This window comes from Vanacampus margaritifer, chromosome 3, assembly GCF_051991255.1.
Source record: "Vanacampus margaritifer isolate UIUO_Vmar chromosome 3, RoL_Vmar_1.0, whole genome shotgun sequence".
Taxonomy (NCBI): Eukaryota; Metazoa; Chordata; class Actinopteri; order Syngnathiformes; family Syngnathidae; genus Vanacampus; species Vanacampus margaritifer.
The window spans coordinates 21,286,027-21,358,115 of record NC_135434.1 but is presented as its reverse complement, the minus strand read 5'-3'; the positions used below and the strand labels follow the sequence as shown (position 1 = coordinate 21,358,115).

Sequence of the window (72,089 nt, the reverse complement as noted above, 5' to 3'; positions counted from 1 at the left end):
GACACTTTGCACAAGCATCACTAAAGCTGCACTAAGTTCATATTGTTGGGAGCGTTTCTCCACAAGTCACTTACCAAAGCTGTGTCACACCTTTTTCATATTGCACGGAGCTTTTCTCAGCTCACAACCAACACAAAGTGGCGTGGATGGCATATATGTAAAACTGCAATCACCCCTAAACTGTTAGAACAAGCAGAGTCTGTAATCATTAGAAATGTGCAGCTCAAAACATATGCAGATGAAATATGATGCATCTCTGAGAAACGGAATCTCTCTAAAACTAGTCCTCTCATGAAGGTCAACCCTCTTAGTACACCACCACCATGAAAAGGTGAACCACCAAGGCAGGCACTTTACCGAGGGTGCTGTTCGTGAAGGAGCGAAACAATGCATTGGCACGGAAAGCTGCCCGACTTGCCCGCAGACAGACTCAAAGTGGAGCCTCCCTTCTCCTATGTGGGTGTGGACATGTTTGGCCCATGGGAGGTATCGGCAAGACGAACAAGTACGACGAGTAAAAGATGGGCAATACTCTTCAGATGTTTATGCACAAGGGCTGTTCATATTGAGGTCGTGGAGGAAAAATGATGCTCCTCAAGTTTTCATCAATGCACTTGAGGCTCTTCTTTGCTCTCCGGGGGCCTGCAAAGCAGTTACGGTCAGATTGTGGCACTAATTTCATAGGTGCCCATAAAGAAATGACAACAAATGTGTCAGAAGAAGAAAAGGTACAAAATTACCTTTGTAGCCAGAAGTGCAAGTGGATCTTCAACCCACCACATTCATCCCATATGGGAGGAATATGGGAACGAATGATTGGTGTGGCTCGCCGGATACTTGAAAACATGCTGATGCAAGCTGGTCATGTTCAACTTACCCATGAAATCCTGACCACTTTCCTTGCCGAAGTAATGGCCATCATAAATGTATGTCGTTTGTTGCCAGTATCATCAGACCCAGAAAATCCTCACATCTTGTCACCTGTGATGCACGCATCACCTGTAATCTGTGACGTCACTCAGAAGCATATGCTGAAAAGCCACTGGAATCGCGTTCAGTACCTTGCAGACAACTTCTGGAGCAGATGGCGTAAGAAGTACTTGAGTGGCCTTCAGTCTCGACAGAAATGGCACCACAAAACTACTAACATCAGGGAAGGAGATGTTGGTCTCCTCAAGGACAAACAGACAAGAAGAAATCAGTGGCCAATGGGCGTAATAGTCAAGACTGTAAAGAAGGAATCATAAGGAAGGCCATAGTTAGAGTTGCCTCCCAAGGGACTGTTAAGAACGATTATAGACCAATTTCCGAGATGGTACTGCGAATCTCGGGTGGTTTTCAAGTTATGTGGTATCCTGTTATTATTATTTGCGTTTTGGCCTTGTTCTTATTATTTTGTGGTAATTAATAGCATGTTGTAAGAAAGTTAAAACATCTTTTTTGGCCCCAATTCCTTTACTTTTATGAAGTCGCTGCCCCTTTAGGAGAGAGAATGACTCGGCGCTAGAAGACAGTATGCGCTTACTGCTCAAGTGAAAAAGGAGTCATAGAACGAATGGCAACGTTGTTTTCGAGTTGTGTCTGATGCGAAAGGCCATAAAAGGCATTCGCTTTTCACTGTACTGGCCTCACAGAACCTTTCTGCTATCCAGGTAGTTAAACACCTGCCATATAAAGAAAGGGTCTGAACCCATCCTGGCGTTTGAGACTTATTGTGTGGCGGTGTCTAACTACCTGGATAGCAAAAAGGTTTTGTGAGGCCAGTACACTGTACAGCTGTTAAGTATTCTGTCAACTCGCTCATATAACATGGCCTCCCATATTTAGAATGAATAGAATGGATGTAAATTGTAAGTCAAGTTAATGAATCACTCTTTGGACAATGTAATTAGAAGGTGAGTTCCTACAAATAATTTTACAGGGTAAAAAGGGGTTCTTCACCCCAGTTTATAGCATATTTTTAGACAAGACACTCACATTCTCAACATAGCAACCTGAAATGTTTGCTGCTGTATTAACACATAGTATTACCTGGGGGGAGCGGGGGTTCTGTCTTGTGGCAGTACTCAAGACAATTATTTTGAATTATACTCAAAACCAGCCAAGACCAAAACTGCCGGGAGAGCAGCGGTTCACCCAAGCAGCGAATGACTCACATGTGAACAAAATCATTGTATAAAAGTATGCCAAGAAAGGTGGGCACGTGCTGAATGAACAGATTTGAGAGGTTTTCACATGAAATGCTGTGGCATGCTAGAGAAGATCTTCACCAATAACATTAAGCTAATAATTGATTTGCAAATAAAAAAATAACACATAGCTACTCTAAAATCTGCAATGCAACTCTTGCCGATATGGCAAGGAGCCCATCAAATCAAATACTGCATATAGGTATTACACTAAAAAACTACCACTCTAGTAGATTAAGCTCATATTGGCTTGATTAACTAATAGATTGGTCAGACATTGACCATTCCGGGTGGTTACGGGCATACCAATTTTTTTGGTTAACCAAACAACTAATGAAATTGGTTACAATACAAAGTTGATTTAGATAGATCTTCTTCTTTTCCATTCGGCTTTTCCCTTTAGGGGCCGCCACAGCGAATCAGTTACCTCCATCTAACCCTGTCCTCTGTATTCTCTGCTCTCACACCAACTACCTTCATGTCCTCTTTAACCACATCCACAAACCTCCTCTTTGGTCTTCCTCTAGACCTCCTGCCTGGTATTTGAAAACTCAGCATCCTTCTGCCAATATACTCAATCTCTCCTCTGGACATGTCCAAACCATCTCAGTCTGGCCTCTCTGACTTTAACTCCAATGCCTCTAACATGTGCTGTCCCTCTGATCTACTTATTCCTGATTCTGTCCATCCTGGTCACTCCCAAAGAGAACCTCAGCATCTTCATCTTTGCCACCTCCAGCTCTGCTTCCTTTCTTTTCCTCACATTATACACATAATAATAATAATTATACACATAATACACCTGTTTGTAGCCTGCCATGGAGCTTTAATTCATCATGTGCTATATTACTTTGCTGTCTGCAACCTGACTGGCATTGCAAATACTGTACCTAAACTCCAACACCAACTACCTTCATGTCCTCTTTAACTACATCCATAAACCTCCTCTTTGGTCTTCCTCAAGAACCCCTGCCTGGCATTTGGAAACTCAAACCATCTCAGTCTGGCCTCTCTGACTTTATCTCCAAAGTCTCTAACATGTGCTGTCCCTCTGATGTACTCATTTCTGATTCTATCCATACTGGTCACTCCCAAAGAGAACCTCAGCATCTTCATCTCCGACACTTCCAGCTCTGCCTCCTGTCTTTTCCTCAGTGGCACTGTCTTCAGACCAAACAACATCGCTGGTCTCACCACAGTTTTATAAATCTGTCCTTTCATTTTAGCTGAAACTCTTCTATCACACATCACACCTGACAATTTTCTCCACCCGTTCCAGCCTGCCTGCACACGCTTCTTCACTTGTTTTCCACACTCTCCATTGCTCTGGACTGTTGACCCTAAATACTTAAACTCCTCCACCTTCTTGGCCTCTTCTCCCTGTAACCTCACTCTTCCACTTGGGTCCCTCCCATTCACACACAGATAGTCTGTCTTGCTACGACTAACCTTCACGCAAACCTCCACACCTCTAGCTACAGATCGCAATGTCATCAGCAAAAATCATAGTCATAGTTGTGGCCTGCCCCACTCCAGTGAGCCTCCTCGGGCACCTCAGGCGGGCCCTGGTATCTGGGGGGCGAGTCCTATTGCCCCGCCGTGCTGTCTCCATCTGTCCACCGGGGGTCCTGTTGGGGGGTCGGGGATTTGGGGATTAGCGGGGGTTGGGTTGGGCTTGCGGGTTTTTTGGGGGGAGGATGGTCGTACGGATGGCTGGGTGCTGGAGGTGGGGGGGTGTCTGGGGATTTGGGGGTAGGCGGGGGCTGAGTTGTGGTGGGTGGCGGGTGTGTGTGTGTGTGTGTGTGGGGGGGGGGCGACGGCTGTGAGCCGGTGGGGTGCCTGGTGGGCTGTGTTGGGGTGGGGGGGCACTCCGGGATCCTAGGTTTGCTCTCCAGCCGGTGGCACCCGCGGGGCCCAAGGGTTGTGCCCTGGCGCTGCCACGGCCTGGGGGACTCTGGGGGGCTCTGGAAGGGGAGTTGTGCTTGCCTTGTCCTGGCCGGGGGTCGATGACTCCCTTCTTTGGTGGAGGTCTTCATGCATGCCAGATCCACCACACCACCATCTACCAAAATTCTAACACAATCCGCTTCTTCTTCTATTCACTGAATCGGTGGAGGCTGATGTCTGTGGATCTCACTCTGCTTCATCTATCCTTCCTTCCTTTCTTCAGTCTTTCTTTTGGTCTCTTGAGGTCTCCCTAATTTGTTGGAATTTAGCTGTTTCTGGGGTTGGTGAAAGATTTTGGTTTGTAAACCTGTGGGTAGTAGGTGGTGTCTGGTCGGTGCTGGATTTCAGGTTTCAAGTGAATTAATAATCACAAACTCACACGCACACACATATGCACACACACACACACACACACACATGTATACACAAACACACACACACAAACACGCACGCACACATGCACACTTTCACGCTCACACTAAAAAAAGAGAAAGAGAGAGAGAAATGATGATGACATGTTGAATTGGTAAGATAACCGAATGAAAAATACTGAGCTCTCTCTAGAAAAAAAAAGAAACAAATGAAAACATTATAGTCCATGGAGATTACTGTCTAACCTCGTCTGTCATCCTGTCCATTACCATAGCGAACAAGAAGGGGCTAAGAGCTGATCCCTGATGTAGTCCCACTTCCACTTTAAACTCCTCCGTCACACCTACAGCACACCTCACCACTGTCTTAAAGTCCTCATATATGTCCTGCACCACTTGAACATACTTCTCTGCCACTCCAGACTTCTTCATACAAAACCACAGTTCCTCACTGGGCACTCCGTCATAAGCTTTCTCCAGATCTACAAAGACACAATGCAGCTCCTTCTGACCTTCTTTGTACTTTTCTATCAACATCCTCAAAGCAAATACTGCATCTGTGGTAGTCTTTTTTTTGTGGGCATGAAACCATACTGCTGCTCTCAAATAATCACCTCTGCCCTCAGTCTAGCTTCAACTACTCTTTCCCATAGCTTCATTGTTTGGCTCATCAGCTTTATTCCTCTGTAGTTGCCACAACTCTGCACATCTCCCTTGTTCTTAACTCTTTCACTGCCAGACGTTTTCAGAAACGGGTTGTTCCCAGTGCCAGCCGATTTAAGCATTTTGACTGATCTTTCAAGGTCCACAGAAAATGTTGTGTTTGGACTATGGAAACACACATACTACCAAATGAAAGATTGGACTCTCATCTTTCAACAGAAAAAAAAGTTTGTTTCTACCTTATTCCGTTCTTCAGTAATCAACAATAGAAAATGGTTACTTTCACCGAAATTCTCTGTTTTGAAACAAAAAGCGGAGAACAACGGCTTTTTGTGAAACGATGTTATTTCATGCACTCTAGTGAATTGTACACTTATTTTTGTCCATGAATGATGCCACAAACACCTAAATAGTGCTTTACTTCTGTAAAACGCTTTCACCAACAATGAAAAAGTGTTTTTTGATTGCAAAATACGTTTATTTCCATTCAACAGTGTTGTGGTGGACTTTAGGACCATGCCTCTCACCCAGCAGGCATACAGCAGGGGGCGTGTTGATTGAAATGTTTGTTGGCGCGATATTCACCATTCTGTTGTTGGCAGTGTTAAATAAAGACGTGTTTACCAGTCAGTCGTGTATGCTCCTCACTACTGCCACATTGGTGACCTTGACGTGAGAAGATGTTTCGAGAAGTAAAGGAAGAGGTGTCCTCCTCGGCCATGTCGCCCCAACTCCCGCAATTTGCAGCCGTCGCCGCTACCGCGAGGCTGCCGGAGTTCTGGCAGAGCGACCCGGCCTCGTGGTTTCAGCATGTTGAAGCGCTTTTCCACTTGCGAGGAATCATCGCTGATGAGCCAAGGTATTACATGGTCGTGGCGGCCCTCAACCATCTGACTACACGTCGTGCTATGCAGCTATTGCGCGCGCCTCCGCAGAGCGGGAAATACACCGCGCTCAAGCAACTTCTGCTTAGGAGGTTCAGTTTGTCGGACTCGGAGAGAGCAGAGGGACTCCTTTCTCTGCCCGGGTTGGGCGATGGCACAGCAGTGGCCCTCATGGACAAGATGCTGTCGTTGTTAGGCTCGGATGAAGGCGGATTCATTTTCCCGCACATTTTCCTCCGACAGCTACCGCTTACGGTACGCGCGGTGTTGGCTAACTCCGCTTGCCTGGCGTCCCGCGATTATCGAGCCTTGGCCGAAGAAGCGGATCGAGTGTTGCTGGCTACGAGACGACTCGTCGTGCAAAGTGTGGCAGCCGATCACCTCCTGGAGGAGACGCCGGACGCGGGCCCGACGGTGGTGGCCGGAGTGGCGACACGGAAGCGGCGCGACAAGCCCCTCTGTTTCTTCCACCAGCGGTTTGGCGTGAAGGCTAGGCGTTGTGTTCCTCCCTGCACCTTCGAGGCTCCGGGAAACTCCAACGCCGGCGTTCCATAGCGGCTGTGGGCGCCGGTAATGAAAGTGAGCTGCTCTTTATCACGGACTCGTCATCAGGGGGACGTTTCCTGGTGGACTGCGGGTCGCAAGTTAGCCTGCTTACACTGACCGCCGCGGACAAGGCGGCCAGTGGCAGCGGACCGTCCCTGTGTGCAGCTAACGGCTCACCCATCATCAGTTTTGGTTCCAGGCTGGTGACTGTGTGCTTCCATGGACGTGAGTTTCAGTGGAACTTTATTGTTGCTTCGATCACGGTTCCAATTATTGGCGCGGATTTTCTGTGTGCGAATGGACTGCTTGTTGATGTTGCTAACCGCCGTTTGATTGACGCTGTTTCTTTCGCCACTTTCCCATGTGAGGCTGGGGGACTCGGACCATTAGCACACGCAAATTTTTTGGCATCGGGCGACGTTTATCAGCGTTTGCTGTCCGATTTTCCGTCGTTGACAACTCCCGCCTTTTCCACCGCCGATACTAAGCACGGGGTGGAGCATTTCATCCCCACCATTGGCCCGCCAGTTTTTGCCCGCGCGCGCCGACTTGACGCGGCCAAATTGGCAATTGCGAGGGGGGAGTTTGCTACAATGGAGCGTTTGGGGATTGTCAGGCGTTCTAACAGCCCGTGGGCTTCGCCCTTACACATGGTGCCTAAAAGCGATGGTTCTTGGCGGCCTTGTGGTGATTTTCGTCGGCTAAACAGTAATACTACTCATGACCGTTACCCCATTCCACACATTCAGGATTTTTCTGCGCGTCTGGCTGGCACCACGATTTTTTCTAAGGTGGATTTGGTCCGTGGCTATCACCAAGTGCCTGTGCAGCCGTTAGACGTGCCCAAAACGGCAGTGATAACCCCGTTTGGGCTTTTCGAATTCCTGCGCATGCCTTTTGGCCTTAAAGGGGCAGCACAGACTTTCCAGAGATTGATGGACTGTGTTTTGCGCGAGCTCGACTTTGTGTTCGTCTATCTTGATGACATTTTAGTGGCCAGTCCTTCACCGGAGGTACATCTGTCGCACTTAACGCAGGTTTTCAAGCGCCTCGATTCGCATGGCCTAATCGTCAATCCGGCTAAGTGTCAATTCGGTGTTACTGAGATTGATTTTTTGGGACACTGTATATCGGCGCAGGGTGCAGTTCCCTTGCCTGCCAAGGTACAGGCAGTGATTGATTCCCCCCGCCCAGCCTCGGTTAAGGCGCTGCAGGAGTTCTTGGGCATGGTTAATTTTTATAACCGCTTTCTTCCGCGTGCAGCCCACCTCCTGCAGCCTCTTTACAGTGCCTTGGGGAACAAGAAGGCTAAAGACCCCCTCGAGTGGTCTCCGCAACGAGCACAGGCGTTTCAGCAAGCGAAGGACGCCCTCGCGAGCGCGGCCCTCCTCGTCCATCCGATCTCCACTGCGCAGGTGGCCTTGACTACAGATGCGTCCGATATAGCTGTAGGGGGAGTGGTTGAGCAACTTGTGGCGAATGTATGGCAGCCCCTTGCGTTTTTCAGTCGTAAGTTGCGGGATAACGAACGCAAGTATAGCGTTTTTGACAGGGAGTTGCTGGCGCTGTATCTCGCAACGCGACATTTTCATTTCCTCCTTGAAGGGCGCCGTTTCACGGCTTATGTGGATCATAGGCCGCTTACGTTTGCGATGTCAAAGGTTACTGAACCGTCGTCGGCCCGCCAGCAGCGCCACTTGGCGGCCATTTCCGAATTCACGACAGACGTTCGGCATGTGGCCGGTAAGTGTAACCCTGTGGCTGATTGTTTATCGCGCGCGATTGTGTGTCCGGTCCAGCTCGGGGTTAATTTTTCCGAGATGGCTGCGGAACAGTCCGACGACCCTGACATCCGCAACCTCAGGGAGGCAGGTACGGCTCTTAGACTGGAAGAGGTGGTGATGCGCGAAGGCGATCCCGCTCTCCTCTGCGATATGTCCACAGGCCGCCCTCGGCCTGTGGTTCCTTTGGGATGGCGTCGGAAAATTTTTGACTTTATCCACTCCCTCTCACACCCTGGCGTCCGGGCGTCGGTCAAGCTGGTTGGTGCCAAGTTTGTCTGGCCTGGACTGCGTAGGGATGTCAGGGAGTGGGCGGCGGCGTGCGTGGCTTGTCAGCGTGCCAAAGTTCACCGGCACACCAGGGCGGACCTCGAACCTTTTCCGATTCCTGCTAGGCGTTTCGACCACGTGCACGTTGATCTGGTAGGCCCCCTCCCTCCGTCGCAGGGTTTTACGCATCTGCTCACTATGGTGGATCGGACCACAAGGTGGCCGGAAGCTGTTCCCCTGTCCTCCACAACTTCGGTGGACGTAGCCCGCGCGTTCCTGTCGTCGTGGGTCACGCGTTTTGGCACGCCGTCTGATATCACCTCGGATAGGGGGCCCCAGTTTGTGTCTGGACTTTGGTCTGCCTTAGCGGAGTCCTTGGGTGTGCGGGTACACCGCACTACTGCCTACCACCCACAGGCTAACGGGTTGTGTGAACGTTTTCACCGGTCGCTTAAAGCCGCGCTGCGGGCTGCGCTTTCCGACGGTAACTGGGTCGATCGTCTTCCTTGGGTTTTGCTCGGGTTGCGTTCGGCTCCGAAAGAGGATCTTAACGCCGCCCCGGCCGAGTTGGTGTTCGGTCAGCCTCTTCGCGTCCCGGGTGAATTTCTGCCCGAAGGTTCCGACGCACGGCCCTTTCTATCGGGGATGCCCTTGACTCCTGCACCGGTTCACCACTGTGTTCCTAAGGTTTTTGTACCGTCGACACTCATGTCTGCCCGTTTTGTTTTTGTGCGCCACGATGCCCACCGGTCGCCCTCATGCCACCGTATGACGGCCCGTTTCGGGTGCTTGAGCATGGGGTTAAATATTTTGTGCTTGATATGGGTGGGCATAGGGAGTCGGTTTCGTTGGATAGGCTCAAACCAGCTCATTTGGTTGTAGGCGAGGTGCCGTTGCCTGCTCGGGTCCCTCGCCGTGGTCGTCCTCCGAAGCCCCCAGCCTCGTTTCCACACGATGATGTTGAGTGTTCTCCTGCTGCCTTTTCGACTGTCCCCCCTGCTCAACAGGTTTCACCTGCTCCGCTGGGAGATGGACTGCGTAGTCGATGTGGTAGGCTGGTGAAGCCCCCTGTGAGGTTTTCTGTTTGAGTGCTCTTCTGGGTGTTCGGGGGGGGGCCTGTGTGGTGGACTTTAGGACCATGCCTCTCACCCAGCAGGCATACAGCAGGGGGCGTGTTGATTGAAATGTTTGTTGGCGCGATATTCGCCATTCTGTTGTTGGCAGTGTTAAATAAAGACGTGTTTACCAGTCAGTCGTGTATGCTCCTTACTACTGCCACAGTGTAACAATTTGACAAAACAATTTCGCAAACTATTTACAAATGTGTGAACTACTTACAATTATGTGGATGTTTCAAATACAGTTTTTCTTTTTGTAACGCTCTCCTGCGTGCAAGAGACGCCAGGACTCGCACAGCAGTTTACTTTCACTTTCACATTGTGCAACGTGCAAACGTTACACTTCCTTGACGGCCTTTTTTCCGGGGAATAAATAGCAAGTAGCAGACTGTACACACTCCTCCGATGAATATGCATTGGACTCGGGGCACTTTCCGTCGTCCGATCGAACGTCCGCCTGTGCGTGCTCGATTGTGCTCCGCGTTTACGACGCCGTCATAGCCGCCGCGTCAGCGGTTCCAATTTCGCCGTCAAGCTCGGATTCACCTTCATCATCATCGATGATGATCATCGTCGTCATCAATGTGCTCTTTTAGTGTTGGTCGATCGCTTTTGTCTAGTAAGTGTAGAGCTGCTTTGCAAACGGGCACCTTCTGCGTTTCCTCCTCAGCCATCTAGCTCCCCCCCCCACGAATTCTCCTGCCGCGTCAATGCTTTCCATCCACGGAGTCATCATCATCATCATCATCATCATCATCGATGATGATCATCGTTGTCATCAATGTGCTCTTTTTGGTTGATGCTTTTGTCTTTGAAATAAAACGGCTCGGGTGTGAGCTCCTCGCAAACCGGTCGCCATATTTCTTTGTTTTCCATTCTGATCTCCTGCTCGACGCTCTAGCTCCGCCTCTACTGACGCCCACCTGATAATTGTCAAAAGACGCTGCCCTCTAGGGGCCAAAAATAGTCATTAGGCTCAAAAAACCTGGTTAAAATTTTCAGCACATCTCCGGAAGGCTTCCCCCCACCCATTTAAAAAAAATAAAAATAAAATTGGATGATGTCTTTTGACGTCATTGGCAGTGCTCCGTAGGTTTTTACTTGACGTCTTTAAACGTCAGTGGCAGTGAAAGAGTTAAAAATGGGCACCAGCACACTTTTCCTCCATTCCTCAGGCATCTTCTCACTATCCTGTTGAATAACCCAGTCAGAAATTCTACTGCTACCTCTCCTACACACTTCCATACCTCCACAGGTATATCATCAGGACCGAGTGCCTTTCCACTCCTCATCCTCTTCAATGCCCTTCTCACTTCATCCTTACTAATCTTTGCTACTTCCTGGTCCACAACAGTCACCTCCTCTACTCTACGTTCTCTCTCATTTTCCTCATTCACTAACTCTTCAAAGTACCACAGTTTCACGACCATAAGGCGCCCCGTATTATAAGGCGCAGTCACAGTTACTTGTGCTATTTAAGGCGAACCGCACTATTGGGCGCACACACGGTTTAACATACGCTAGCTCAAAACATATGGTAGCATGCTATTATGCTAAAACATATGCTTGTGCTAGCGCACGTTTTTAAAAAGGCAGCGAACGGAACAAAACTGAGTTCGGTTGAAGTAACAATGTAAACAGTGAGTTCAGTTGAAGTATATAACAACGTACTCACGTTGCTTTTAATCAATCCTAATCCACAAATCAGTCATAGTCCTCATGATCTTCTGTATCAGAAATAAACAACTGGGCAAGTTCTTCATCAAACACGCCATTTCATTGTCAGTTAGTTTCGTTGTCGTGTCCTCGTAAATGATGCCGGCTTTTGCGTTCGCCCAAGCATTTACGATCCATTGACAAATTGTGGCATAACTTGCACGGTGCTGCCTCCCAGTCTTGGTAAAGCTGTGTTCGCCAGCCTCCCGGAATGATAGCAAGCTCTGCTTTCATTTGCCAAACTTTATTTTTCACAGCGCTGAGAGATGTGCGCATTTGAGTCACGGAGTTAAGGAAGGAAGGGTGACTTGGGAAAAAACAATCTGGTGTCTTTAGTATGTGGCGTGATCTGTTTAGTTACACTGTGTAGACTTGCACTACTTTAAAGTGACTTTTGTGATATCTGTTGCTGTAAGTGTACTTTGTTCAATAAAGTATTTCTAAAAGAAAGGAAAAAAAGGAAACAATACACTACTGTATGTAGTTGTTTAGCCCGGACACCCCTTTGCATTTGGTATGTTCCATCTCCCTCACTCCCTGCACGAGCAGACCGCTCTGTTTTGGAGAGAGCTGTCAATCAAACAATTAACTTGTAAGTGGCTCTTAAGCTCTGAAACAAGCAAAAAATAAAAAAAGAGGACACACTCACTGAACATGCATGCTTTAGTGCCATGGCATAAGTTTGGGGCTGGAGAACTCGCCACGAAGGTGACTCTTCGGTGCTCTCATGTCTGTCCTCAGTCAGGTCCGCCTTTCTTGTATATAAGCAATGTGTGCAGGAAGTCCTCTCACACAGTCAGTCAGATTTTGGACCATGGTCCACACACAAGGCACCTCACTCATTAGGCGCACTGTCGATTTTTTGGGGGAAAATTTAAAACTTTAAAGTACGCCTTATAGTCGTGAAAATACAGTACTCTTTCCATCTTCCCATCACACTACTGGCATCTGTCAACACACTTCCATCCCTATCCTTTATTACCCTAACCTGCTGCACGTCCTACCCATCTCTTTCTCTTTGCCTTGCCACCCTGTATAGATCAGTCTCTCCCTCCTTACTATCCAACCCAGCATACAAGTCATCGTAAGCCCCTTGTTTGGCCTCTGCCACTTCTACTTTCACCTTACGCTGCATTTCCCTGTCCTCCTGTCAACTTTCTTCAATCCTCTCAGTGTCCCACTTCTTCCTAGCTAACCTCTTTCTCTGGATCCACTTCTGCACCTCCTCATTCCACCACCAAGTCTCCTTATATCCTTTCCATCCAGATGACACACCAAGGACGGTCCTACCTGTCTCCCTGATCACATTTGCTGTAGTTGTCCAGTCATCTGGAAGCTCCTCCTGACCATCCAGAGCCTGTCTCAACACTTTCATAAAAGTCGTACAACATTTTTCCTTTTTCAGCTTCCACCATTTTGTCATCTGCTCTGCCTTTGCTGTCTTTGTCTAGGTAGATCACTTGAAAATATATTTATTGTGTTAATTTATTGTATTCGAAATGAATTTACTAGAGATGGGCAAGTACTGATACCAGGTACCAGTATTGGGCTGATACCAGACATATTTCATGGTACCGGTACTCGCGATGGATATCGATAATGTTATTGGTCCCGCTCTTGTGGCAGTTTTTCGGTGTAGGAACTAACGTCTTAAATGGTTATTTTGCATTTATTGACCGCCACAGGTGCCTCGAGTACGGAAAATCCGAGGGTTTTTTCCTGCCTTGAGTACTTGTTTATTTAAGGCATAGTAGACACATAGGATACTTTTAATTTAGCCACTATCACCAGCAAGGGAAGGAAGAAGAAGCGGATGTTACTTATTTGATTCAAGCAGCGGAACAAAGGAATTAAAGACAAATCGAAGGGGCGCACGGAATGCGGAAATGGCGGCGACGACGAACAAGGTTTCTGTAGGTAAACCTGCGGAAGGATCATTACCGGAGAGAGCGAGCGTCCGCAGCAAACGAGGCCAAGGGTGCGGCCGACTCGACGCCATGAATGGAGTGAACAACACGATACATGAATATGTGTACAGTATATGTTAATCAATGGAGATGTTTTTATGCACAGCCTCCAATGGTCAGGTGCTGGTGGGCAGCAGGAGCTCGGCGCTCGTGCATGACAACCAGAAAAAAGAATCCCCTGCACACTAACGGAACTTCACTCAATGAGTTTATTTGTGGAAAACAAAAAAAATTTGAGGTGAACCTGATGACGCTCAACGCAAAACGCGTTGTTTCCCTCAAATAAACTTATTGAGTGAAGTTTTGTCAGTATGCGGGGGATTCTTTATTTGTGGTTGTCATATGTTTATGTTATTTTAGCGTGATGTGAAGGCTGTCACGTTACGTTTCAACTTACTCCCGATTTAAGATGTGGCCTGTAGGGCACTACTCCAGTAGCTAAAGTGTTTCGTGTCTGCAGATTCATCACAAGTTACATTCATCACAAGCTTCTTCTTTTTCTCTCTCTCTCTCTTTTTTTTTTTTTAATCTGTAACGCAAAAGAAAAATGCCTTCAAAATACCCTATTTAATTTGCCTTATTAGGCCTACTGGTCAACTGCTCCAAATTCATAAATGCACAGTCACTACCCTGGCGTATAATGTAAGTGTACAATTTTAAAAAGTGAACTGTTGATTAAAAAAATAATTTTAAGTACGTTAATTACTCTTTATCCCAGCAAAAATATATTTAACCCAAGTACTTCAGTACGCCATAGAATTTTCAGTCGAGTATTTAAATAATAAAATACTCTATAGTTGCAGCTCTACTGTATTCCTTAAAAAGAAGTTGTACAACCACATACTGTACTGTTTTTTGATTGGGACTTTTTTTTCCTGGCCACTGGATTATTTGTTTCATTTTATTCATCTTTTTTTTTTAAATAAATTTTATCGTGTACTCAATGCAAAATGACTTTTATGAGCAAATTGAAAGAATATAATTGCCATTGTCAAGCAATTTTAAGGACATTTGCTATAATTGGGATGTATAGGTCTTTAAAAAATAAAATAAAATCTGTCTGTTTTTGTGTGTGGAAATTTTATGTATCAAAAGTACTAATGGTTTCGGCACTTGGTATTGGTATCGGTGAGTATTGAAGATTTGAGTATCTGTATCGAACATCCCTAGAATTAATTAATTATTCTAAGTGATTACAATATATAAATAATATAGTGTTTAAAAGTGGAAATGTTTGTCTAGATAGATCATGAGACGTGACGTTTTTTCGGGGAATCCTGTGACCCGCAGATTGGTCAGAAAGACCAATTTGTATCGGTTGGCCCAAACACCAATATATATTGGTTGAAAACACCTACCTACTTTAGAGTGGTTGTTTTAACCAAAAGATCTGTCGGACACATAACTAACAGCTAGATTGGTCAATTTTAACCTTTTTTTTTTAGGGTGTAGTTAATTTTCAGGCCATTATTGAATGCGTGTGACTTGCTAACTATTTGTCACTTAATTACAAACTAGTCCAAACTAATTGCTGTATCTTGTAAAATGATAAGCAAATGAGAAACTTCCATATAAAGCTATTCGATCCCACTCACTTTAGCAAAAGCTAATAGCACAAGTTGGAGATCCAGTAATACACTGCCACTTAATTGAAAATTAGAATGACTTTAATGCACATCAATAAGGTTTCTTTGTTTTATCATAAGCTTTGCGTTCTATTTCCCAGTGGTAGAAAAAAAGCATATTGAGGCGCTCCTGTCACTGGGTGACAGATGTCAAACAGTATAGCCTCAATTACCCCAAAGCAGTTCAGCAGCCTACACTCGCCAAGGCAACAATTAAAGGCAACAATTATCAAGTCATTGATTGTCGGATGTAGTTCGCGGCTGTCAATTGCAGAAAAAAAAAAACCAAACAGAAAAACTTCCAAGACTTCCTTGAGGTAATGGATTGTTAATACACACCACTATATATTTTTTTACTTAATCCACAAATTATTTAAACTGAAATCATTTTGAATGGACTACATTCATTCACAACATTCATTCACTTTATTCATTCACAAATGCATGTATTCACTGCATAAATACATGCATTTCTAATGTACAATAATTTTCTAGTTGCTTTAGAGTTGTACCGCAAGAATCCCTTAGAATGGTGCAATGATGTTTTCTGAAAACTCTCTGATAATATTTGATATGCAATATAAACATTAATAATAATATAGAATATCTTTTACATTTATATCTTTAATTTAACAGCTCCAGTTTGGCTTCCCCTCACATTCGAAAACATGCAGGTTAACTGAAGACTCTAAAAGCAACCATGTACCATGAGTGACAAGGGTGAAGTAGTACCATTCGATTGTGATTTGACATTTTCAATCTAGCCAAACTAGTTGCAACTCATGAAAAGCAATTCAGAGATTAAGCATATATTTAGCTAAACTTTGGTATTAATTCTTGCGATAACAATTAAAATGCGGTAAGAGGCTTGTTGTTGACTTGAGCCGTAAGCTCAAGCGTCGAGCAGAGCGATCTTGTCAACATTTAACAGCACAAGTTGATAAGGACCATGGTTAATCTAATTGTAGTCAGTCACAGTCATGTCATTACTTTCTTGAGTTATAGTGACAAGATGAGACCAACTTGATACAGTTTCTTGTTGCGGGGGAAGTAACGTTGGTAACTACCCATATTGGGCAAAATAACCAGTTTAAAAGTGACACCAATGGAAAGTAGTAAGTGGTCACAGTAGAAAAAAAAAGTATGAGCTGTCATATTAGGCGAAACTCAATTTTATTTTATTTTTAGCAAGTTTGTTTGTTTTGCTAGCCAGCTCGCTAGCCTCTGGCATTTATTTATAGATGATAAGCTTCCTAAAATATGTAAATTATTATAGAAAATGCTTAAAAGTGACAAATGTGTAATTGGGTACAAGCTTTAAAAAGACACTGTACATCACAATTTTTAATATAAAAACAGATTAATTTTTATATTCTGTATTACTGCAATATTACTGTAATAAAAAAAGGAATATTAACTCATGGTCTATTTGCTTGATAACCTAAGGAGCTATTTTATGTTAGTTTGTTTTCCTTGTTGCACTTTAAAATTGAGTTTGTTTTGTTGTGTTTTATTTAAATCAAACATTTGTCTACACACTCAAAAGCTGTTTTATTTATTGATGTAAAGATGACTGTCAACTTAAGATGCTTAATTTTAACTGTTTAACTGTTTTGCTCATAAAGTTTAATAGATTGTGGCATCTTAGGAGACCATCTAAAGGGTTAGGAATCTCTTCATTGTAGTTTGGCAAACTAGAGACCTCCAAACAGCATCTTGCTTAGGGCCCCCATGAAGCTAGAAACGGCCCTATTGGCAGGCACCTGTGACGTGCGGTCAGGGTAGGCAAGGTAGGCACTGCCTACCCCAGGCTGAAATGAAAGTTAAAACCGTTTGGCTTTTTCTATTTGTTTTAATTTTTTCTTTTCTTTCAGAAAGCCTACACTACCTATAGGTTTAAAAGTGACAGCATTTGGTGATTTTCATACCTCAATTTAAAATCACTCATTACTTCGTCTAGCCTGCAGGCAAAAATACTGCAAAAATTATCATCCTGAAGGCACACCGCTATTGTGCTTTTGTCAGCCCTTTCCGCGTAGCAATGTGTGTTCGCGCATTCGGCAGATCCCTACGCAGCCTTTTTACGTCGCTGTATTATTCCTATGCGAACGTACGTTCGCACAGTGCATTCGTGAATTCAAAACACACTTAGTGCACAACAAAGCGGTAAGATGACGCCACTTTGGAGAATATAAAACTATTTTCACGGTATGGGATTTATTTTTTATAGGTTTTAGGTGAACTAATGAATACACACACACTCACACGCACGCACGCACACATACATATGCACCCACATACAAAAAAAAAATAAATACAAAAAAAAAAAATATATATATATAAAAAAAAAAAAATTAAAAAAGGAGAGCAATGATGTCAAATCGGTAAAATTACCGAATGAACAATACTGAGCTCTCCAGAAAAAAATAAAAAGAAAAAGAAAAACTATTTTCACGCCTTTTTTTTTAGGGAAAACGCCATCTTTTAAAGGATGGGAGACCAACGCCTTAGCTACCGGATCTTCAGCAAAGTAAGAGACAAAGAATTATTCGTACTTTTCACAAAGAATGGTGCAAAAGGAAAGATTGGCTTTGTGGATGTGCTTCGATTAACTGGCTGTTTCACTTTACATAATGTTTGGCTTTATTGCTATCTTGATTTTGTGAGGAATTAAGCTGTTTTACAGGGAGATAGTCACTTTATTACATTCTTTCTGGGCAGGTTTGAAATTGTCCGTTTTTCATTGTGAGAGTGCACTGCAACGTTTATTGTGGCTGGCAGACTGCGCACTGGCTGACGGTGGACCAGAACTTTAGCTGAGTGGCAAGTGTTGAGCTGACGCACCGAAGGCGATCGGTACGAACCCTGCTCAAAGTAAAAAAAGAAAAAAAAGAATGCGGAGCAAAAAATGCAAGACTTCAAAAGAGAGCAATGTTTTTTTGTTTTATTTTCTACCCATACAGAGGAGGCATATGTTTAAATAATTATGTAATCTTGTATCTGAGTATCAAGTATCTCGAGGTCAGTCTGATTGTCCTCTTTTTTTGGGGAAATGAAAATTTGGTCACCCTAGGATACGATGTACACTCGCCTGCCGACACACAAATTTGTAATTGGTGTGTGTGTCTCAATTTGCGACTGCCTGCCTACCCAAACCAAGAGCTCGCTGCACATCAGTGCAATATTTTTGCCATTGCCTTGTGGTCACTTGTGCTTCCCAATTTTGTTGAATATTCTTTGACCAAATACTGGTAAAACTACTTTTATATCGAACATGCTCATGATGTGCATCAGAATTTATTTTATTGTAAAGAAGGAGAACATCCTTTTAAAGTGACTGAAATCATGAAAAACAAGTATTAATAAAAGGTATTTTGGTCCTCTCCTTGTGAGCGAACTCGAGCTGTCTCAAGATTGAAGGGTTTGAAGGGAAGCTTGTTCAAACTGTATGTTGCAAATTAATTCACGGATACTCAACTGGATTTAGATCAGCGCTCTTTAAAACAGTCCAATTTGGGGAATTTGTAGATCTTTTTAAACCTTTAAGAGTTCACAGCTTTTATTTCAGCCCTGAAGAACAAACCTAAGGTAAACATTGAGAAAATCCTGACTGACGTATTTGTGAATCAGCATGTTAAATTGAACATTTGAATTGTATGTTGCATGGATATTAAAAACAAGAACAATCTGAAGCAATATATTAAAAAGAAAAGAAAAAAGGAACAGAACTCCACAATTGCATTGGTTGCAAAAGTTCTATTGATTTGTCTCAGACTGGCACGTCGACAACATACAATCGGCATTGACATGAAATCGTGTCTCTCATTAGCTGGACACAGTGCATAGTGTAGCTCTCAACTCTCAAATCAACTGAAGCAGACAGGATTGAAATGAACATCTGGTTATCCCCCAAAGGTGAAGCTTGAACACACTCCATAAGTAGCTAGAAACGCATTGCACAATAATGTGCATGAGTGAACAGTATGGTGATTCCTCTGGCTACTTTACCTTTAAAATATACGTCATGAATAGCATACAGGAGTGTACTGATTAAAAGTATTCCTTGGCAAGTGCAAGCAAACCTTGGAGACTGCATGAAAGTATGCCTCAGAGGTATTTAGGTTGTTTAGATTTACATTTGTATATAGCAGCATGGCGGAGGCGTTTTGCAAAACAGAAAGTCAGCAAGTCATCAAGAGAGGATTTATTGCCATGTGTACATCCCTGGTGAGAAGTTCGTTTGTTACATTCTTGTCACCAAGATAGAAAGCTTTTCAATACAATCATGGCAAAAGACTGAAGGCATAAGGAAGGATAAAGAGGAAGGTGTTTGATATGACTGAAAGTGCACTCACTGAATAGCATCATCCTGTCTTTTGTCAGGTTGTAAACAAAAAGAATCGGATGTCCTGTTGCAGCGTCATGCCTGATTTGACACTTCTGTGTGGAACAGCTCTGCCGAATTGTGCAACATGAAATCACAACAATTTAGTAGGAAATAGAATGACATTTTAAGCCACAAACAACCTGCCATACATGACTTGCTGCTGAAACTAATATGTTTCCATTATTTCTAATTAGATGTACGTTGCATAATGAGTATACACGTATATCAGGATTGTACGAAATTCAAAAATGAATTGAGATTGACCCTTAAATTCCAATTCAATTCTTGAATTTGAATTGAGATGGCAAACAGGAGGCAGAATTGCAACTCTAATTCAAATTGTGGGAACTAGAATGGAAATTTTATGAAATTCAATGAAATGCATGATACAAAATTGAAGTATACAGTATATAGCCTGTTTACAACAGAAACTTCATACAAATATTGTATGGACTTTATGTACAAAATACTTATTTACAGTATATTGGAAAGTTTTTTTCAAATTAACATTAAAACTAAAGCCTACTCAGATTAAACAGATCATTGGAAAATTTTGGGGGCACGGGGGTTGTGCCCTGGCGCTGCCGCGGCCTGGGGGGCCCTGGGAGGTTGTGCTTGCCCTGTCGACGGCTTCCTTCTTTGGTGGGGGTTTTCATGCATGCCAGATCCACCACACCAGCATCTACCGAAATTCAAACACAATCTGATTCTTCCTCTATTCGCTGAATGGGTGGAGGCTGATGTCTGTGGATCTCACTCTGCTTTATCTATCCTTCCTTCCTTTCATCAGTCTCTTCTTTGGTCTCTTGAGGTCTCCCTAATTTGTTGGAATTTAGATGTTTCTGTGGTTTGTTGAAAGACTCTGGTTGGTAACCCGGTGGGTAGTAGGTGGTGTCTGGTCGGTGCTGGATTTCTTTTTTCTTTCTTTTCTTTGATTCTTCCTCGGGTCTCCTGACAACTTCACGACTCTAGCGGGATTCTGAAGTCTTCGGTTTATGTGAAGGGTATGTGATTTTTAATAGGTTTCAGGTGAATTAATGAGCACAAACTCACACACACGCACATATGCACACACAGACACGCACATATTCATACACACACACAAAAAAAGAGAGCAATGATGATGACGACATGTTGAATTGGTAAGATTACAGAATGAACAATACTGACCTCTCTCTAAAACGAAAACAAAAAAAAGGAAACATTTTGAATTTCGTTCGATGGTAGAACAGCACTTTATTTGCTTCATTATCTAAGTCTGTAAAATGGCTGCCCAAACATTTTGTTCAGAGCACTCACAGTCTGTGTCCAAATGTCCACCCATTTTCAATTTAAATTCAATTCAATATCCTACGAGAAGAAGTCAGTTCAAATTCAAATTCACCCATTGAATTGAATTAAATTTGGAGATTAATTTAAATTGTAGTTAAAGTGTAAAAAAAACAAAAAAAAAACTAAGTTAACAGTTTTATTTAGGCTTCCCATGTGGCAGCTGACCTTCACTCCTTTTACAGCCACATTGAGACAGACAAAGACAGACTTTTACGTTGTTTTACTTTTTCAAAAATCCTCAAAGGTTCATTGCAGAAATCATAAACTATTTCCACACTTTGCAAAGCATATTAGTTGTACATCTTTGGTGTATCATCCCAGAGCAAAACACCCTGCAAGTTAACTCCGCGGGGCTTCGCAAATCAACGCTGCTGGAGTGATTTTTGTTCTCCTGCTTTAATTCTTGCTCATATTTATTGCTGCTTTCTGTCTGAATAAAATCATTGTTATTTGTTCAAGTTTGTGTTGATTCTGTTCCTGGGGTTTAATATTCTGGTACATGTGATAGTAACACAAGGAGACTTCGCCCACCAACGCTCACCATGGCAACTGGAACACAAACTCAAACATGAACATGACATAATTTCTCTCATTGTGGATTATTTGACAATGCTTCTCTTTCATTATATTGTATGCTTTTTAAAGCTCTTGCTCTATATTCCAATGCTACCAGTGAATTTCCCTGCTATGTGATCAATAAAATAATATTTTGTTGTACCAAAGTCTATGTTCCACAAACAAGCTGAAACAACTTAAAATACAATGATACAGGAAATGAGATGATGTTATGTCAATGCCAATAATAAAATGTATGAATAAGGTGAGGAAATTTTCAATCCAAACTTGTTAATTAGAAAAGTTTAAGGCATTTAGTGCCTGTTTCCTGCAATGTTTTGTAAAGATGTTGGTATAACATTGAGGTTAGCTGGACACCAGCTGAAATTGGTTGGAATAAATTAATTCAATTAGAAAAACCTCTGTCACCACATGCAAACTAATTGTACAGGCACTTATCATACATTGCATACGGTTAGTATTCACTTCGCAGCAATGAGTGTGCAAGATATGGCAATTTAGAAACGAAAGCCCCAGGTGGCAGGCAGCAGCTGCGTTAAATGTGTAATAACAAGCACCCTCAACAGTGATTTGGATTCTTAGCTACATTGAGGCAAACTTGAGCTCAAATGTGTGTGAAATCATAATGACACCATTTTGTTAGGGTTAAACGCAAATGTTTGAATTCAGTGTCCTATTCCATATTATTGACCACAATAATTCTTTTATAATTGTGACGAGAATCTGATCATCAAATGAAGCGACCAAATTCCATTCAGAAAAAAAGAATGGGCCTGCATTTTGAATTCAATTAGCAGGAAATATGGTCTCACCTGGGCTCCTCACAGGGAAGTGGCTTTTATTGAAAAGGTCGCCTCTGCAGTGGTATGACGCTCCACCCACACAACTCTCGACAAGGGGCCTCACCTCATCCTTCATCTGGACTGCCAGACCCGCTCTCTACTTTTAATATTATACAAAAGGCATGAGGGCGTACGCACTCTCTCTAACCTGCTATTAGTGTCAAGGTAGGCTGCACGAGAATCAACGGATGAGGAGAGAACCTTTTGTACACCTGCATTTCATTAGGCAAACATGCACAATCTCATGCAGCGTTTCACAAACTTTATTGAGGCAAGGAATAGAAAACAAAAAAAATACACAAAACTGGATACACACATACATTAATTATGCACCTTTTTATGTGTAGTGGAATAGCAGAACTCATTCACTGACAGACATTTTAGAAAGTTTCAAAATTTTTAATACCCACATGATATTATGTTCAATAATGATATATAAACCAAATCCACCAAATAACAGATTAGAAAGGACTCTCTCCTTTCTGCCTTGTCCCGTTTCAGAAAATGGAGCCAGTACTCCCATGGACTCCCAAACTGTGTTTATTTAGTATAAAATGGGGCAATGATGTCATCTACTGTTGGTTGCGTATCAGTAAAGTTGTTTCCAAGTTTGACATTTACAGCATAATCAGATTCTCTCAACAGGCCCTCATATAGACCCGTTGAAAAATGTTTTTATTGACAAGTATACTTGTCAAAGACAGTGTTCATTTAATTGTTCTGTCTTTCACAATATGTCACTGGAATAGATAAACAAATAAATAAATTATGTACACAAAAGCGAGTGAAATGGGTTAATTTCCTAATTTTCTATTATCATATTTGATAAACTGATAATGTTTTTAAAACATCAGTACAACAATGCCAGCTAAAATTGTATTATTAATAAATATCATCTTTGCAAAGGCTGAATTGTTATTAGGTCACTGTTTTGAATCTTAATGACAACGTGGTGCAAGTGATCGAAAATGGCAGTTAATGTGGGGCCTCTTAAAATCCAATGCATAGTCTGGTGGAGCACAGCTGTTCTGATGCCATAATTCATTTTAGCTTTTACTATTATCATCTCTATTATTGTTACATGCCAAAGCTTTGCAGCAATCAGACCATTCACCTTCACACTAGTGATATACTTGCATAGTAATTAGCCTTCATGGACTGTTTATGTTTAAAACTACAAATGGATTTAAAGAGAGCTTCTATGCGGAAATGCTATGCTAAACGTTATGCTATTCCAAGAGCTAATGGTCTGCCTGTTGTTGATATGAAAATCATTTCCTGTGACCGTCACCATTTGTGTCACTATCTTGCATCACACATTCTTTCATACTACCACTTGCCAGTTTGACTTCACAACTGAGTTGACACCAGCAACAGCTCCAATGTTTTTTGCGACACTTGCTTCCAGTTTCACAGTTTCATGCAGCTCAATTAATGTTTATTTTTATTCTTTTTTTTTTTTTTACTTGCATGCATTGTGAGGTCATGTAAATATTGTCTCTTTGTAAGTTTTGGACACTAGCTGTGTGATACATGAGTTTGTGCACCATATCAAGATGGAAAACTAGACTATTGCATGTTGTTGTTTAATAAAACAGCATGCAGGAAATTGAACACCCAAGCGTGCAACAATAATTAAACCAGATTCAACTGTTGACCACGTCTATATTTTTTATTTTTATTTATTTATTTATTTTATTTTATTTTTTTTTTTTTTTTGGGAGAGCTCAGTATTGATCATTTGACATGCCATCATCATTGTTCTCCCTTTTATTTATTTTTTGTATGTGGATGTGTGTGTGTGCGTGTGTGCGTGCGTGCGTGCGTGCGTGCGTGTAAAAAAAAAAATCCCATACCGTTCACCTAAACCGAACACTTCAAAATCCAGCCAGAGTCGTGGGGCCGCCATGAGACCCGAAGAGGGACCAAAGAAAAGAAAGAAAAGCGAAGCCCAGCACCGACCAGACACCACCCACCGGGCCACTAACTAGAGTCCTTCACCAACCCCAGAGACATCTAAATTCCAACAAATCAGGGAGACCTCAAGGTCCCAAAGGAGAAACTGAGGAAAGGTAGAAAGGACAGACGAAGCAGAGGGAGATCCACAGACACCAGCCTCCACCGATTCAATGACCTGAGGGAGAAACAGATTGTGTCTGAGTTTCGATAGATGCTGGTGTGGTGGATCTGGCATGCATAAAAATCTCCACCAAAGAGGGGAGCCGTCGACCCCCGCCAGGACAGAGCAAGCGCAACACCTCAGGGCCCCCCAGGCCGCGGCAGCGCCAAAGGACGACCCCCAGGCCCCGCAGGGGCCACTGGTCGGAGAGCAAACCCAGAGCAGGAGCGCCCCCCACCCCAACGCGACCCGCGCCCCCAACCCAACGCAGCAGGACGGGGCACTGCAGGCCCACCAGGCACCCCACCGGCCCACAACCCCCGCCATCCACCCCGGCACACGGACAGGGGACCGCAGCACTGCTCCATACTGCGGCCTGCCCCAACCGATGCCCCCCCCACCCCCAGTTGTGTGGTGCATTAAAATTGGAGGGGAGCTGCAGGGCGGAGACGGTGTCTCCACCCTACCCCACTCCCCCCCAAAGTGTGTTATGTGCCCTCTATATCTAAAATGTATTGTGCAAAACTAGTGCAGTGAGTTAAGAGGGGCGACCAGCTGGGCCCCCCCCCCAACCGGGCGGGGGCGGGAGGCGCACCCGCCCACCAAACCCCCACCCACCCCACCGGGACCCCGGCTCGCCCCACGGATACTGGGGCCCGCCCGAAGTGCCCGGAGGCCCACCAAAGTGGGGGGGTGGGCGGGGTTGGTGTTGTGCCCGCCGCACAACACCAAATCCCCGCCCACCCCCCCGGCCCCCGGAGCGCCGAGACCCGGGCCACGGATGGAACCCCCGCCCAGGGGAGGGGGAGGAGGGCTGACAGGGGAGTGGAGAGGGGAGAGGGAACCACGGGGCACCCCGGCGGCCCCGAACCGCGTCGTCGGGCCCAGAGTGACGGAGCGCGCCGGGGCGGCGCCGCCCCGAACACCAGGGAGAGCCCCTCAACACAGCACCCCCCACGAGACCCAGGGAACGACCAAGATGCAGCCGCCACCCAGCAGCCAACAGAGGGGCAGACCCGCCCACGCCCAGCCAGAGGAGGACAGCACCTGTAGAATTAGTCCCCTGGCATGCAGTGAATCCGAATATTAGCCCTTAGTGCCCATTGGAGGTGAATCTGCTCGATCCTGTTGGCAGCAACTGGGTTCCTGAGTATAAAAACACAACCATTAGTTACAAGCTGCCAAATGCAGAGACATCAATGTAAGTTATCACGATGTGGTGGCTCTCGCTAACAGGCAGAATTAAATAACCAGAATTAGGTTAAAATATTCTATATACGTAGACCATATTTCTATGAATTTTGATATTTGTTTTTTATTTGAGGCCGATATTTTTTCCATTAAAATGTTATTTATGAGGAGGTTAGACCATTGGTCGATATTCAGAGTTTGTTTATTTGACCACAATGTCTGATGTATGTAACAAACCAATCTGTGTCAAAATTGCTAACATGAAAGTATATCTGTGAATTAGCAAAATGAAAGTGCTGGATGATATTTGAAAGGGCGAATTGCACTCTAATATAATTTGAATAAAAAAAAGAATCACCACATCCTCTGATGTAATGAAACAATAATCTGTATCATCTTGCTACCATGGGTACTTCCACACTGTGCTTCATTTTCAGTGCTCCCACCACCAGGTAGGACAAAACCATAGGAAAGAAATGCTGAAAGGAGATCTCAAATAGGGCTGTCACCACTGAATCCACATTTTATTTTAAGGTACCATTTGCAGGAAAAAAAAAGTTTGGGCGAGCAGGTGAGAGGCACCGTGAACACTACCACTTGCAATCAACCTGGAAAAGTAGTGGACATCTCCATCCATTCCCGTGCTTTCTAACTACAGCAGAGCATGCTGTTGTCACACTGAAATCGCCCAGTCAACACCTCTGCTATTGGCCGCAATGTGTCGTCACAGTGGCGATGTGTACGAATTGAATATTTTTCATCAACTCGTACACCGCCAGCCGGTGTGGCATGACGTTGTGCTGCGTGGTTGATGGCAGTGCAATGTGAAAAGACTTGTAAATTCTTTGCACAGCGTCGTCCAGTACAATCCACACAATATCGAGCAGCCGTCTTTTTTTCCTGCAAGTTGGTAAAAGACTAAAGCAATCGAAGCAATAACAAGGCGGAAGATAAAAATGCCAGAGAGAAAGAGGAGGATAAATACAAACAGCCAGTGGGCTGCGGACTGAATGTCAACAGCAGGCTATGGTGACTCACTGGGGTGAAAATAATATCGGGGGCTGAAGAAGACGCGCTTCAACACTTTCAGGACCCACTATTTACCAGAAACACAAAGACAGGACTAACAATGCAGACTAATATCCAAGCTGCCGTACAAAAGGTGGATCGAATGTATCCCTCCGTGAACAGCATGCATCATTAGTCGGAAAATGGCATGTGTAACTCACCTGGTTTAGCTGTCACTGCTTCTATCAGAGGTGGTGATTTTGATTTTGTAACTTTTAACTCTTTGAATGCCAAAAACGTTAAATAACGTTTAGTAAAATCCTACGGAGGAGTGCCAAAGACGTTAAAAGACGTTCACCAAGTTTTTTTGTTTTTTTTTGGGAAACGGGTGGAGGAAAGCTTTGGCCCCTAGATGGCAGCGATGACTCTCTTTGGACAAGATCGGGTAGGCGTCAGTAGTAGAAGACGTGAGGCGGAGCTAGAGTGTTGAGGGGACAATGGCTGAGAAAGCGAAAATGGCGACCGGTGGCAAGCAGCTCACGCTTGATTGTTTTTTTCAAAGAAGAGAAGCATCAACCAGTGCTAAAGAGCACATTGATGACGACGATGATGATGATGGTGACTCCGAGGTTGACGCCGAAGTTGAAAGCGTTGACGCGGCGGCTATGATCATGTCATAAAGCCTCACCGGCTAGCGATGCTAACACCGGAAAACGCGGAGCACAACCAAGCACTTCTGCTCAGGCGGACGTTCAATTGGACGACGAAGAGTGCCCCGAGTCCAATGCATATTCATCGGAGGAGTGGGTACAGTCTGATCACGGAGAAGACACTGGTTCTGGACTACTATGCCACCATGAATGGAGCGGATAAGATGGATCAGAACATCTTTTCCCATCCGGTATAGGAACTGAAGGACCTGAGGAAACCAGACGTAAAACCACCGTAACGTCACCGTATCATGATCCTGAGAGTAGACTTGATGGCAACATGGCCAAACACACACTGCAGTATATACTTGCTATTCCCCGGAAAAAAAAGTGTAGCGTCTGCAATCGCAGTGAAACTAATCTGTTGTGCAAATCCTGCTGCGTCCCCTTGCACGCAGAGTGTTACAAAAAGAAAAACTGTATTTGAAACATCCACACAATTGTAAATAGTACCACGGTTGCACACATTTGTAAATAGTTTGCCAAATTGTTTTGTCAAATTGTTACACTGTTGAATGTAAATAAACGTATTTTGCTATCAAAAAACACTTTTCCATTGTTGGTGGTAGTGTTTTACAGAAGTAAAGCACTGTTTAGGTGTTTGTGGCATCATTCATGGAAAAAAAGGTGTCAAATTCACTAGAGTGCATGAAATAATATCGTTTCACAAAAAGCTTGATTTCTCCGTATTTTGTTTCAAAACAGAACATTTGGGTGAAACTAACCATTTTCTATTGTTGATTACTGAAAAACGGAATAAGGTAGAAACAAACTTTTTTTTCTGATGAAAGATGAGAGTCCAATCTTTAGTAGTATGTGCGTTTCCATAGTCCAAACACAAAATTTTCTGTGGACCTTGAAAGATCAGTCAAAATGCTTAAATCGGCTGGCACCCACGGCATCCCTTTTCTGAAAACGTCTGGCAGTCAAAGAGTTAATTTGCTTGGTAAAAATTTCTGAAAAACTCGACTTTGCTGTGACTTGGCATCAATGAGAATTGACTTCACTTCGACTTGAACTTCATGACTTGACAAGTCATTATATACATTTGAATGTCTGTTTCTTTTAATTTAGTGGGCTTTTTGTTTTTGTGTCATGTTTGCCGCAAGCCTGGTAACCCGGACAATAGTAGGCTATGCCGGCAATTCACAACCAGTGTACCGTGGTGTGGCACATTACTTTTTTGTTATCATCACGTGTGCTGTGGTAAATTACGTAAATTCACTCAATTGGTCCAAAATAAGTTTATCTACTACAAATAATGTATATTGAATTTTCTACTAATGCCAGAGATGAAAAATGACAAGCAGAACAATTTAATGCTCTTATTTTATATGGTAGAAGGTACAATAACTGATGTATCCACTTTTTGTGACATTTTCCACTTTAACTCAAGGCTTATCTTTTTGATGAAACACAATAGAAAAATCCAAAGGTTTAAAACTCAAAGGTAAGAGATAAGAGAGCTATGACGTTTGCCTTCATCTGTAGCTATGACGCAGGTAAACTGTGTGAACAGTGAAGCCATATGCTAGCTAGTTAGCTCGGCACTTTATTTCATGAATAGCTCTTCAAATATTAACAATATTCTTAAGTATTTAATTGTGAAGACAGTAAAGAATAGACAATACAGAGACCGTAATCTTGAAACAATACCATTAAAAAAGTGATTTAAGCATAGTGTAGATTCCACTAAGAATTGATTTTCTGTTTGTGAGCATGTCCGCCATATTTGATGTGGCAGGGCCTCGTAAACTAGAGCTAACATGACTGAACTTCATAAAGCGACCACCTACATCACGCATGAAGTTAATGAGAGAAACAAAATACGACTGACAGATTGCATCGCCTTAACACTGAAAACGTTATTCTTCTGCTGCTACCTCTTTGGTCCCTCCTGATGCAACAGCGTAGAAGAAGTCAAGACTAGTCAAGTTCATTAATATAGAGCTCAATTACAAAAGATTCTCAAGGGGCTTCGCACACCCACCACAGTTAATAAATATGAATGACATCATCTATTTTATGTTATGTTTGTTCTATGTTGTGTTTCTGTAAAGCGCTTTGTGACAGGTACGGCTGTTTGAAAGCGCTATAGAAATAAAGATGACTTGACTTAATCTTGAAAAAAAAAACAACTTTTTTTTTAAACAGCAGTGGTAAAAAGAAAAAAAACTATATAAGGGGCCGCAAATGTGGGAATCCCCCTTCCAGGATGACCAGGTTGCAACGGATGCTGAGTGGGCAACAAGGTCAGGTTACTTGTGTTGTTGATATGGATCAATATTGGCGGTGTCTCTGTGTCCCTGAACGATGTTAAGTTCACACTAGTCAGTGACAGCTAGCGGGGGCCCCGTGCGTTTTTTGTTTTTTTTTCTCGACGGTGCAGTGTCTAGAGCAGTTTAGTCATTTTCTCATTGACAAAAGGACGACTGTCAGCGCTGTCCTGGGGCCCCTTCCAGCTCGGGGCCCTAGGCAATTGCCTAGTATGCCTACTCCTTTGCGGTGTCTCTGTATGGTGCTATACAATATTAACTAGAATAGTGCGAGAGTTGAATGAGTTGAAGCACTGCAATACGATGCCTTCAGAGAAATGGGTCCTCCTTGCAAACCAGGCCTGGTTGGTCAATGCAGAAATTTCCATAGCAACAGCTCCGAGGTGGTGGCCTGCTTCAGATCTTGTCCCGGTCAGTATTTAAATATAAATAAATAAAATAAATAAATTTAAGCCCAACATACAAACACATACTGGTCTTGTACTATGAAATAGTTTCTGTATGGTGCTTTTCAATGTAGTGTTACAACAAAACCAAACACACGACAAAAATTTGATTTAAGCATTTGGCATCAATTAAAATAGTTGTATTACATTTTGGGTGGCCAATGACAACAAAGTGAATAGATATTTTATCACGGATATCATATCTCAAATGCATTTGGCCACATAAAGAAAAAACTGTTTGATGATCAATGTGTTTTGAAGAAAATATAATTTCCACTCCACTGTGTGTGTGTGTGTGTGTGTGTGCGTGTGTGTGTGTGTGTGTGTGTGTGTGTGTGTGTGTGTGCGTATGTGCGTGTGTGTTGTGTGGTCCTGTTTTTGTTAAATACTGGGGCCAACATTTCGGGATTTCACAGAGTTGTGGGGCCATTTTGCTGGGTCCCACAAGTTTAGACCTCTTTTTGAGGGTCAAAACTTGGTTTTAGAGTTTAGCTTATGGGTTATGGTTGAAGTTAGGGTAAGGGGTAGGCAATTATTGTTTATGATTGGGGTTAGGGGAAGGGGCTAGGAATTGCATTATGCCAATGAGATGGCCCCACAAAGATAGTAAAACAAACTTGTGTGTGTGTGTGTGTCTTTATACCCCCGGTTTAACTACCATTGTGAGGACCGACTTGTCCTTGTGAGGACAAGCTCAGACCTCTTTTTGAAGGTCAAGACTTGCTTTTAGAGTTTGGGTTTGAATTGGATATAATTGGATTTTGGTTCGGGTGAGGGTTAGGCAATCAGTTATGATGGTTAAGGTTAGGGTAGGGGCTTGGAAATGCATCAGGTCAGTGAGATGTCTCCACAAAGATAGTAAAACAAACTGTGTGTGTGTGCGCGCATGTGTGTGTGTGTCTTTATACCCCCGGTTTAACTACCATTGTGAGGACCGACTTGTCCTTGTGAGGACAAGCTCAGACCTCTTTTTGAAGATCAAGACTTGCTTTTACAGTTTGGGTTTGAATTGGATAGAATTGGATTTTGGTTCGGGTGAGGGTTAGGCAATCAGTTATGATGGTTAAGGTTAGGGTAGGGGCTTGGAAATACATCAGGTCAGTGAGATGTCTCCACTGAGATACAAAGACAAACGTGTGTGTGTGTGTGTTACGGGCCGAGTAGATGTGCCAAATGGGCTTTCAAACAGGGTTCCATTCAAGTTGGGACTGTCATTGCTTGACAACTTGGGGAAAAAAGTCAGTGCAAACATTCAAACAACAACAGGCTGTGATGATAGCAATACAGTTGGCCTCAGATCAGCCATTCAACAACAAGTAAAAGGGCGATGTGAAGGCTGTTCCTCCTCAGCCAGGCACTAGATGTTTTGTTTTATTTATTTATTTCCTCTGACCTTCTTTGCAGTCTCTCAGCAGCAGTTGATGAGTGTCCCATCAATCAGCTGCGACCTGCATTGATCCCACTTTTGTACTGTCGCCCGCAAAAACTCTGCATGGAGAGATGGACAACATGTTGCGGGAGTTTGAATATGTCACTACTGCTGGGTCAAATCAATGACGCGCTCAGTCATTAACGTCCCCTCACACGGGGAGGTAGATGAGACTCAGAAAAACAACTTCATTGACGCTTATTTTGCAGCACAGATTTCAATAAAATGCAAGTTTGGAACATCCAAAGGGCAGATAAAGGGACACGAGAGAAAATTAATAACAAAGTGCTAGAACAAAGAAGACTCAGGAAATGAAATGTGAGGGAGACCAGCAGTCATTTTTGAGACTGATGAACCATAACTATCCATTTACTTACCCTCAAAGAAGTATTAGCGTATTTAATTCACAAAGAGAGGGCTGAAAGGAAGATTATTTCGACGGCAGGAAATTAATTGCAAGACTTTTATAGGTCCTCTGCCTGTCCCATGGACATGCCCTTTTAAACGGATGTGCTTGACCTACTGTAAATAAAGTCCAAGTAAGCTTCACTTTTCATTTGCATAAGTAGCCCTGAGGTTCAGCTCTTGACAAAATGCCACCTTGACGAACAGCATGATTCATCCCTAATGGGACCCGTGGACATTTTTTTCCATGCATCTTGATTCATTTCCTTCATAATTAATTAAGACTATGAAAAGCAAAAATGAAATAATCACATTAACAAATCAATTGGACTTATGTATTGTTAGCTACAAAAAGAAAATTAAATATAACAAAAGGCTATGAGGGCAATATTTTGCTGCTCAATACCCAGTAGCTTATACAAAGGGAACGAAATAAATCAAAAATCGTTATTGTTAGCATTGTTACCACAATTCTTTGTTATACATTGTTCACATGACACCGCATGCCACTTTACCGTGCCAGTGAATGATTGACATGACATTGCCAACTGCTCCTGTGTCCCTCTGGACTGGACTGTCGCGACTACTGTTTGATAGAGCGGCATGACATTTGCTGCAGACACCAGCTGATCTTTGAGAATCAATTCCAATGACATTGGGCAGCTGCTGCTTTTGAGCGTAAAAGGACTTGACATTGCTACAAACTTCTCATGATGAGGTGACTTTAAGTATTCATTTAGTGTTGTCGTCAGATAGGCAAAAGTTATTTGGTCAAAAACAAAACTATATTTTTACAAATGTACTGTATTATGGTATGCTGTATGAAGGAATGGTAAAGAAGTATTAAGTTGTGCACTGTATGGCAAAAATTTCCTTCACTGTTGGACTGCATTCACAGTAGCTTTGGTTATGGCAATCGTAAGCTCATCAGTCTGGATTGTCCAGACTATATGACCGTTTTCCTAAGACCATTAATGTTTCTCTCGAATGTGTTTTCTTCTTCTTCTTCTGAGTAGTGATTTTGTGAAGGAAGCACTGCTCTTTTGCCTTTTGGCTGTGGAAAAATATCTGAATGACAAATAGATAACAAGCAAACATTGTTGCTTAAGAATTTAGAAGGTATTCCAACTCAGTGGCCTTGTGGTAGAGCGTCCGCCCTTAGACTGGGACGTTATGGGTTCGATCCCCGGCCGGGTCATACCAAAGACTATAAAAATGGGACCCATTGCCTCCCTGCTTGACACTCAGTATAAAGGGTTGGAATTGGGGGGTTAGATCACCACGTGATTCCCGAGCACAATCATTGTTGCTCACTGCTCCATCAGGGGATGGGTCAAATGCGGAGAACGAATTTTGCCCCCACTTAGTTGGGTGTGACAATCAGTGGAATTTACCTTTACTTTATTCACTACTGCAGGGATAAAAAAATAAATAACTGAAATATACCTATCAATGAAGTAATTAACTAATGACAAAGGTCTTCAACATTTGCATCGCAAAATCCAATTAAAACAAAAACAGTACAGACGCTCCCCTACTTACGAACATTCGAGTTGCGAACAACGGTACATACGAACATTTCTGCGCGTACAGTATGTCGAAAAATGTTTGGAAAGAAATGCTGTAAGTTAGATTTTGTATTGCGCGTAGTGCTTCTTTCCGCCGCTAATACCGACGATTGGCGCTGTGAGAGCTCATTGGAGGCTGAGCAACGTGGCGAGGAGGAGGAGGAAGAAACGCCGGTCCCCATGAAGCAGGAAATAACTTTTGAAGCCGATTCCAGCGACGACGAAGAATCTCTCATGATATAAAATCCTCCTCTTCCTCCTCCTCCATCATCTCCTTAAGCATCGAGTACATCTTACAAAAGTAAGTTAAACTTCATTTTATTTATCTTATTACGTACATGTACATACTGTGTGTGTCTCGCTCTCTCTCTCTAACATACGTAGTACAGTACAGTACTGTACGTATTCTCTCCATTTTATTAAGTTTTTTTCAGTACAAACCAATGCAGGTTACTTGTACAAGCCTTAAACATACTTATATAAACCTTCAATATACTTATATAGGCTTTAAACATAAATTAGAATACAAAATATAGCACTGAAGCAACTTACGAACAAATTCACCTTACGAACGATCGTCCGGAACGTAACTCGTTCGTAAGGTGGGGAGCGTCTGTATACACAAATACAATCTGAGATAGGAACCAGGCTGAGGTAGAAAATTAGTCGTACACTAACTAAACCCACGGATGTATTGACCATTTGCATCGACGTCACGTGATCACGTCACTGCCCTATGACGGATGGCGGAGGAAAATGATTGTTGAATGGAAGTGGACGTGACCCGGAGCGACTTAGTGAGTTAGCGACTGTTATTTTACAAATGAAAAGTTATTATTGCCCATAGAGCCATGGAATCTATTACTTCAACCGAAGGTCGCCTGTCAGTCGAAGTTGCACATTTAGTCGGGACTCATAGAGTGTGATATTTTACCTAAGTTGCAGATCGCTAGTTTGAAAACAGCCCCTTACCTTCTGTTGCCTGCTGTTTTTACCAAGTTAACCCAATTGCTGACTTTGCCGGAATTCACAGCGCACGACCTATTATGTAGTCAATGCCGTCTCTCCTCCTTACACCGGGGCTGATTCAAAAGCTTGTCGCTGGCTGAGTCTCTGGGACGAGATGCTACGCTCACACCGGGGGGCAATATACATCGTAATGCAAAGGTAAAACTTGTTTATCATGCTGACTTATTTTTAAATAGTCCATTCTATATGGAAACGCTGTGATGATATGTTACTATGTTTACTAGCACGGAACAAATGACTATCGTAGTGGCAAGCTATGCAGTAATTTCATGAATATGACTCCAGAGTGAAAAACTCCAAGCACAAAGACGAAATCCCCCTTTATTAAACAGTCAATTGCACTTAATAGTTTTAAAGAAGGTACATTTTAAAACTAAGCTGTGTGTTCGTGCAGTTGGAGTGGACGCTAACTATCTGGCTCGTTAATGTGATTTAAACGCGTAATTCGACACCTCTGTTATTAGAGTGTACGTTTACTAGTAAAATGTATGAACATTTATCAACTAGCTACAACATTTATCTACTAACCTCGCAAAAAATGATCGCTGCAAATCCGTGAATATTTTGTGGGCTGCCACTCCTTTCTGTTGATTGCTGCTATCAATCGACGTATTTTGTCCTCATTAGTAGGTATGCGATAAAAAGCAACATTTGGTTTACTCCTTTGTCTGTCTGTACAACCGACCGCACAGCAACCTAGGATAATATATATTATATATATATATATATATATATTATATATATTTTACAAGATAATCAATTAGATAAAGGACTTTACGCTGTATGAGATTCAATGATTACAATATAGGCAAGTGGCTCTTTTGCCGTCCAGCGTCCCGTAGGGTGCGTTCCCATGAGGGCTGTGGCGTCACGTGCAAAAGGTTAATAGAACAACCTGGGCCTTCATTTATCAAAAACTACGCAGAACAAATTCTAAATTTATGTACGACTGAATTTTAGAGTGCGTAAATACAAAATAATCCGTAGGAATCAAACGTGATAAATGAGGCCCCTGGGCCCACAATGGCCCCTCGCGGTTGAAGCCAGAGGGCAGCCATCTTGTGTTGCCACTGTCACTGACAACTGCAGTTCCATTTTCGCTGAAAACACTTACATCCGTGTGTGTTTTATGCCAGGATCTTTGGAGGAATAAAGGAACGTCACCGTTTGAATCGACCATTCAGAGTGCATTATCTCAGCATTGTGAATCAAGACTTGCAGAGGTTAGGTTTACATTTCGCAGCATTTTTTTCCTAATGGGCGTTGCTTTTACTTCATTGTTCATGGTTCTGACAACATCATGCAGATTAACTCAAGATGGCCGCCGGCGGCTTCACTTCCCACTACGATGTGTAGATGGCATTAGAGATCCAGGTACTTACCATATATATTATGCCTGTGACTAAATCACCCTCATTTTCAGATGACTAAACAACGACCCACCTAAAACTGTGAGAAAGTTCTCAGCTTCATTCCTTTTATTAAAAACTACTCATCTATTGTTTTAAGACTAAAACAAGGAGTCATTTTGGCCTGCTTTCTGAAATCTTTAAAATGTAAAATAATTTATTTAATTCTTAACATAGCCTACTGACAAAATATAAACACAATATTTTCCTTTTTTTGATCTGTTTGGTCTTGCTGATCAAAACAAAAGATTCGATCTTTTGTCACACGGTTTAAATCCTGAGCATGTTTGAGTGTTTACAGTGAAGTTGTATAATTTGAAATATCTAATAATGATTGAGAAGGCAGAACGTATTCAGCACAGGAACAAGGTTTTCAGTCCCTCCTTATCAGCGTCCTTTCAAGTGCTTACCTGAATATTCAGTAGTGACCCTTCTTGAATTTGCTCTAGAAAGTCGCCATTAAATGCGTGGAATGTGTTCAACCCCACCTCAGAATTTTAAGATTAAATCGTACAACACTACCAGAATTACTTGATATGCATGATGCTTTCTGATTGCTCACTTATCAATTGATGCCAGGACACAGGTTCCTTGTCCTTCTAAATACAGCATGTTATCATTATGGTCAAAGGGTGTTGTAAAATACGGATAAGATATTCCATTCCCCTGAAATCCAGACAGTTTTAATAGGCAACCACTCTCACAGCCCCATTATTGTCTTTTTTCTTTCTTGCTATCCATACAGGTGGAAAAAAAAGCCAGCCAAACATAGGTGCTGTCAAACTGTCAGCACTTATGGGAGCAATTGAAAGGTGCCAACAGTCAAATAGTTAGTCTAAAAAAAAAAGAAGGAATAAAAAAAGAATGTGTGGTAATGCAGAACTACCATTTCTAAAGAAATTGCCTCGACATTGCAGGCAGGGACGTTCAAATGATGTCTGAGGTCTCCAATCTAAAAGTTTTCTGGAACGGGTCACTAAGAACCAATTTGTTAGCCCAACATTCATTATTTTACTTTGAATCTTTGAGCTTGTTCTTTTCGTGTTCTGTCTGTGGTGTGAAAGATAAGTTGGAAATGCAAGAAGAGCCGTTTTGTTAAATTGACAGTATGTGTGTGATAATTAATAAATGATTGGACATGTATAAATAGCTCTTTTCCCAGTCCAACTCACATATCTGCATCATCTGCTGAGACCTAAAGAAGAACATCATCTTGCCTTGATAACCATGTCTCACTTGACATCAGCTCATCAAAAGTGGAAATGAGTCACAGTATCTTGTTCCTGTGTCGGTGGAGAAGAGGCGAACAGCATGACAGCCCTCCTCCGCCGAATGAATAATTAGTCATGATTATCCCATTTCCTATCGCGCATTGGCTGCTGCGCTTTTGTCCTTTTCTTTACGATCCTTGCAAGATGGGCCACTTTTGAAGAGACTTCTATACAACATGAGAATCTATACAATAGAGAATCTGTGCTGCAGTGGTCCAACACATCCTGTCCCATATTCTGATTGGATCAACGTGGTCTTAATGTTTCTTCTTCCTGTGATGAAATAAAGTGTGAAAGCAGGGAAGGAAGGAAGGAAGGAAGGAAATGTTCTTAACAGCAAAGATGCTGATCTTAGAGGAGATTGATAAAATTTGGACTCTTCAAAAGCTGGAAAATGATAACTTGACAATAGCCAGATTGATAAGAAGATTCATTCAAAGGAGTTCTCCACAATATCAATCTGGGACTGCTTCACTGTAATTTGATCGGGAAAGGAGGGACATTCAGTACAACACTTCAAGCTGATTACGGAATGTGCAACTTGTGCATGTCTACCAAACTTTTGTTTTGACCAATCACGGCAACGGATGAAAATGTTGTCTGCATAGGTTGAACAAAAAAACAAAAAACAAAAAACACAAGCATCTATACCAGTTAAAACAAAAAAAAAATCATTCAACAAGGAAACATTGAGTAATTCTTGCAAGAGCAGAATTAATTGCAGCGTTCATGCATTCATTCATGTTTATTTGTTTCCCACGGCTTCTGCGCTTCTTGTTTTCATCACAGCCGCATATCCCGCCCCCAAACACAATACTGCTTTGTGATTGGTCCATATAAAAAGTGTACGGATCGTGAAAGTCAGCGGGCTTGGTAGAAGATGGATCCTTGGGCATTCGTGAACTCACAAATCCCGCGAGAATTCAGCTTGCAGCACAAGGTTAAGAAAATTAAGCACAATTTAAAAGAAAATTAAAAATGGTGGACTTTATGTTGGGTTTGTATTGACATTTTTAAAGGCAGGCTGATGACCTAATGAGCTTTTAATTGTTTGTGACTCCTATGTTTTGTGTTTAAAATGGGTCTATCTGTATGTTTTCTTTGTTTATCAACGACTACACATCATAATCAAACGGATTATGAATGGCCAAGTTTAAGAACCACTCTTGTGCCTATTAGTGCTGTGGTTTTGTCCAGAGACTGAGGGTGGGGTTACTGAAGTAAGCCTACATTTGAATCTTGCTAGCAGTTTTAACACTGCAAAGTCCCTCATTAAATATGATGCTTCAGATGTCTCTTGTGAATATGAGATCAAGGTGGCATAAATTGCAGGTCGAATATTACCATGTGGATGGCTCGAGTGCAGTGAACTCTGCAGTCAAGAGCAGTTTATTAGAGAACAGCTGCCAGATGTAATCAAGCTAGCAATCCAAGTAGAAGTCGTAAAAAGGGGTCAAAATATCTGCAGGGGACACAGGTGAGTATCAGGTGACAGGTAGAAGTAATAGGCGAGAAGCAAAGAACTATAAAATGCAGGACAAGGTAATGACAAGGCCATTCTTAAGGACATGCACTCTGCAAACACGCAGTTTTCTTACCAGATTCATTTCACCAAGGACATAACTTCTTTCAGTTCTTATCCCTTGGTTGGTTTTACAGAGCCCAACAATCCTGAACTGCCAGACACCATTTGTATCTTCGCACTCACGCACACTTACCAAACGCTCTAAAACCTTTTCAGTTGAACTCGATTTGAACGTCTCAACTTTTAAACGCACATCCAACTGTTCAGTGTTTCACTACTTTTCACACAAATTGCTGTTCTCTCGCAAGGAACTTAATGGCTAAATTCACAACAGGTGTTTATCCATGAATGGACCAATACGTTACCGCTTCAATTAGAATTGGTATTTAAACAGTCTGCGTCCTCATTGTGTTAGCAACTAAGAATTGGTCAAAAGTAGTTAAGCATTGTGTGTCTTCAAACAGGATGTTGTCAGAGGGACGTGGCCCACAAATCACTCTTGTAGCCAGAAAAATCAAACCATTATTTTAAAGTGGAAGTCAACCTTAAACATTCCTTGACAATATTATGTTATATGTGACCTCCCTAGTCTAAACATGACATTCTGATTAATATTACATTTGTGAAATATGAGTTATGAAGCAAAATCCAGCCATTTTTATCCGTCTCAGGGGACGGCCATTTTGCCACTTGTTGTCGACTGAAGATGACATCACAGTTGCTCAGGGCTCAGGCAACGACCAATCGTAGCTCACCTGTTTTCTGAAGCTTGAATAACTCCATAGCTAAAAACTAAAGTTGTCAAAAGTTCAGACATCTACCTTAATAAAAAAATAAAAATAAAGGTCATTTTAGGTTATTAATTTAATCCATAAGTTTTGATCAAATGAGTAACCCACAAAACAACACAATAACAAATTTGTATCAGACACCAAGTACAAATTAGCACTTCATTTCTCCCCCAACACGGCCTTGTTTTCGCCTGTGAATCATTCTCTTCTCCAACAAATATCTCAAATACCTTGACAATGAACTCAGAGTCTAATTTTCACATTTTAAAGTTTGCAGCATCATTAAGGTCACATGACGTCTTAATTCCAATGTCAACCATAAGTTACCCTTCTTCTAAGAAGGACAACAAGCAATGCCATGATAATCAAAGTCTCCCTTCAAGATTCCACACAGATTACTGAGGGAGCCTCACTATCGTGCAAAGTGTACATTACAGCTGAAAAATATATTGGCTATAGGCTATTGTGAGTACCCTCAGGATGCAGGGTTTCAAAATGAGTGTTGGCATACAGCACCCACACACAATGAGTTACCAGGATGTATTAATGTTAATATAAATGAATCGCATGAGTCACAACAAGTCTCTCTATTAATATAAATGGCAGCAATATCCAGTACAAGAGCTCTATCAAAATGTCTTTACCCAGTCTTGATTGACACTGTCAGAGAGGAAGTCAAGTGTCCAGAAGTGCAACCTTCGAGGGGTACTACAACACTGGCAAATCATTGTGCAGAATAATGCAGAATAATGCAGTAGTATCCACAAGGTGTGTTGAGCATAGCGTGAGAACAATTGTCTTAAAATGTCTCATTAATTCAGAATGTGCCCTCAAGAGTTGTGAGTTGAGTTTTTTTTTAGCTTTCAATGTGCTTGTTTTCCCACCAAGCTTTTCAGTGGTTGTAGAGAGCCTGATACATTATTGTACATTAGTTTAATATAAAAAAAAAAAAAAATGCAGAAGTTGTGAACAAAGTGGACAAATCATGCCTTTCCTCTCAGCCAACAGCTCTCTGTCCCCCCTGAATCTTACTTGCCAGTGTGAAACTTCACAGACCTTCATATAGCTATTTGATGACCTTGCAAGAGATCCAGTCCTACTATAAAAAGCCAATCACGCTGAGACTGTGGCCAGGACAACAGCATCTTGCCTATTTGGGATTGCGTCATGTTTAAAACCACCGAAGAGCATCATCCAAACGAGAAGGGGGCATTATACGCTCTCTTCATCCTCATATCTGATAAGGAACAAAAAGGTTGTGACTGCAAGACAAAGGCTGAGTGCTGCTGTCCAGACACACTACAGTCAGACAAAAGTGCATCTATCAGAATGTCAGTTTTCCACTCCAGAGCGTAGGAATGGAAACTGTCACTTTGACTCCCTTATAAATAACTCCATGATACTTTAAGAAAACGCCGGTGGAGTATTTAAGAAACACAACGTATGTGGAGAAAAACATTGCACTTTGCCTCATTTAAGACAGAAGTGTAAATATCACATCACCATCTGTCCAAGCAACAGGCTTACACATTAATTCCAACACATTCCGCCTCGGGGGGGGAGGGGCTGAAGATGTGAATGCACTTGGGCTGTCAACACGATTAACCGCATTATGTCATTATGGATAGTGAATTAGCTGTATGTACTTAGAGACAGTAAAATGTCCATCATGGAAACACTCAGAAAGCCTCAATACAGGCCAGATTACTTGTGATAATCGTTATGCTGATATATTCTGACCAATGGGGATTAGAGCGCTCCATTAGAGAAGTAATCAACCATACAAACTTGGTTCCTATTAAACATTCCTTTGCATATGGATGAGAGAATAGAGCTGGTTGATGATGCAAATCACTTAATAGTTAACATTTCTTCCATATAAAAAACACCAGCCGATGACATTGTTCAATGAATGGCTGTGTGAAATGTCAACAAAAATTGAGCATTGTCATCGTTCGTAACGGCACGTGCCGTGATACAGCTTTTTTAGAGGATCTCACATTTTGCAGGTAAACACAATGTCGTTCGTGAGAACCAAGCCTTTGTAGCAAGGTGCTATGAGTGCTGCGGTCGCCTGTCCGTGTGCACCCCCCCCCCCCCCATTAATTTATTTTAATGCACCACATACGCTCATTGACATGCCTGGGGGGCGGATGGATCGGAGCAGGGGGGGATATCATTTCCCTCTGCTCCGGTTCACCTGCCCCCAATTTTAATGCACCACACACACACACTTATGTATATACACTGGGTGGGGTCACACACACGGTTTAGGGGTAGAGTTCGCCAGTCGGCGAGCTGGCGAACTTAGTAACAGGGTTAGTTTTTCACTTTGATCGTTGGGGTGACGACCGGGGCCTCTCCCCGCTGGGCCTGGGGTTCGGGGATGCCGCCCGTCCTCCGGTGCCCCCATCTCCCCTTCTGCCCCTGGTGTTCCGTCCCTCCGCGTGGTGGGGTGGGCGCGGGTGCCCTCTCCGCTCCGCTGCCCGGCCCCCTCTTCGGCGCGGATGCCTGGGTGCGGTGTGTCCCCGGGGTCTGGGGTCGGGGGCTGGGGGGCTGTCGGTTGGTGGGGGTGGGGGCGGGGGGCGTGGGCGGCTTGGTTGGTGGGGGGGTGGTGGTGGGGGTGCCGGGGTGGGGGGTGTTGGGGTGGGGAGGGTGTCTGGGGATTTGGGGACCTGGGGGCGGTTGGGGCTGGGTTGGGGTGGGTGGCGGGGGTGGGGGGCGGACTGTCGCGGGGGGAGCGGGGGTTGTGGGCCGGTGGGGTGCCTGGTGGGCCTGCAGTGCCCCGTCCTGCTGCGTTGGGTTGGGGGCGCGGGCCGCGTTGGGGTGGGGGGCGCTCCTGCTCCGGGGTTTGCTCTCCGGCCGGTGGCCCCTGCGGGGCCCGGGGGTCGTCCTTTGGCGCGGCCGCGGCCTGGGGGGCCCTGAGGTGTTGCGCTTGCTCTGTCCTGGCGGGGGTCGACGGCTCCCCTCTTTGGTGGAGATTTTCATGCATGCTAGATCCACCACACCAGCATCTATCGAGACTCAGACACAATTTGTTTCTCCCTCAGGTCATTGATTCGGTGGAGGCTGGTGTCTGTGGATCTCACTCTGCTTCGTCTGTCCTTTCTACCTTTCCTCAGTTTCTCCTTTGGGCCCTTGAGGTTTCCCTGATTTGTTGGAGTTTGGATGTCTTTGGGGTTGGTGAAGGTTAGTGGCCCGGTGGGTGGTGTCTGGTCGGTGCTGGGCTTCGCTTTTCTTTCTTTTCTTTGGTCCCCCTTTGGGTCTCCTGGCGGCCCCACGACTCTGGCTGGATTTTGAAGTGTTCGGTTTAGGTGAACGGTATGGGAATTCTTATTTATTTATTTATTTTTTTTCGCACGCACGCACGCACGCACGCACACACACGCACGCACACACGCACGCACACACACACGCACGCACACACGCACAAACACACGTACAAAAAAAAAAGGGAGAACAATGATGATGACATTTCAAATGATCAATACTGAGATCTCCCAGAAAAAAAAGAAAAAAAAAAAAAAAAAAAAAAAAAAGCAAGGTGCTATGACACGTTTCTTACATGGGATCTCACCTTTGCAAGAACTGCCTGTTATCTTTCACACTAGAGCAGGATCAGCAACCTTTATTGTCAAAAGAGCTATTTTAGGCCAAATAACTGTCCAAAAATTTGTCTAGAGCTGCAAAACATTTGAACATTGTGATGAACAAAACAGTGTGTTAGTGTGCACTGAGGGGCCAAGACCTAATTAGGTCTGCACCATAACAGAAACATATGCAGCATCCCATACTTTGAGATTCATTTTCTTCTATCTTCCGTTTTAGAATAAAAAAAATACATTTTGAGACTTTTCTGACGTTTTTGGCAATTCTTTGGCCATATTATGGTCATTTTCTGCCTCGCTTGTCCCACTTTTTTTTTTTAAAATGACAATTTTTCAAAGTGGCCTAAATATAATATTTTTTTTACATTTTTGTGGACATTTTATGGTAATTGTTGGGATTTCTTCTTTTGTTTTTAGATATTTTATGGTTACATTTTGGACGTTTTCTTTCTAATATATATTTTTTTACTTTTGGGCAATTTTGTGCAGATTTTATGGTAATTTGTGGGATTTTTTCTTTTGTTTTGGGCATATTATAGTTACTTTTTGAACATTTTATTTTCTGACTTAAAAAAAAGATTCAATTCTCTGACATTTTTGGCAAGTTCATGGACATTTTATGGTAGTTTTCTGCTTTTTCTCTAACTTTTTGAATATTTTATGGTCATTTTTTTTAGGTAATTTTTAAAACCTTTTTCATCTATCTTTCTCTTTTTCTCTCTTTTCTACCTTTCTCTTTTTCTAATAACTTACAATTTGGACTAACATTTTTTGTATAATATTTTTTTAAATTATTATTATTATCGAAATCATTAATTCATTTCAAAATATTTTATGTATATGTAAATTAAATATATGTAATAATAATAATAATAATAATATTAATGACTACACATTTTTGAGCGATACAAATTCAAAAATATTTAGAAATTTGATTTCAATCACCAAAGTAATACTCGCGTAAATTTATTTGAACAAGAACGCGATTATCTCCAAAAACTTTAAAAGCAATCAACCCCGTTGTCCGTTTTCTGTGCCAAAACTGATTTTAATTAAACAAAATATGCTTGTGACACTCAGAAGAGATCGGAAGAGGAGATGAGGAGACATTATCACCTTCAAATTGCTGCTGCCAGGTGAAAAGCTTTTGCTTCCTGGAAGGTAATTTCTTAATCTGCAGGTAATTAGTAATTTGTGACCTCTGACCATTTAGCCAGACAGCTATTAGAGTCTCAGACTGTAATTTGGAGATATTTAGTCTGTCAGCAAGTCTGATGAGAGGCAATGTGTGTGTATTTTTTTGTTAAACAGGACTAACAAAAGAACAATGCAGGGATTCAGACGTGTTGTTAGCTCCAACAATACAATACGAACTTGCCAGCGCAAATAAAATACTACAAGCAGTCAATAAAATAAATAAATAAATAAATAAAACACAATCCTCATTTATGATGTTCCAATAGTTTATTTGATGAATAATAACAATGAGACCATTTTCTTTTACACTAATGTGGCTTTGACATATTCACAAGGCAATCAATGACTAAGGTAACATTTAAATGGGGAAACAATTGTTCTTCTTTGAAACATGTTAAAATAACAAACATGATCTGTACAAGATACGTATGTATAAAGTATTTGCAGTGATAGGATTACTGGTTTACATGGCAATGTTTTTACCTCTCATCTGGGGTATTGTAGCCACAGAAATACCTAATTATCAATATATAACTCCTGAAACAAAATCATTCTAACATGCTGGGCTCAATGTCACCTTAATGCTATCAGAAACATTCAATAAAAGCAGCCTAAATGTCAACCTGCTTTGGGGAAAAGCAGTGCAGCTATAGCGCCCTCAGGTGTTTACTTAGAGACACACAAACTCAGAGTCCATCTTCATGAATGCTCTCAAGAACAAAACTGAGATTGTAAACACATGCAAATATGAAATGATACTTTGATTTTACATAAAAGTGTATATTATGAATTTGTAAATAGCCCATCATTTAAACTTTAGACATTTCCCTTCCACATCCAAAAATACAGCAGAGTGGTTAACTGCCACACAACAAAGCATTACCTCAAGTTCACAAGTTGTAAAAAAAAAAAAAACTTAATCTTAAAGTGTCATTGAGTAATGTATTTATATGATTATGTACACACTGTATTGTTACTGTATAATTATCATAAGACAGGAAGTAGTAATCTTATTTATAACCGACACACATCTGTGTTTATCTTACAGCTCTAAATAGGATTAACATTGCTTTTGTTTGGTCAAAGTACTGTAGGCTATGTGTAACTACTATTTTGTAAATGAAAGGAATATTTGAGCTAGCTGGAATCAATAGACAAACGGTAAACATACATAATGCTTTACTGATGAACTATGGGTAAAAAAGATAAATGGGAATGTAAGAGAAACTCAAAATACGGACAATCAACGTTAGATGTCTTTGTTTATTTTTGGACCAAGTGGAAACATTTAAAAGAAATGTGCAAGCTCAAAATACTTTATGACTTTAAAGTGATATCAACTCATTCACTCCCAGCCATTTTCGCTAAAGCAATCCCCTTCACTCTCAGCTGTTTTACTGGATTTTGACTGGTTTTGCAAGGCCCACAGAATATTGAGTTCTATTTCTACAAAAACATGGAACCTACCAAAAGAAACATTAGAGTCTCTTCTTTCATCAAGATTTATTTATTTTTTTAGATATTTATATCTATTTCTGTTTTGCAGCAATTAGCATTAGCATATAGCTAAGTTTCATCATTATTCACAAATCTATTTAGAAATGTGAGTAAATGAGCTTTTTTTTCCAACATGGCCCTGGTTGATCTCTTTTGCTCTGCTGCCACCTGCTGGTTGTTTGTGTAATAACCAACATTTATTCAACTGTTATTTGCAGTTAAGAGGCAGTGCCAAAGCCTTCTGTATACTCTAGCATAAAAAATAAAATAAAAAACATTAAAAAAAAAGTTAAGTGGCCACCTCATTTTTATAATTGTGTGTTCGGAGTGGTGCCCATTATAGAACAACACAATCCCACTTTTCCAACTGTATTTGTATTGCTGGTATCGAGCAGTAGGCAATCCAAGTTTTGTCCTTGTCTCACCAAGGATATGCATCTTTTTTTCTTTTCTTTGTTCCCAATGTGGTTCACAGATCATTTACATAAAATCACTGTACCGGCAGATCGCGATAATGCATTGTGTCTTTTAGCTGGTGCCATGACTCACTATTTAGAAACCAGCAGGCTCATTCATATGCATTAATGTTCATCAAGTTCTCTGCATTGAGCTTTTATGATTGAATGTGGGTGTGAAGAATTTATTTTTGTGTACTAACAGCCTACATGGAGGGTATCTTCAGAAATAGCTACATCATTTTATCTGCTCCTTTTGTGTCTTAGATGTGAGCAAACATGCTCCATCTACTATGATCTACAAGGGCCGTCGATAGCCACAGCAAGTGATAAATGTTTGTGCATGGCTCAGGAAGCAGATTTTTTTTTTGTGGACAACTCAATAGAGAAGATCATAAAACTGAATGCTACTTCTTGTTCATTTGACATAAGAGACAGACAAAGACGAAAAGGAGGGTGTACCTGATGGACATCAATGAGAAAAAGTGGGGGGAAAAGCCCACGACCTTAAAAGATGTTCAGTCCAGTGGAACCTCAGGAACAGTAGCTAACGTGGTTGAAGTACCCCGTTTGGACTCCCTCATCTTGTCCAGGCCAAAGAGGAGGTCGAGCTGGGTGATGGGGCGCAATTTTTCCTCGTCCACGGGTCTGCAGCACACAACATGAAAAGTTATAAATACAGTCAGAGATATGAAAAGTACATTTGATGCTTTTACTGTTAGAACACTTATAATCCAATGTTGTTCAAAACAAGACTTAGAATAAATATTTTGCCTTTACTGACATTGTCAGAAAGTATTACATTACCAATGTGTGTTTATATTTGGCATTGAGAAATGTATTTTCATTCATTGGTTCATTTATTTGGTGAATGTTAGAATATTGTGGAAAACTTAACTTCAGTCAGTCAAAAAGTTTAATTCATATTGATTTACTACAAACAAATTGAACTAGTCTGGTTTTATCTACAAAATGTGTAATGCTCTTTGTTTTGCGCTTGATTTGATGCTAAACTTCAACGAGGAGTGGCTATAAACATCTTGTAACAAATGGTTGGCCTCTTATTTTTTTAATGAATTGTTGACTATTCGCAAACTGCTGCTTGTAAAGTTCACTGCCACCATCTAGCATTTGTACCTATTTTATGCTTGCAGATCAAAGTAAAATAAAAAAATAAAAATCATAAATTGGTCCACTTGCAAATTGAGCAACCATTACAAGTACCTGTATTGCATTTCAAGACTATTTATTATAATTTGAATGATTATATCTTACAGCTTAAAAAAAAGAAAAAAAGAAAAATTGCATGTGTTTCACAAATTCAAATGATGACTTCTAGTACAGTTTTAGAAAATCAAAATTTCCTTTTGTGGGTGAGCCATTTTATAACATACCGAAACTTAACTTATTTGCTTTTATGTTGCTTTGTTTTACTAAAAGTTATGAGCATTGATCTTTATAATAAAACGTATGTATTCATTCATGACTCATGAGTTCATCTAGCTGCAAGCTTGAATGTGAGTTGGCGACTGTTACGCAAAAAGAGTTCAGCTGAAACATTGTGGGCGTGGCTCCTACCTTTCCTCTCTCTCGATTTCTCCTAACTGCTGAGCGATCTGCCGCATCTGTTCCTTGCGGACGTAGTCTCGAACTCGGTACATGGCGGCATCGCGGCAAAGTTCCCGCAGGTCGCTGCCCGAGTAGTCTTTTGTCTTCTCGGCTATCTCCTTCAAATTAATAGTGCTGCTCAGCTGCCCAACAGAAAGCAGGATGGTAACATGGCACAATCATTGGAAGAGGTTCCACTGTGTTTTTTTGCATGCATTTTCATCATCTTACATTTTCTTCTGCTAATATCAATCGCAGGATGTCGTGTCTTTGTTTTGTGTCCTGCAAAAAAAGAAATTAAAATGAAACACAATGTTTGTGTGGTGGATGAACAATGAACATTTTATAAATTAAGCACACTGGTCTTTATGTTACAGATTTGATGACTGTTCTCGAAAAGTTTAAGTTTAAAAAATAGATATTACAAATTGAACATGCTTTTTGCAAGGACGTTCTTACAGGAAGGCCGACATGAAATGTGGTGGGCATTCTGCGTAGGATAGCAGGATCTACATCTTGCGGTCGGTTTGTTGCCCCCATGACCATCACCTGTAATAGAAACAAGTGCGATTGAGCACATGCGAGTACAACCTGCTAACAGCTACAGCGCTGCTGATGGAGAACAGCGCGAGTACGCTAAGTGCTGATATTTACCTGAGTGGCTGAAGAAGTTTCCAGGCCATCCCACAGGCTCATGAACTGGGCCTTCATCATGGCGGTGGCCTCATGATCAAGACTGGAGCGGTTCCTGAGAAATGATTCTGACAAACAGAAAATAGAAAATTCATACACCTCACGATCAAAGTGGGATTTAAATTACCAATTTTATTTAACATCGGAACCATGACAGGATTCTGGAGTATGTTTTATGTCAGCAACGATTAAAAACAATAGTTTTGGAAGATTACACTTCACAATTTAGGAACTGTAATGAGGTCCTTGGGGAAAGATGGCTGACTAAGAATGCAATACCCCGCTATGTTCAAGCACACAGGAAGAATTACTCAAGTCTATATTAAGGGCATCACCAGATCCAGCACTTGCTGTGTCTTATTTTCTATCAGTTCATTTCTTGTAGATTAATAAATCAGCCCTGACTTTTTACCACTAATTATAAAATATATATATTATAGGCAATAAATGATTGAATTATGACTTCATGCATCAAAGTTGCTGCTACTATCCGATAGTTTTGGAGGACAGAGCTTTATTTGTAGTTTTTCTGGGGAAGTTTTTGCATGAATGTTTTTTCCAGTGGCGTGCGGTCAGCGCCTTCAAGGCTTTCTCTGCTGGCACAAACACTAACAGAAGCACAGTCCTACATTTACAACTTACATGAAATGGTAATATTTTTTTCTTTATCGAAGACATTTGATATTGATCACAAATATATTGCAAACCGACTTCATTGGCATTTTTGGTTTATTATAGCATTTGCTGAAGAAAAAAATTCTGTGTAAGAAGGACCCTTTTTTTAAGTTTGCATTTTTAAACTGTTGTGCATAATGTAATATTGTGGAACACTGGGTAATTTTGAAAATCAACTAGTGCTGGATTTCAATAAAATCCCAAATATAGAACTTATTGGGAAATGTATTGTTCATAATAATAATAAAAAAAAATCAACGCAAATCACAAACTGTTCAGTAAAATGAGCAAAACAAATATGTCTCAAATTCACTGCATTGTAAACATTCCATCAAATATTTATGAGCATTTGGACTTCATATATGATATTCTTTCAAATGGGCTCATGTGGTTTAGCATTTATCTTTTTATAGGCAGCTATTTTCAAGCAGCTATTATCTCGATGTATACACTGTGTATATAAAAAAGGAAACATCTTTCAAAAGAATATGTACTGAGAGTCATCCTATTTGATCCACTCACCAATTTCATCAATAAAAATGATACATGGTTGTAGTTTGACCGCCAATGAAAAGACGGCAGCTGTCAGCTTTTGTGATTCGCCATACCACATATCGGTCAGCGTAGATGCTTGCAGGTTGATAAACTTGCAGCCAGAAGCTTTGGCTGTTGCCTTGGCAATCATGGTTTTGCCACAGCCTGGAGGACCAAACAGCAAAACTCCTGCAAGGACAAAATGGTAATAGATCTTTGTCATTTTTTGGGGGACTATTATTCAGTTGAGCTGCTCATTAAAGGAAATGTAAATAAGTACTATGCAATTACGAAATGCCAGTACTGTTGCAAATGTGGTTGATGTAGAAAAAATGTGGTTATTAAAAAGAACAAAAAAAAAACAATACAGCTCTCCAGGATTTTCAGGAAAACAACACTGTTTACAACAACTTGCAGCACGGGGAATATTCTTTCCTGAGTTGGTCGTACACAGTAGATGTGGCTTGGTTCCCAAGAGCAAACGTTCACAGAGTAGATAAACAGAGCTTGGAGGCTAAAAATAGGAACAATCCTCCCAGAGCGCTAATTTTGGAGGAGGTCTCATCCCTACACAAAACTTTCAGAAACAAAACAAAACAACAACTCTGTAAAATTTAAGTATTTCTTTAATCGAGGGATATGGATTTTTTTTTTTTTTAGGCCGACAGATTCCAGTATTCATCAGAAAACAATTCCAATAACTGAATAATCGTCCAGTTAATTTAAAAATACAAAATTAATCAAACAACTTTTTCTTTTCTTTGATCCCTTAAAGGCGTACAAGAACAAAAATTTGAATTACAGGCAGAGCATTTTGACTGTTTTACAAATCTTTGAATTTTCAAGTACATTAACTGACGATTTTATCTTTAGATTTAGACCATGTAATGTATGCACTACATAAGCAGCATATTGCCCTTGAATGTTCAATCAGTTTCTTCCACTCCATTATTTTGGTGGAAGTGATGACTTGAAAAAAAAAAAACACAGATGCAGATGTCAAAACATTTCAACTGTCATCTTTGACAGAGTTGCATTTTGAACACTGTACATGATACAGAGAGAGAGAGAGACACACACACAGACAGGCAGACAGAGATCAACTGAAGTGGAGCCAAACTTTTCCTTATTCATTTATTTATTTATTTATTTATTTATTTATTTATTTTTTAAAGTTTTCCGTCAATAAGTGTGTGTCCCCATGCAAAGACTGAAACGCTGAAAACTACCTAAAACTTTCTCCTGCTTGCCCTTTGTTTGTTTGCTCAGTGGATTTAGCAACAAGTGTTATATGCTATTCTCTTCTCTATCTGCACTTGTTTGTGATGGTGAGGAGCAGAAGATTTTGCTGTAAAAGCCATGTCACTCAGCAGCAATGTAAACCGGCAATCCGCCAATGTTGTTGGCCATGGTTATGCTGCTACTGATATCATTGTAGTATCAGGAAAGATGCTTATTGATGGAGTCAGAACTTCATTTACTGGACAAGCAGCGCAAGGACAACATTCTGAGTGACTCCACCACTGAATAGCATTTACTATTGTATGACAAAGTAAGCATATATTGGCGATTAATTGGTCAGGAATGAGTTAAATCATATTTCAAAATGTATGTGTCTGTGTGTTTTTAGTTGTATTTTTTGGGCCTTATGTAATGTTGTAGTGAATGACATAATGAGAGTTCCTCTTCTTATATTATTGTATTTTAAAAATTCTACTGGTACCCTGAAAGGCACATATAAGTAAATGCCACCCATTCATACACATAGTGACATGAGTGGCTATATAAATTCTAACCACCCTTGTGCAAATAGCGGGCTTTTGTAATGTCGAAAATGAAAAAGAATGACTTTTTCCACCAATAACATAACTTGTACAACTCAGTGGAGACTGCAAAGCACACCTGATTAAAAGGCGCTTTAGGGCTGGATTTACCTTGCACATTACAAGTGGCACAATTCGTTGTGTCATGGCAGTGTGAATAGGTACAAACAATATGCATGGAATTATAACTTTTCATTGGAATCAGGCATCTTCCAATTGTACACGTATCTATGATGTGATATGTGTCAGATATCTGCCAAACGTGAATGCACAGATCAGATATATATGTAGCGAGCCGGCAATGAGTTTGAAGTAATCAAAATACAGTGATTCATGGTGAAGAAACCCACAACAAATACACACATTAAAAGCACCTTCTGGAAATCTGTACAACAGTAAAAGCAAGGCCAATTAAATATGTTGTAAATACAGTACATCAGTCTCCATAATTTAACAAGCGCCATAATTGTTAGTTGCGACAAGTGGGGGTTAACCCTCATTTAAATCATCAAGGGGAGGCCCAAGCCAAATTAATATTTTGTATATATATATATATATATTTTTGTTCCATTTTGTCATTTAGGGTAAACAAAGCCATAATGGACATTTCACCAGAAATGTACAGACATAGTCATTAAATTGGAAATAGGCACTTGAACCTGTAGTAAAGTATTAATCCAGCCTTGTATGTACAGTCATTTCTGGATTATAAGGCACACCTGACTATAAACCGCGCTAGCTAAATTTGGGGAATACTGGAGTTTGTTACACATATAGACTGCACCCAACCGTAAGCCGCACATTTTTATTGTTAATATGATGTTTAAATAGTACATCGGTGCGTAATATGTACAGAAGGTGGAACTCTGACTCACGTTAGCATGTAGCGGGTTAGCAACTAGCTCCTCCATAGCAGGACGCCGCAGCACGCTGCCAGTTCAAACTTTTTCCTTTTCTTCAGTGAGTAAGTTCCAAACAGTGAATAGCGATAAAAACATCCTCTTTCCCCTCCTACATTCAAATTGGCCGTGTAGTGTGTGGAGGACTCGACTCTCGACATGTCCCGTCCGCAATACCACCCTGCACTCTAGGGACAGACAGTTCCGCCAACTTCTCCTAATATGGCTTGCTGCTTCTCCACGGAGAAGTATGAAATTTAAGACCTCACCCAGATATTAAAATTCAATACTTTTTCAAGAATTTTTAAGGTGGTAGTAATAAATTCAATGCGTGAAAGCAATGTCAGTTTAGTGATGGGATCTTAAACAACAAACGCGCAGTCCCCCTGGGGACTTGTTTATGGGGTGCACCCCTGTCTCATTTTCAAAATGAACCAGATTATTTAAGTAAGGGTGTTACGTGTGTTGAATTTATTTAACATAGAAATATAATTTTCTGTCATATAAGCGATATGTTTGTCCATTGTCATTGTGTTTACAACATGAAAGAGTTACCTTTAGGTGGCTGAAATAGTTTAGATCCAGCCAAAAGATGTCTTTTCTGAAAGGGCAGAATGACGGTGTCTTGTAGCTCATTGATGATCTCATCTAGACCTGCTATATCTCTCCAGGACACCTGCAGCGAGACAAAATACGGTTTAAAGCTGAGCACTTGTCTCCACAAGAGCAATTAGGATATAAAGTAAAACTGTCTTGCCATTTAATTGATTTTGATCAGAACTAAGGCGGAACCATTTGGGAAATAATCAAATTGCAATTGTTTTGCTCAATATTGCGATTGTGATTTGATGTAATTTGCGCCGCGCTCCCAAATTGCAGCCTTTGAGACTACATTGTAATTTAATTTTGATTAATTGTTCAGCCTAACTCAGAATTGGAGCAAAATAAATAAAATCCCACAAACGATAATACAGTGAGAGTTCCAAAACACTGCAGCACAACAACATATATTTTTTTTGATAAATACATTTCTTACATTGTATAGTTATTATAACATGACAAACTTTTTCAGCTCCCATAAGATTATGATTTCATTGTGGCTATACAATCTTCGCTCTTGATGTGAAAGACTTATATTCATTACCTTCATTGTTTGTGGATCCACTAGTTGTGATGCAATGTTCATCTCATACTCAGTCAGCTTTACCCCCTCAACACCAATCCTCTTCATAAGTTGTTCCGCCTGGGAGCAAAAGAGCTCAATAATATTGGTACAGATGCTGCTAAACTTGCACACTTGGTTTTAGTTTTAACAATAAAAAAGACAAATACCCTTTTCTTGGCTTGGCTTTTCTGTTTAGCAGTAGGGTCCATTGCGTCTACAATCCATTTGATGCTGTAGTAGGTGGCTGCTCCAAAAATAGTCAGTCTCAACAGCATGCCCACCACCTCATTCCTGGTCAACGGCCGTAGCAGGGCGTCTCGAGGAAGATCTTTCAGCATCTTGACTGGCTGATGTCAGTCCATTGACTTACTGAGGTGGATAGAAGTACAGACAGACAACATTTTAAAATACCATAGTGCAGGGGTCACCAACGTTATTTAAACTGAGAGTATTTTTTTTTTGTTACTGAATTTTTGTTCAATTTACCTTAATTTAAATGTTAATAAATAACTTTCATCCATGTGAAGACACTGACCATGTTAATGATCGCTCACAACAATGATTTAACAGGGTACAGAACCGATTAATATCATATGCAACGCGTTTTCTATCTGCAGGAGTTTACATTTTTAGCAATCACTTAAACAACATTCCCATTGAATCACAATGTCCTGCCACTGGTGAGCTATTTTTACGACATTTTTTTTTTAACAGTTACTTATGTAGTCTGTATGTTTGGGACCCCTGCTGTACTGTCATACAGCTTGCATAATTTCTAGGAATATGAATTGCATTTTATGTATGCATTTATGACCCATCATATTGCGTTGGTGAATCCGACAGTTGCATGCTTTAAGATCATAAATTAAATCAACACAATAACTTCAGATTAAAGCAGTGTTTCACATTCAACGAGTTTAGTGCGATAAATTACATCTAGGCATTTATTTTAAATTCATGTTCACCACAGGAACAACGCAACCTAGCATTTTAAAGGCAGCTGCGACTAACAAACCGCGCTTGTTCAGTCCTCATGAAAGCATGTTTAATATACTTCAATCATTTTTATGTAATACTGTACTCAAAAACTGAAAGATGTCATGCTTACCAAACAAGATTAGATGATGTAAATACACGGGTACCGAGAATGCATCGCGCATGTACGTCGGGTAGAAACATGAGCTTCAGTTGGTTCCGGTTCTCTCTCTCTCTCTCTCTCTCTCTCTCTCTCTCTCTCTCTCTCTCTACCTCCCTCCCTCCCTCTCGCTCTCTCTCTCTCTCTCTCGCTCTCGCGCTCTCGTTTGTTGTCACACAAAGCCGCCACTGGGTGGCAGAAGTCACAAAGAGGTTAAAGCTCTAATGGCCAGCACCGAGGACAGCGTTCATACTGGATTTATTTAGGCACTGTGGACGATATAGTGCTAAGTTCTGTATTTGTAGTAAAACAAACAAACAAAAAACAGCAAATGAAATATAATATAAGCGGTACGGATACTGGATAAATGGACAAATACACTATAATGATATGCTCAGAGCAGAAGAGATACGTAAGATTTCAGGAGTGCGCTGTGTGTGTTGTGTGTGTGTGTGTGTGTGTGTGGTGTCACCATTGAAGCAGTTTCATTGTGTGTTATTGTGTTTACTTTTTCAATTAAAGTGGTGCAAACTGTTCTGTTGTACAAATCTAAAAGGGGAAGTTAACCCAATAATGTTATATGTTCTATGCGCCCCCACTAGTTCTAAACACGGCATTCTGATTAATATTACGTTTGTGGAATATGAATTAAGCAACAAAATCTCTGACATAATTTTTGCTCGGGGGCCCCTGAGATAACTAAAATGGGTGGAGCTTGCTTCTTAACTCATAATCCACAAACGCAACAAATTAATCGGAATACTGTGTTCAGACCAGTGAGGTTGCATAAAACATATTACTGTATATAGAACCTTTTTTGGGTTGACTTCCCCTTTAAATGTGTATCTGTTTGAATTGTAGTACAATGGATGTAGCAAGTCTGCATACTCCCATTTAAGAGCCAAGTCAGGAAAAGCCTGTTATAGAAATGGAACTTTCTAGAAAGGTGACAGGACTGCCCCGCTGAAAAGCTGATATGGGGGTGTCAGGGTTTACAGTATGTTGTTTTTTTTAAATAATCTTTTTTTAACCTGCATTGTTGTCACTTTAGAAGCCACATTAATGCACTTTCTTGGACTTAATTGCACTTAAGCTCAAGTGGGCTAATGTATTTGTTCATTGTTATGGCATGGCCATAGTTCTTTATATATTGTTCTTTCAGTTAATAAATGTTTTAATTTGATCTTTTTTTGTTTGAGTTTTTAATCAGTGCTGCTTATTGTGACCATAAAAAAATCTTGCTCTAAACAAATGACACAATACCCCACCCCCCCAAAAAAAAACTAAAACTAATAAAAACTAAACTGAAACTAAGCTTTTTCCCAAACACAAAAACTAATAAAAAAAATAAAATAAAAAATCCATTCTAAAAACTAACTGAATTTGAGAAAAAAATGTCAAAACAAAATAAAAACTAAACTATAATGAAAAATCCAAAACTATAACAACCTTGGATTTGTACTTGTTTTCCATTGTTGCGTGTCAATGGATAATCCCATTTTTTGAGCAGCTTTAGAGATAAGGCCCGAACAAATGGGCTTCCCTCAAATACAATTTATCACACATGGGTCAAAGTGATTGGTAATTGTCCCAGATTATGCATTAAATGGGAAATGCCGTAAAAGCCATGTATCCAGATGGCGCTTGCATTCAGGATTTTCATTAGGAAAATAGAAGTAAGATGCTGAGGAGAAAATCATTTCAACACCCTAAAAAGTCATTACTTGTAATAGATTACTCAATGAAGGTAGATTCAAATTGAAACAGATCTTCACAAAAATAGTTGTTTTTATATTAACTCCACACTAGGAGAGGTAGTACAACCTGCTCCTGTTCAGTACTTATTCTCCTCTTAATGGAACAAAAACTAATTTTAATTGATTTGTAGTTATTTTGCCTTCACACTTCTATACAGGTAAAGATATCACAATGTCTCTCGTATAGCCCAATCGAGATGTAAAATATTAATTCTGCACATACTGAGCTTCAAGGATTGGGCAATTGAAAGTCCAGACTTGTTGAAAAACATGGCACAAATAAGTGCTATTGCATATTGCACACACCTCTGGCTCCCCAAATGCTACATTAAAAAAAAAAAAGCCTTAATCCCTCATATACCACTGCAGCATGCCCCAGGAGATAGTGGACAGGCAGCACCATGTTGATGTGTCTGGGCAGCAAAGTGCTGGCTTGTGTATCTGCAAAGTGCAGCTGGGGTTCCACATTCCCAAAACACCTTGCACCACGCCTAAACATCCACCATGAGCGTGGATTAAAAAAATAAAATAAAAATCTACTGGCTTGCATGAGTGTCAAGTGTCACTGTAGCATTGCTGAAAACATTCACATTCTAAACCTTCTCTCTTCAGTGACAGTCTGATAATTGATTGCAATGTGGCTAACTGGCTATAAAGCGGAAATACTAGTCAATGCAATATAATTATGGATTTAAGACTTATTTAACATCATTGTGGTTGAGTGGTTAGCATGAGTACTCACAGTTCTGAAGTTTCGTGTTTGAATCTCGGCTCTGGCTTGACCGTGTGGAGTTTTCATGTACCAAAATAATATAAGATTTAATATTTAAATTAGTGCTGTCTAAGTTAAAGCATTAACTAATTAAATAATCACCAAAAAAATTGCATTAATTATGTATTAATGCAGATTAATCACACTATTACGTTAAAGGTAGCACAGGTTGTATTTGAGCAATAAACTTAACTACTTGCATTAATGTAAAGCATTTAATAAATGTTTGCGTTTGACATTCAGAATCTTTGTTCATGTCAAAATGTTAGGGTCATTTTTTTTTCATTTTAAATTATGATAGTATTTAATTAGAAAAAGCAGTGGATCAAAATTGTCTTCATAACATTAAATGTCAGAAAAATTAACACATAACAGGTGCTCTTTAAATTTGACGGGCAAAAAATGCTGACTAAAAAAAGCCTTTTTAATTAAGTGATTAATCGTGATTAATCCAATTCTAAAATGTGATTAATTTGATAAAAAATGTTATTGTTTGACAGCTCTAATTTAAATTACTCTACTGTCCGGGTCAAGCTATTGGCAGCTGAAAGAAACTCACTCACTCCAATACAACAATCTGCATGTATTTTCCTTAAAAGTGGGGAAGGGAAGGGGAAGTCAAGTCAAAAGTTTTCTTTACAAAAGTACATTCGATGTCGACCAATCAAAACACCGTATTTTGATTAATATTGTTATATATATATAATTACATCACAGTTTCTCGGGGGCTCAGGTAATGACCAATCATGTTATTCGGTAACCACCAGGTGACCAATCACGGCTTGGCTTGCAAGTGACAAAATGGCCACACCCTGAGATGGAGAAAAAGGGGTGCTTGCTGCTTAATTCATATTCCACAAATGCGATTTAAGCAGAGAGCTGCGTTTTGAATATTGGCAGCACCGTAAAGAAAATATTGAACTTTACTTCCCCATTGATTTAATAAATAAATTGATTATACATAGATCTGAGCCTTGTATCATTATGCCATTCATATACTACACACAGACTTGTGCAAATAATTTTGTGAGTGTCAAGCACAGTGCTTCATTTTTTACTCTAAATCTTTCTAAACTTTAGAAGCATACCTTTTTGGACTTACACAAACTAGGACATTTGTTGAAATTGATTAAATGTGGCAGAACCAGCAGCAAGTGACAGAAGCAATGTCTGGGTGTGATGCACCACTGCCCAACAAAGAGATTTTGCATGGTTCTGAAGCTCTCTGTTCTCTTTATTCATTCTGTGACTTCACGAGAAAATAAAAGATGATTACAGCTGTTTCTCCTGACTGACAGCGTGTGCAGTTTCCTTAACTCAGAGGGCCTCACCATGGCAACCAAGACAGTGGCAACGTGAGGGGGGAAAGACTGAAAAAGACTGAGAATGTGTTCTTTCCTTCTCTTCTATCGCCTCAGATAGGTAAGCAGGCTTTGCATTCCCAATGGCCCTCATGAAATCCATGCATACAGATAAGCCTGATTTCAGAGGCGGTGTGAAGAGAAAACTTGCGCAAATTTGAAAGAATATGTGCAAGAATTTGGCTGTTGTTGTGAATGTGTTCTTATTACCAATTTCAAATGGTGATTGTAGTATTACTTACTGACAATGCGCCTACATTTTTGTTAAATGTAATCCATAACAATTCTTTTTTAAAATTATTATTATTAAAACAGCTCGCCATTTAATTCCTGTCACATAGTACATTTCTTCGATGCACTTTGATCCAGCAAATAGAATGTGGTTATAATTGACACTCACATAGCGTTTTAATGACAATAATGGATTCGATAACATCTTTAATATTTGAACATGCTTCAGACAGCAGCTTTAATATGCTGGGAAAACAGTTTCTTAGGCAAACCACAATGATTATTTTAAAATAGGTAATAATAGATCACAATCTTATGTGGAAAAGGTGAAAGTGCTCACAGGTATTGTGAAGCCTACAAGTACAGTATTTATGTTATATACATACTGTATTTGGACAATAAGCAATTAGAACAAAAAAGTATTAATAATGAGCTCAAAAATGCCTGGGAAACCATTGGGGAAAAAACAAGTGGCCAATGGCTAAATCCTTCTTTGGTAAAGAATTATAATTATAAGAAAAATCTAAGAAAGAAACCCACTAAAAGTGTCTATTAAAGCGTATGCAACCTCTTTCTTTTCAAATAAGATGCATTAGTCTCCGTTACGTGGTGACTCATTCTGATTCGTTTTGAAAATGTGTCTCTTAGTGCTGCAAAAGTGGTCATACAGCACTTTGTATGCAGTTTTAAAAGTGCTCTCTCAATAAAGTGTTGAGTTGAGAAAGAAGGTCATCAGCAGAAAATGGTCAAGAGAAATTTCTATTGAGCTACGAGCTACAAACATTCTTCTACCACGGGGAAGATAATTTCTTTCATTTTTCCATTCCTTTTTTGAAATAATGTTATTGTTCTGTTCATAATAATGTTAAATATAAAATTCTAAAGAGCAACATAACATGCCTATATTGGAAATAGAACAATGAGTGGTTTTAAGTGCCACCAAGACATCAAACAGCTGTGTGTGGTACTGTAGTAATGACTCATAATTATACAAAAATCCTCTCCTTGGACAGGCTTACATTCCAGACCATCCCCACAATAAATGATTGGAATCTAGAATCACCGCAATATAAAAATACCGTATTTAAATACACCTTTGACATATTTCTATACCATTTATAACAATTTTTTTAAGGTCATTAAACACACTTTAAAACTATACAAACAAAAAGAGCAAGAAGAGCAATAAATAAGACAACACTAGTGTAATAGTCCAAACCATGTAACAGTGAACTGATCCCTGTGTTAGTAAACAAATCCTTTTTTTTTTCTAAGAAAACAAACTCATCATCTGACAATGTACATCAATAATCATGGCCTAAGATGTACATTATAAAATGAACATACAGCTGTTGCTTTCTGAAGGTGTAAAACGCAGGATGATAGAGGATTGACACAAGTAGTCTTTCTTATTTGCAAAAAAATGAGGCTGACTTTGAAACACTTCCTGTTTTCTTTCAAATTTACAGTGTTAAACAGTGTTAATTGCGTGTTGCCACCTATGATCTACATCCCAAAATATTGAACAAAATTGAGTTAGAATTGGACACACACACAAAATCTGAGGAATAGCGGGACCGCAAACATGGAACCAGCAGCGTTGGGGCTGTTACTATATATAGTACAAACTGGCAGGTGCCTTTGTCATTAGTAGTGCGGCGGCGGCAGCACATTTACTTTGCCTGTTGACACTGAATGGAGAATAACCACGGTTTGATATGTCCTCATGTAACCTCTTATATTAGGATATGTTGTTGTCCTGAACTGTTGTACGAGTCCAGGTGCCCAACAATCTGGGCACAAGGGCGGAATCAACCTGGGAACTCTCCCATGTCTATACTGTACTACAGTCCTCCCTGCTTCGGAAACATGTTTTCGAGGGTGCCTGGGAAAGGGCTTGGCCAGCCCGGTTTTTCACGCTCACCCCTTTTTTGTTAACGATTAAAAGACGGAGCGGCACACGGTGTGGGTAGAGTCAGCTGAGGGATACGTACGATCGCCCAGCCGTTTTGCAGCTCGTTCTACCCGGACCGTCGGCTCTCCGGTCTAGTGTCAAAGGTAAGCGCTGATGATGATTATATTATGCTGCTTAGCGTTGAAGTGTGTTGATTGCTGTTTGCGGGGAATAAAGGGCACATTTGTTCTAGCACAGTATATCAGTCTCTGTGTATTCATTGTTGCCGCCGATCACTCACGATCCTGCATAAAAATATAAAAGTGAAGTAGTGTTTTCCACAAAACAGACACTGATTTCACTTTACTGTACATCATACAATTCTAATTCTAAAACAGTTACTGTAATACAACCTCAATCTAAAAAAAAAGCTCCCTGAAAGTGCATTAATGGGGCTAATATATGCTATTTTAGTTTCATATCATCTGACAGTCTGACTGTTTGAGCCAAGTGTCAAAAACCGAGCCAGTCACAGCAGCTTCTAGGTCCTCACCACTGCCGAAACATTCGAAGTGACTCCACCTGGCATGAAGCATTCAAAAAACTGGACAACAAATTGAAGTGAACACACCCAATTCCTCTGGTAGATTATAATAGCAAATCTCTTGGGAATGGTGGGGGAGGGGTTTTGTGACAGTGGAGAGAGAGTGTGTGTAAAGACAATGGCACCATGAAAACCACAACAATGACAGAGCTCCTCTGACAAGGAGGACAGGAGTTCAGAGCATGTGAGACTTTTCCTGTCGAGTGAAACAATTGGCTACTTCCCGCTCCCATTCATCAAAGTGACAGCACTTGGCCACTTGGAAATGACTGAATAAATAAAGTAGAATACATTCAGTGCGTAGATAAAGTTGAGCCTGCTTGGGCAGCACTGTTCGAGAGGCCTGTCTACACTGTTGTTGAATATGACATCCATTACGACTGCTCTCTTTGGCGTTAAGTATCAACTAAATGTAAATGTATAAACTTAAAACCCCCAAAACAAAACAAATAGGGGTTGCGCTTTTAAGGGTTGTAAGTTATTAAGAAAATAGAAAGCCATTTGTGCAGATAGAAAATATAAAATCTGAATCACATTATATACATTATGGAGTACCTCAGGGGTCTGTTATCGGGCAATTAAAAAAAAAAAAAAGTATCTATATATATATATATATTATTATTATTTTATTTTTTTTCTGGAGAATTTTGTATATTAATATTAATGATTTAGTTGGTGTATCCAAACTGCTCAAATGTATTCTATTTGCGGACGACATACTTTATTTTACTGTGGAGAAGATACAACACAGGTGTTGATTGTGGTTGAACAAAATTTCAAATAACAAAATAAATGAATGAAATGAAAATAAAATGTATGCATGCAAATTTACAATCCTCATGCTCATATATACTCAACAAAAATATAAATGCAACACTTTTGTTTTTGCTCCTATTTTTTATGAGATAAACTCAAAGAACTAAAATTTTTTCCATATACATAAATATCACAATTTCTCTCATATCATGTTCACAAACCAGTCTAAATCTGGGATAGTGAGCACTTCTTTGCCAAATTAATCCATCCCTCCTCACAGGTGGGCTTGCAGGATGAAAACAAAACTGCACCTTTCAGAGTGGCCTTTTATTGTGGGCAGTCTAAGACACGCCTGCGCACAAATCACAGTGTCCAATAAGCATCTTGATATAGCACACCTGTGAGGTGGGATGGATTATCTCGGCAAAGGAGAAGTGCTCACTACCGCAGATTTAGACTGGTTTGTGAACAATATTTGAGGGAAATTGCGATATTGTACATGTGGAAGAAGTTTCAGATCTTTGAGTTCATCTCATAAAAAAATGGGAGCAAAAACAAAAGCGTTGCATTTATATTTTTGTTGAGTAATAGATAGATACTGTGGTGGGGCTGTGGTGCTCTCCCAGGAAAAAAATGAATTTGTATGCATGTCAAGTAAAAAAAATGTTTCACCCCGATTCACTTGCTGTTGAGCTATGATCTGCCAGGTATTCATTATTGATCATTACATTTCTTTGCTGCTGCGTTGCCTTGGTAACCACACAGATAATTAGTTTTTTCCATGATATAGCCATACCGTTTGTTGGATCATTCATATTCTCTGCAATTGTGCCTAGGGTATAAACAATACAGTGAATGAATATGTAAAAAATGTTTCACGAATAAAAACCCAAAACATTTGGGGCCAGTGATCTTGAAGGAAATATAGAGCCAGCAGCTAAAATACAGCTTGGGTGGAATTTTGAAGTTTGATCACAACATGATAGAAAACCTAAAACATATGAACCCTGACATGATAGCTGACATTTATTTCAATCATATGAGGAACAAAAGAAACTAGTCTAAGAGATGGATTGCAGCTTCAATTCACAGTATAAGGATGCTGCCACTCTGTACTGCACACAAGCATGTGCACTTCCCAAATGTCAAACAATACCTTTGTGTAATGCATTCTAATTCTGTTTCATAACAGTGGCCTGAAAAATATTCAATTCATTCAATTTCATCTGTCATTCACAGGCACTTGAATGCCGCACTCTGCTCATAGCTTTTATGGCATCCCTCAGATCAATCAACTTGCGAATGAAAGCGCACATAGAACCCCAGAAGAATTTGTTTTTCTTTATAGGGATGAACATTTCTATTTTTCTTGTGAATTGGGCTCCCTCATCCGTGGCATATCATTCTGAAAGTGACACCTTCATCATAAATTACACAAACACAGAGTGATTGCACCCAACTGTAGCCTAGAGTGAGCAGTGGATGGCTGTAGGCAGTCTTGTGTTTGTTGGCAGCACAGCGGCCCATATTGATTAGCACTCCTGTTTACTTTGAATCAATCTCCATCACCCACTGGTCATTTTCTGCATCACGTTTCAGTTTGGGAGACAGCGTGCTCGAGTCTATGGCATGGCATTCCAAGCAAAGATGACCTCCATTAAACCCAACCTGGTAAATGGGGAAAAGCCCATCAGTGTCACTGACTGAAAGGCTCACCCTGACCTACCCACTCACCTTCACACATTCCTTTTCATTGGAGCCCTAGAGATCCAGAGGCATTTGCTTTGGCTGATTCAAATCTCTGCCTTCTGTGTTGTTGATTCATGGTCAAGACCATTATATAGCTAGGACCAGAGGTCCACAATGGATTTGAAATGAAACATTCAAGATTTCCAGGATCTTAATAATATATGGAAAATACATAAATATAGTGGATATAAATAGTCTGCACGCCCTTGCTCAAATGCCTACTTTTCATGATATTTAAAAAACAGTCACGTAAAAACAAAATGTTAATAGACAAGTGGAAAAACAAGTGCGTTGAGAGTAATGAGAGATACAATTGAATAAAAACTTAGATACAACGAGAATCAACCGGAACCAGCATTCCGTCACTTTTGACGGACGCCCGTTTTCTTGACAAATGACGAAAAGAAATGACGGAAGTGGGTTTTCGTCAGTCAGCATGATTATCACTGCAACTGCCCCATTGTCATTGCGTGCATTTTGTTTTGGGCTGTTTGACGCCACCCACACCAGAGAGGGCGCTGTAGTGGGGTGGATCTGTGTATGACAGTGAGTAAGTGAGTAGAGGAAGCGCTTTAGAAGGAGAGTAAGAAAGTATCACTACGACACAACGAGACACAATGTTAAGTTCAACAGAGAGAAATAGAAGAGCGAAGATAGAAGAAAGAAAGCAAGCCTGATGACAGAGAAAGACAGACTCGCCTGACTCACTTTGACTGATTGTCAGCAAAACCAAAGTTTTTGGATATTGTTCCTGTCAAGCAGCGTAAGAATGAATGTATATTACCTCATAGTTTCAATGTTTTGTTGGCATTAATAGTAAATAGTAAGTCAACAAACGCGTAGACAGTTAGCTACCTGGAGCTATTGTTAGCCTTTGGTTAAAACAACAATGGAGAACATTACCTTAGTGCAGACATAGTAGTTTCTGGTCATTTTGGAGGGATTCAACTGGTCGTGTGGTCTTCCACATAGTTTGATCCAGCGCAGACATTTCTTGTTGTTGTTTGAGGGTTAAGGGAAGGGAATATACCGGACAGTGTCCGGCGGAGATGACTAATGGGAGCTGGATTGCTTTGTTTGTCCACAGCAAAAACGCATGTGCCGACGCAGACATGACGTCTTACGTCTTGACTGGTTTACCCGGTCATGCGGCCGTGGTTTACGGTAAGGTCAATTCCACTACAAGGTACAAAGTGCTTTACAGATACATTAAAATAGAAAAAAGAAAAGAAGAAACTTTAAAGACATATTGACAGTGTTAAAAACCATTAATTCAGACAAAAAATGAATTTATAAACAAATAAGAATTAAAAGTTCAAAGAATTTAGCACAAAAGCTACAATGCAGTTAGAAAATGATCGAGCGCACAGTGGCGTAAGAATACATCTACACGTGACACAAGAAGGCACACTCAGTTATTGTTTTTCTAACTGTTTTTCATTTAATTGTTTTAAATTTATGGCCTGGATTTTTCATAACATTATTTACTGTAATTATGAATTGCTTACTGCATTATCTTAGGTTGGTGATGGATTATGATACATTCTGACTGCTCATCGCCATAGGAACAGAACTCTGTCATAAACATAGGACCTGTGTGTGATGAATACCATTATTTTGAAGTGGTACAGTTTTCCATGTACTCCAGAACTTTGAAAAAAAAGAAATTTGAGAAGCAGAAAGCACTCTGATGGTGTCGCGCCAGGTTTATTTTTCCTCCAAAGCACTGGAACTCCGTCAGTGGGCTGCTGAGCCCCAAGTCCCAGTTTATCGAGTCCATCAGCGTTCTATGTTGCCTTGGGGATGTTGGCTGGCAGCCTAGATGAGCTCTCTCTGCCACCTCCTCCTTCTCGTGATGTGTCACTGTGGTGTGAAGAATAATGGGCTGCTCTCCGTCTCTCGACGTGGCATGACAATACACAAGCCTGCATATGTAACAGCTACTCGCAGGAGAACCATTACACCCAAATCTTAGCCCCATACACCCGTTGTCAAAATATCTATTTAATGTAATTTCCACTCCCTGTTGGTGTACAGTGTACACAATGGAACCAAGTCAAACTCCCTTAAGTTCATATAACTGTAATTTGACCACAAACTGGGTTTGATCATTTTTACTTTCACTGTTTCCTTTGGGAAATGAGTTTCAAAATGTAGGAGGTCAGTGTCTTGGAGCCAATTGTATTTGACTTTTGAGGCTCCACTATATACGCCTGTTCAAGTCATTCTTCTGCATATTTGTTCACCGATTAGGGTTTGCGTGTTTTCCCCCCACTAAAGTGTCAATGCACAGCTACATGCTTCCAAATTTTGGTGGTAAAATGTTGCCACATGAATGAATGCGCCCTTTATATGCCATCTAAACTTTACTTGAGCTGTGGATACCGTGTCAAGCAGCTTGCCCATTACCCATTTTCAGAGTGAAGCCTCAAAGAGCTTATACGCACGCACAAGCACTATAACATAGTGATGATGCAGCATCATTGTCCTCTTGGTATCTTCCTCAAGGATTCCGGTCTTGAACCAGTAATCTTACATTTGCCACACAAACACTTTCCTACGTCCCAGGCTTAAAGGATTCTGTACCGGTAGGTGAAATTTTGACGGGAAAACAGGGTCACATGTTCTTTTGCAGTAATTTATCTCCCAGTAATTTTTGGCCAACTAAGCTGAGCTTTAAAGAATACGTTCATCCAGACTGATTACATATTCAAAAAGGTCAGCAGGGTGGCGATTGCCTGTAATTATGCATCTAATTTAAGAAGCACACTTTCATTAGGTCCTGAATCACTCTTTCTTGTGAGTTGTGGGTTCATGTGAAAGCCAAGACTGTCATGTCAACCCAGAAAATTCAAACATATTTTTTTGACCCATCAAGGGCATTTGGGAAATTGTTTGCTGAAAGTAGTGACTATAAGGATTAGGATGTTTTCTTTCTGTTTTAGAAATGACAGATTATTTCATATGACCTCAGTTTTAGCGAAGACAACTTGCTGCGTTGTCAAAGGAAAGATTGTTTGTTCACTTCTTCAAACCCACAAGCTGCTCATTCCCTGAGGCTTCATCAACTATAGATACATTTCTAATGAGTTTCAAGCTAAGCAGAATTTATAAATGAATGCACTGAATTTCACACACCAACAGATGGCATTTGGGATCAGTACCAGACTTTAAAGGGCACTCAAGGCTATTTCAAAGCACTACTGTCTGGAGCACAACTTCAAACTAAAACCACTAAGGACCTTCTTTAACCTAATTTTATTTGCAAAGTGTAACTAACCCATGTATAGTACACCATTAAATGCTTCATAAGAGATTTGTAATAATAATATTGGGTATAAATTAAAGCCAAGCTAACTGATGTTTTATTATCGCAGTTTTTGTTACACGTCTATGTTGTCTACCTGCAGTCTGTGACCAATATCTGAAACTGAATACATATACACACACACACACACGCACGCACGCACGCACGCACGCACGCACGCACGCACACACACACACACACACACACACAGTATAGATAGTATTCATTGACGCACGGGATCGCGAGTCGGCCCCTCATGGTGGGTCAACTTTCTAGTGGATTCAGCGGCGTTTTTATTGTGTTTACACCAAATGTTCTTTTGTTATTGATGAATGTCACCCCCAGTCTCCTCTAACATTTTTTGTGTAAGCAAGACGTATGTGGAAGATTTAGCTCAACACTCCTTGTAGCAGTACACGTTGAAAAATTTGTCTAGTGGAATCGATTGGATTACAAATAATTTAAATAATACAATAATTTGCAGATGTTACTGCCTGGACCGGACTACATTACAACATCATCATGTATGCTCTAAGGTAGGATGGCTCGATCCCAAAACATGCACATTATTGCATCTTCTGTACTTCTGGCTTTTATTGGTTGCTATGTGCATTTATCATTTGTGAATTTGAAGTGAAGAATCTATTTAAACCAAGCTAGTTTTCAGACCACTCTAGCTACTAGCGCTAGCATGGTACAACAAAAACAACAACATTGTTGATTCATTATTTATTTTCACATACTTTAACAACAATTTCAACTTTTGGGCTGCTGGGAAAGGAAAATAGACCTTAAGGAGGGTATTTGGAGAGATCTCAAAATCAAACATCTTGACCACCAGATCTATTTTTAGCTAGCCACGGCTAGCGGTTCACATATATCACGATCACATTATGGTAAAAGCATTTTTACCATCTTACAATGACACTTACCTTAATCAAAATGGTCAGAACACACTTTGGTAGACTTTGTCGGATAATCTTTTCGATTCATCTTTGCGATTCATCTTTGCAATTCCGGATACTTCTTTATCCGTTCCCATTTGACATTCCATGGACCTGTGAGGCACATGACGTCATGTGAATACTATCTATACACATACCCGTCGTATACACATACATTAATATAACCATTCAGCAATACAGTATTTAGTATTTTAACAATCAACGTAAAAGGACAAACCAGGGCATTCAAAAAACATTTCTCAGTAACACATTCCAATAATTTTGCTCACATAAAATGGGTGGGTTCAAACTGAATGACCTGATACATATAGAGTAGTTGGTCAGAAAGCACTAAAATTGTCATTGGTGAATACATACGCATCTATGAATTGTTCCATTACTGTGCAGACTACCCATTTTAAAATGGCCTTGAATTAATCAATAGTACTGACCAAGGATGCAAAAATATGCATGCCAGCTCAAATGTTGTCCTCTTGCTGTAGTGTGGATGTAAATCTAAAAACTGTTCGGGCTAAACCCAGACAAAGCAGAGCAAAACAGTTTTCAAAGCATGCATATACTCTAAGTATGTGAAGAATCTACTAGGTTGTTAATTTATGATTAATGTCAACTTTTCCTTAAAGGATCTTTGTGCAGTTTGTCAATTTTTTACTCGCAACTGCCACCTCTGGCTCAAAGTGTAACTGCGGCATTTGTGTCAGGCTCGTTCATAGTGCATGTGCGAGTACGTGCATGATCTTAAAGCGACAGCCGCAGTTGACAAACGAAGATATGACTTCAAATGAGGTAAGAAAACTCCGCCCCTCCTCTAACCAAAGAAACTGTAGAGTGTGGGGGTCCCCACACTCTACTATAAAGGGAAGATAAAAGCTGATGGGTGCAGTCAGAGTACTCAGCTGGGCATTGGTGGAGCATGTATGATGTATAAAAACCTTTAATATTACCTTTTTAAACGGTACAATGCACCTGCTGCATGTCGCAACATTGACACAGTGTTAAAATAACCATATTTTTCACCCTGACGAGATGGACGAGAGGCACTACTGTGGCACAATGGCTGTTTCCCTTGCGCGGAAGTGCTGGGAAGGCGGAAGTGTTTGGGAGTCCGTGGTAAAAGAAAAGCGTGTGCCACAGCGGATATAAATAATATATAATCAAAATAATAATAAACCAAGACTGCAGTGCAAGCCTTTGTCTCCCGGTTGCTCATTTTGTTCGACCATCGGGCCGAAAGTTTGGCGACATGCAACGGGAGTTGTCCACGGAGGTGACTCAAACCGAGGGAAAAATCTCCCCTGCGTCCCCCGAACACAGTCGGAATACAAAGCAGGAAGAGATAACACTGTCTAATGGGACAAAAAGGGCAAAACTGAACTCGCACAAGTGTCGCAGGAGGACGTGGATCTATATTGGAGCAGCGTTAATATTGGAGTAGGTGGAAAAACCTAAGAGGATGAAACGGGACTCACAGCTTGCTTTCTTCCAGCTAAAAAGGTAAGACCTCGTCACGAAAATGCGATAGTCTATTTATGATAAGCAATGCACAATAAAACTACCGCTAACTAACGTCTCGGCACTGGGCGCGTGCTTCGTCGCTGGCTTCCATTCCGCTTTTCGCCAGAGAGATCGCAAATCTGTAAAAACTCGGTAACTTGCGTCCATCCCCTTTAAGTCTCATATGATATGGTGAAAGAGCAAATAATGCACCATTTATTCACAAGCAAAAAAGGTGCCCTTTAAAATGTAAACAGTGATGTTCATTGAGCAGCAGTCCACTGCTTCAAAAATGAAAATATGAATTAACAAAATCTTCTAGAATAGAAAATGGTTAACTATTGGTTATTCCATGCTGCTCTAAACACTACTTTGTGGTATGCAATAATTTGTTTTGCAACAATCCCAAGTTTAAATTTTTGTTACATAAACTTGGTTACCTCACTATGTTCCTTTCAACTTTCGTTTCAGCTTTCTTGGGCCTTACTCTAGCTATCCAACTAATTAGTTATTGCCAGTATGACTAGAAGAGTAGGTGTGCTTGTTTAAAGAAAAAAAACCCACTTCAAATAGGAGAGGAAGTTACTTAGAGTGCAGCCACAGTTCCCCTCTAGTATAATCTTTTTTGCGTCCTTGGTGTTATTCTTCTCCATTGAAGAATCAGCGGATCAAGTGCCAAGGTGAAGTGTAGGAAGTTCGAGTGGTATGAGGCATGTGACTGTATAACTGTAATGCTCCATCATCTGACAAATGACGGCTTGATTGCTCTCCTCTGGCTATAAACACCTCTCGTTTTGTCTGACTTTAGTGGCATCTATACAGGTTTTTTCTCACCCCCATTAAGAAGTCACAAGGGACATTTCGTTTTATGACCTTTCGGATCAACGTCATCTCTCGCTCTGACAGGCAGCCTTCACCCCTCCTTATCTTCCTTTACAGTAAATTTAACACAGTGACTGCTGCTGAAAATGGTCAATCTTATTCAGAGTACTTACATTGTTGTAAAAACGTTTGGACATCATAGGAAGAGGATACATACTGGAGATACGGGTCAAAAAATAATATTTTTGTTCTTTAAGTTAATAAACTCAGCGGCCTCCATGTTTGACTTTTTTTCCCTTTGATGTAATATATTGTGATTGTTTGGAAAAAGTCTCCAAACTATTGCGCTATTGAAAATGACCGCATGACTTCAGAAATGAGTTTATTTTATTTTTTGCACATGCACCCACATATGAAAAGGGAAGAGGCTTACCACCATGTGGGAAACAGCTGAAGCTAATTCCCCTTCATTCAAATTAAAAGATTCAACTGTATTCCTCAAAATATAAACACCTCTTCCGTGGTTTAAGCTGTGGTACAGTTGAAGGCATCGGTGTTGGTGGAGACTGTAAGATCTGGTGGAACCATGAGGGAAAAAATAGAAGCCAGGCAGGAATGCAGGAGGTACTCAAACAAAAATAGATTATTTTCAAAATTAAAAAAGTCAAGCAAAGCTCAGGAAAAATCCAAGTGATAAAATTACCAAAGTCAAAAATAAATAAGATCCAAGTGACGAAGAAACAAAAAAAAAATCACTTCATAACACAGAACTTTGGTGAATTGACACAGACAGAAAGAAACCAAGGAACAAAATTATGGTAAATATCGCGTTTCACTGAAGAACTTGGGATTTTTTTTTTAGAAACCCGAGTTTCTGAGCTGAGAGATGAAAAGTTCAACTTTCAACATGGCAGAGAGCACCGAAGGACTCATAATGGTAAGAAATATTAATACTTATCAAGGCGTTATCGTCCGCTAGCAGGTTGTTTTAGAAACTACACAATTATGTAGCATACACAATTTCCATGTCCTCACCTTTACAAGTCATTATTTGCCGTAATTGTTTGGTTTTACAAGCAAAGACGACGTCAGCTGCCATGTGTATTTTCTTTACTACGACAACAAAACACATGAACAGAACTCAGTCATAATAACCAGTTTCCATGTGATTAAGGTCCATCTTTCCCTTAGCACGTAAGGGCAGCAAGCTGACGAGAAAATGACGAACACCTGGGCACACAAGGGACAGGGCTGACGAGCACGGGTGGAAACAAAAAAACTAGTGAGTAGGCTAAGACATAAACAACAAGAAAACAAGGCATAAACATGAGACAAAACTAAATATAATGTAAACAAAAAAGAACACAAATCATGTCAAACTCTTAGGGGGAAAAAATCATCACTATTTGAACATTGCAGAGTATTTATTTGATTTAACACATTCACTGGAAAACTTCATCAATGACTGCATTACACCTAATAAACTTCATATAGCAAAAAGCAGACACAAACAGTCAAAAACAAGTTTAGTTTTTTGACAGGTTTCTTTGATGCACAAGCAGTTAGAGCCATTTTGGGGAGCCATGGGTGAGGTGTGGATCAGTGGAAAATGGGACCTGTTACCTCCCTGCTTGGCACCCCGACTAAGTTATCCAGCCATTAAAAAAAAACAACACTGAAGTATTTTAAGAAAATAG

The 72,089-nt window shown here is 40.8% G+C and overlaps 1 protein-coding gene across 1 annotated transcript; it reads right to left on the bottom strand.

The window, feature by feature from the left end:
* Positions 1 to 44,444: 44,444 nt before the first annotated feature.
* On the bottom strand, positions 44,445 to 54,746 carry atad1a (ATPase family AAA domain containing 1a). Its single transcript, XM_077562465.1, has 10 exons — positions 54,654 to 54,746; positions 53,713 to 53,914; positions 53,525 to 53,623; positions 52,936 to 53,056; positions 49,647 to 49,847; positions 48,411 to 48,517; positions 48,216 to 48,305; positions 47,988 to 48,038; positions 47,727 to 47,899; positions 44,445 to 46,796 (listed from the first exon to the last, which is right to left on the bottom strand). Exons 2-10 carry the CDS (start codon positions 53,881 to 53,883, stop codon positions 46,667 to 46,669), a joined length of 1,143 nt encoding a protein of 380 aa, XP_077418591.1. The 5' UTR covers positions 53,884 to 53,914; positions 54,654 to 54,746; the 3' UTR covers positions 44,445 to 46,666.
* Positions 54,747 to 72,089: the final 17,343 nt, after the last annotated feature.

Coding starts and splice junctions, on each gene's coding strand:
- atad1a (XM_077562465.1), bottom strand. CDS start 53,883: ATGCTGAAAGATCTTCCTCGAGACGCCCTGCTACGGCCGTTGACCAGG. Junction 53,057..53,524: donor TGGATCCACAAACAATGAAG/GTAATGAATATA, acceptor GTCTCGCTGCAG/GTGTCCTGGAGAGATATAGC. Junction 48,306..48,410: donor AAACTTCTTCAGCCACTCAG/GTAAATATCAGC, acceptor TTTCTATTACAG/GTGATGGTCATGGGGGCAAC.